This window comes from Dreissena polymorpha, chromosome 15 (genome assembly GCF_020536995.1).
Source record: "Dreissena polymorpha isolate Duluth1 chromosome 15, UMN_Dpol_1.0, whole genome shotgun sequence".
Classification (NCBI taxonomy): domain Eukaryota; kingdom Metazoa; phylum Mollusca; class Bivalvia; order Myida; family Dreissenidae; genus Dreissena; species Dreissena polymorpha.
In genome coordinates this window covers 36,925,267-36,997,355 of record NC_068369.1, presented here as the reverse complement: position 1 = coordinate 36,997,355, position 72,089 = coordinate 36,925,267, and the positions used below count along the sequence as shown (strand labels likewise).

Here is a 72,089-nt window from a genome sequence, read left to right as displayed (position 1 = left end):
TAGCAATTTAAAGCCATATATAATAAAAGTATTTTAATCGAGCATTATGCCAGGAATTTATCACTTATGATCGGAACAAATAAAATACTGCAAACGATGCAACTTCACGACATTTATCAGGATAGTCTACTTTTATTACGGGGAAAAATTTAAAGTATGAAATGATGAAAACTGGAATCACAGCAACTGAAATTGTAAAATTCAAAGGATTTGGTTTTAAACTTATTTGAAAACTAGCCGAACCTCACACTTACACCAGATTTAATCACAAACCATATGTTTTTTGTCACTTTTTATTCACATAACAACATGTGTTTGTATTGTCCTATGTGGTAATGAAAATGTTATAGACCGGATGGATTCGTTTGTCGTGAAATAAAGACCAAACACATTATTGCTGATTGAAAATAGACTTGTGTGTTAATGCATGTGTAGATTAAAGTTGAACAGCTCTTTACATGAATGTCGTAATTGGTGGTAAATACACGTTGCAATACGGTACATAACTTCTTCTTCCCACAAAGTTCAAGGCTCTTCTGGAGCATCGAAGCACTGTGAAACATAAAACAGATGTACAGATAAAAATTACGTTCTTAAAAAAGAACCCTTTTATATTTTATAACAATGAAACAATTTTACAAGGCTATTTAGTAACACATATAAATACAGAAAGTACACGAATACACCTTATGGCGGATAAGGGGTGGAGGTAGGTGTTGATTTTAATCAGAATACATTTTTAAGGCAGCCACCTTATTAAACTCCGAGCAAAAATGATTAATGTTTGATTGGAACAAAGAGCTCACATGACCATATATCTTTATATGTTTTCACAGAAACAAATACTGTTTGGGTTAAACACCAGTAATTAAATTTAAGGTAAAATCAAGTAATCAAGAACAATTTTATTTATAATGCGTACAATGATATAATAAAAAATTATGCGAGCATAAAATAGTATTTAAGTATTGTCTTATGTTGTACTGAAAAGGTCAAAGACCTGAATCTTGATATTGATAAGTGCGTCGTAGATACAGTTTCTTAGTTTATCTCGACGATGCGGGGTTCGCCATTGGGCGCTATTTATGTTTTAATATACTCTATTTGAAAATGTCTAATGTCTAAGAGTTCACAATCCCATCATTGAGTTGATTCCAGTCAGGCACAGTTGGAACAAATATAAAGGTTGTATAAATTGACAGTTTTTGTTCGAATTGTTTGAAAGCAATCGCAATTATTATTCACTAGGTTAAACACTTCAGTTTTTATAGAAATTGTTTTCTTATTGCTTTGCCCTTATTGTACGTGAAGGCCTTAGTGGCGTATGGTAGTGTTCAATTGAAATGGCCAGAAGGTGCCCTTTCACCATCTTGTACAGAGCGTCAACTTGTGGGCACGTCGTCTGTCTAGCAGTGGTGGGACGTCCAACCTCTTTAACATATCTGTGAAACACACAGGCTGTCTAGAGCGGTAGTCTCCCGTGATAGACCTTGCGGCTGGACACGCTCTAGGCAGTCAATTTCTGTTTGGTGGAATGGGTACTATACAACACTGGCATATTGAATCGTTATACGGACAAGTGCTAGGTAGTCATTTTTCGGCAGTTTACATGGCAGTGTATTGGGTTTCTTCCTATGAATCCAAGAGAAGAGTTGTCTCGCTTTGTTATATTGGTGATAAATGTTTTCAATTTTATGTCATCTGCTCTGTGACTTCACTGTCTTTGATAGGTCCTGTACGTGACGCAAGATGGTTTTATCACTTTCCCTTAAGGAACTTCGGAGCCTATTGGTACTTGCTGTGCTTTCTCCCCGTCAACAACACACACTTTTATCGGCGGGTGAGGAAGTTTGAGATCCAGGATTACATCTGATTTTGTAGTTTTCGAGTTTCACTAGAAAGCGTTGGTGTGAAACCGTGTCGAATGCCTTACTGAAGTCAATCATGATGGCATCAACTTGCTTGTTTTGGTCAGTTAAGAAGATCGTGAAGTGTTACCCCTAGTTTAGTAGGAATACCCAACGCGAAAAGCCGTTCTTTAGTGAGGAAAGTACACTGTGCTTGTCAATATGGTTTAGTATACATGTGGTGGCAGATGATGTGAACAACAAGCACCGGCATGTCTTTAAAAGAAGAAACTATTCAACACACATAATATTTTGATTGAAAAAGGACAAAATGTTATAAACTAGATAATTCGATATCTTATTATATCATCATTGGCATAACGGACTGTAAGACCACGCCGGAATGGTAAACAAAAATTGTATCATTGCTCGGAAAATGTAAAACCGTTTTGAGAAATGAATAACCGTTTTGCCTTACACCAAAGATCTACTTCCGTTTTCGTTTCGTTGAAGTTTTAATAAGCGCCATGCAAGATGCGCCTCAAAACAGTATTTGCAATTATCATACTTGTTTGTCATGTGCATATTATAAATGCTGAGTTTGTTACTGCTGGCTTTTTTGCCGTTGGGTCTGCAATTACTGCAGGATTTCTGGCTAGTTTCAATGTTTTTAACTGGATGGTAAATGAGTGCTGCAATGTCAGATGGATCTCAACCAAATTTACTGGTAAAGCCTAAAGGAATGGGACGTCTAATGAACAAATCGTACAATTGTGTTTCCCAGATACTCATCCTTCACTCAAAGTTAATAAGTTTCAAAATAAGGACATCTAGTAATCTGGTAAAAAAAGTGTCTAGTTGGCCTTACCGCCTTAAAATAAAACTAGAAATGGCGCGGCCGCGGCCGACGCGTATCCCCACGCCGCATGTTGTTAGTAATGGAAAATCTCTGACCCGGCCGCATCCCAACCCCATCCCGGGGCCAGATCAAAATTCCAAATAGTGCACTGTCGCACATATGCTCATAGCTACCATGTGTTTAAGTTTCAAGGTTCTAGTGCTAATTGTGTAGGAGGAGATAGTGGCCAGGACGGACAGACAAAAAGGCAATTTTGGGTGGGTGTGCCCTATGTGGGCGTGGCCCTGGGGTGGGTAATGTGGACATTGATGGTCGAGATAGACCGTGTTTTCATAATAGATGTTCAGTATTAAGTCAATTGGTGAATAAATGGAGAAGTTATGTTAAAACAAAATATTGGGTGAGCATGGTTTATGTTGGCGGGGCGCCCCAGGGTTGGTAATGGGGCCATGCATAGTTGAGATTGACATTATTGTCATAAGAGATGTTCAGTATCAATTTGAAGTAAATCGGTAAGTAATTAAATCTCTGACCCGGCCCGTCCGTCTGCCCGTCCGTCCTGGCCACTATTATCTCCTACACTATAAGCACTGGAACCTTGAAATTTACGCACATGGAAACTATGAGCATATGCACCATTCGGAATTTTGATCTGACCCATGGGTCAAAAGTTATGGGGGTTGGGTGGTGCCCGGTCAGAGATTTTCACTTATTTTCATGACCCCGGTATGGTGCATTGGCCATAACTTTTGCTATATTGAAGATAGCAACTTGATATTCGGCATGCATGTGTATCTCATGGAGCTGCACATTTTGAGTGGTGAAATGTTAAGGTCAAGGTCATCCTTTAAAGTCAAAAGTCAAAAAAACAAATCGAAGGGAAGTAATAAGCTTTAAAGGGAGGTAAGTAAATAACCTGCCAAATGATATTCATTTTTTAAATAAATTAAAGCGGCGCAGGAGGGGGCATTGTGTTTGTTCATCCTTCAAGGTCAAAGGTAAAATACATATCCAAGGAAAGTAATAAGCTTTAAAGGGAGGTAAGTAATGAACCTGCCAAATGATTTTTTTTCTAACTAAATCAAAGCGGCGCAGGAGGGGGCATTGTGTTTCTGACAAACGCATCTCTTGTTTTATGTTATATTACATTAACTTCTTCATTTCTACACCGATTCACTTCCAATTGATACTGGACATCTCTTATGCCAATACGGTCAATCTCAACTATGCATGGCCCCATTACCAACCCTGGGGTGCCCCCTGGGTCAAACATGCGGCGTGGGGATACGCATCGGCCTCTGCCGCGCCATTTCTAGTTGCAAAATAATTCAGAAGATAAAGAAAAATCAAGAGTGCTGATTAAGATTTCATTGAGTGTGTTTGTGCCTAACCAAGCCTGAAGAAGATGCTGTTATGTTCAAGAAAAATTTTCACAGTAGGCCTATGCCACTTAAACAAAATCTTAAACAAAAGGCTGCTTAGTGATCGGAGAACAAACAATGCCCTTGGATCTTGTTTGTATACGATCAGATGACTTACATGTAATATGGTCAAGTAATGTTCCAAACAAGATTTTTTTAATTCAGATTAGCACAGTCTACAAAGGTGTCAGTAATTAAATTCGACACTTAAATAAATTTGGTCGCACGTTTGAAAAATCGTAACCTTTTAAAAAAACAGTATCATTAAAAAAATAGGAATATAATAAATTGAAAAACATTTAATAGTCCATACAGTTTAAGCACTATGCTTGAGTTGAGTTTTATTACTGAATTTTAGTACTTTTTGTTTGATATTTTTTGTATAAAAATTAATTTCTCAAAATTAATTGTTATTGATAATACTTTTAATGTTTTGTGTTAAATCTTAGACATGCGTACGTTTTTACATGGTGTTGAATTTTTATGCCCCGGTAGGGTGGCATATAGCAGTTGAACTGTCAGTCTGTCTGTCAGTCTATGCGTATGTCCGAAAACTTTAACATTGGCCATAACTTTTGTTATATTGAAGATAGCAAGTTGATATGTGGCATGCATGTGTATCTCATGGAGCTGCACATTTTGAGTGGTGAAAGGTCAAGTTCATCCTTCAAGGTCAAAGGTAAAAAAATAAATCCAAGGGAAGTAACAAGCTTTAAAGGGAGATAATTTATTTTTATCATTTTGCAGGTACAGATCATTTTCACAAGGGAAGTGATATTTTTAAAGGGATATAATAATAAAAAATACATCAAAGCGGCGTAAAAGGGGGCATTGTGTTTCTGAAAAACACATCTCTTGTTTAAAGGTATTTTTATACCATGTCGACCTTATTTTGATGCGATAATTTGTTTAACCATTCTTTTTACCGTCTTTTCAGATGATGCAGGTCTCACAGGACTTAATTGCATCTTTAATTTCAGTATATGTAAATAGGAATAAAAAAATAGCGATGGACTTAGTTACCATTCCTCACCCATGGGTCACATGAGTTAAAATGTAGAGTATGTCCGAAAGAATCATTCAACAGAGACGGACTAAACAGCACACAAATGAGTTCCATGAACCAAACACAAATATGCACAACTAATGTTTGCAGTGTTTTAATAAAATTTTCATGCACACATTATATATATAAATGCTATAAGTGATACTTTATTGCATGTTTTTGTTCCGTATATGTCCTGATGCAAGTTTCTTAGGCGTTTTTATATTAAAATAAACCATTACATTTGTTTCGTCATTTCTACCCTCGATACCCCTGCGTGCATGTTTATTAATTGTTCTCAGCACTAAAATACATTATACAAATTAATTTAAGAAATAATTCGCTATGCACTGAACATATTTACATATACATGTACTTAAGTTTAAGTTTTAAACTAGAAGAACCAGCACGTAATTTTCTCCATGCAACAGTCATTTATTAATATGTATACACATAAGTATAAAAGAGACATAAAAAACATGTATATGTTGATCACCTATACTAAAATCAAATCTTGGATTACATTTGCACAAATCTTTCTATCCACTACAATTTCACTTTTTGCGATTATGATTATTCACCAACTACAGAACTTATCTAAATGTAGGCCGTCCAAAATGTGTCACATCAAAGTTACATACACAAAAAATACATGTATCAGTATCGTTGCGAGAAATGCGTTAAATGTCATTATATGTTTAATCAGTTGGCAATTAACAAGCTATCCACTGATATGCATCTTCAAAGCTCGTGCCGTGTATTCCGAACCGCTTCAGTTACTTTGAATCACAATAATTTTAGTATTTTATCTCATCAACCTTGTTAGTGCCCAACCCGCTTTAGCGTTATAAATGTCAGTGTTCTGTGTTTTGACTGGCTTGGCTCTTAGACGTTATCTTTTATCATGTTGTTTGTGTGGGTGGGTTTTCGTATACCTTTCGCTTTTTAGAGAGTACATAATTAGTAACGCTTTTTTAAACCTTGGAGTCCTCAACGTCTATAACTGGCGCATTGTAACCTGGAAATATTAAGATTGTATTCCGTTTAGGCAAAGTCAATGATAAGTATGTCCATACATGTACGTGTTGTAAACATTACACTGTGTTTATAACACCGTCAACTGCCTTTAAAATGCACACCAGATGTTACCGTTCAAGCGAGTTTATACGATTATGTCAAATATTTATGAATTTATATAAAATGCGAAAAAACAACTTATTATACATATATTTCAATATAAATTAAAATAAAAGTTAAGATGAACATGTGTCGAAAAATGCGAGATAAGCCAGATATTTAATTATGAAATCGAAAATGTCTGTACAGTCGAATTCGCTAGCATGTATATCATGCATGTACGATGTGAATCTAAATTTAGTTTTAGTGCAGATTCGTTCATTCGACACAAAGACACAATTTTGTTTTACGGATCATTTAAATTTCCTGCAACGATATCGATTCATACGACACACGAACACTAACTCCGATCCTAATAAAAAGACGAATGCTTCGGTTATTGTAGGAAAATATGTACGAAATATTTTCGTCACAATCGGCTCGGGCGCTAATTTGTCTTTGAAGACTATGTATAATTTGTCTTGCCTATTTTGTGTTATTGTAACATATTTTTATCAATATATTACAATTTAACACATATAAAAATCGTATAATCTCGCTTTATGTATGTGAGAAAACATTCAACTCAATGTTTAATTACATTTGAGCTAATGACTTAAATCTAAACAATTCATCAAATATTGCATACTGGGCTAACCGAAAAAGTATGTAAAACAGTTAATTCTTGACCTCTAATTAGAAAGAGTTCTTCAAAACAGTTTAAAAATGTGAATTTCACGCACGGCAAGTATTTAATGTTAAACCTTCTAACATATATATTAGCTGCCTTTTTCGTTTTAGTCAGGTCCCAAAACGAGGTTTAAATAAAGTCAGTTACAGATAAGCGGTTTGACCAATATATTTTGGCAATAAATTTATCATTAGCGATACAAAAGCGTCGGTAAAAAGAAAATATTCGAGATTTATGTTATATTTAAATGCGTACATGCGGAAATATTGCTTATTATAAAAGAACACGATATACGTGCATCGAAAATCTCGAAGGAGAAGAAATTAAACAACAAATTTGTGAACGGTTTTCCTTCAATATTTTTTTATTCCGACGTCCACGATGATTAAACAAAATAATTGAGGGAATAAAAAAAACACCCGTAAAGCCGAAATGCGGCGTATACTTTTAAAAGACATATTAATGTGAAGTGGCCTACTGGGTGGAAATACATGCTACTTCTTAACGAAAATCACGAAATCGACGTCATTGTTTAAGTGAGTCCCAACTTGCACCACGTCGTAGTTAGTTCCCGTATACGCCTGCCCTCCCTGTGCAATTTCGGTTCTGTATTTAAGACAACGAACAGTGAGATAGAAAACCAATGCTTTAGGCCAAACACTAACGTACATAATACACCTACAAATATTCACAAAACTTGGGTCACCTTACAACGGTAAATGCATAAGCCTTGTGGTTTAAGGAGCTCCAAACCCACACTTTGCCTAGAAACATTCATTAAACATTATTGTAAATGTAAATACAAATTTACCTCATAGTATCATAAACCAATTCAATAGCAGTTATTATTCCATTCCATTATTTCATGTCAATGCAATCACCATTTAACTACTCAAGTTTGGTTGTATAAAGACTTAGTGGAACCCCAGAGCCGTAACTTTATTAAGCACGTTAAATTCAAACCCAAACGAAAATCAACTATCCCCTCTATTATCATTGTATCGGCCTTTAATGAGTCCACTTGCAAACAAACACCGAATAATAAGTAAGGACAATTCATGTGTTAATTTTTTATAAGTTTTAATTTATCAACCGTTTACTACGGACTCTTGCAACGACGACCATGTTCATGATTTCCAGTTTCAATTGAAAGTAGATTAAGTTTACTCCAGGATGATGCTATGATTTCTAAATTACGTTACACATAATTATGTTAGTTTGTTTATGGTTTATTAGATCTGAGAGTTAATTCGAATGTTGCTTAAGCCGCTTATTTGTAAAAGCGTATGTAAACATATTTTAAAATTGATTCGATAATTAAATACAACACAATCTACCGTCGCCTTTGCGTAAATACACGATTGCCACTGAAGCAACGCACTTAAGTCACTCAATTTTTAGAACCTAAAAATTAAACCCATATAAAACGTAAAATTATCCGTAAACTTTCAAAACATCCCGGCCTGAGCGACACCTCGGAAGTAGCATTGGCTCATGTATTAATGCATCTCAAAAAAGAGGCGACGCCCGTGATTGACGGCCATGTTAGAATATAGATTTCTTTTGATTTACTTACATTGTTTTGTTTTCAAGGCATACTTTTTTATGTCAACGTAGTTTTTTTTTATATTTTAAACAAACATACTCGAAGTATCAAACAATAAAAATCACTTAACGGCGGTTGGCAATAATCCAGGGAAAGTAATGAACCGTTTTGATATATTAAATACCGTTATGACTTTCAAATAGGATTACAAAAATATACTATCACTTTCGTTTTGTATCACTCTGGATCAGCAGACGATTTATTTCATAAATCAATCTTACGGAGACTCCGAGATAGCCGATGTATCACGATTGGTTTTGTATTTGTTGAGTTATTAATTAGATCGTTGCAAAATGCGCTTCAAAACAGTATTTTCAATTGGCATAACGTTACTTGTCTGTCATGTTAATTTGATAAATTCTTTGTTAATAGCTGCTAGCGTGGTGGCCGCTGGATCTGCAATTTCAGGATATTTGGCTGCTTTAAACAGCTGCATTTACAATGAGTGTTGTAACGATAAATGGATAAGATCCGACTTATCTGGTAAGAATTATATGAACATGCGTATATAACAGACATTAGTAATAAAAAACTATTTCTAACGTTTAATAACATTGTATTGTATAAGGACATTTTTAAGGGTTACATGACTGCGTGGTCCCCGTTCATGTTAATGCGTGCCGTTTCTTAAAAGATCATCAGGTAATGTCGTCGAATCGCCATAAAGCAGTACTCAAAATACCTTGCATCAACTGTACATTACTATGTCCCGTGTACACTGAAAACGTTTAAAACGATAAAGCACGTGAATTTTCTTCAACTAATCTAAGATCTTGGTCCGAAAGGTGCCCCGAATCATAATAACTTTGATTTAAAGATACCGGCAGAATTCTGACGTAAAAATCATATTTTATAAAGGAATACCATATAATAACATTGACATTAAAACAAAAAACTAAAAAACTATATTTAGAGCTGAAAACGATGATTTTGATGATCGGTAATTCCAGTAAGTGTTCGGCAATTTACGCCGCTATTTTCCCCCGATGACTTAGTCGAACACCACTGCGCATAGATAGATAGATTAGATAGATTTCAGTATAATGATACAACATGATAACACATATCAACATACATGATAAAATAGTAGAACAATAAACATGTATGAGAAATGAAACCGTGCTTATAACATTATACCAAGGATTACACAAAAAAGAGAACTTAATCTCTTATTTCCATTGTGGTCCTTGGATATTGATGGTAGTGACATAGAGAGGCATGAGATGAATATCAGAGATTTGAGTTATGAGAGACAATTATTTGCATAAAAAGGTAGATATATTAAAATGTGGATCAATTAAAAACTAATTATATAGATTTCAAAGAATGATTACATATTAAAAAGATGAGTTTTAACTGACAACTTAAAATTAGCTATTCTTGTAATATTCCTTAAGGAGGAAGGTAGTTTGTTCCACAGAACACAAGCATTATATGCAAAAGATTTAGCACCAAAACCTTTGACTTTGGGTAAAATATAGCCCCCACTTTCACTTGACCTAGTCTTGTGACGGTTGTGGACGCCAAGCTAATATTCAAAGCTTTGCATAAAACATTTTTAATAACACGCCTTATTTTATAACAGATTTTCTTAAATAAAACTTCCATTAATAATGTGTTGCCGACATGTGTCATTTACCAATTATTCCTCATGTAGTGTAAATGTATCTTGATTGTATAATATTCCTTTATGTTTTCATAAATGAAGTCGCCATTGTTCAATATCAGTTATCAATTATAGTGATTCTAGTTGCCGATTTCTATTAAGGAAAAACAAAACGAAAAACAAAAAACAGGTGGACCGGTCAACTCATACCTACCGGTAATTAAGTCAACTCGCACGTGTTTTTGATCAACTCGCAACTGTTGAAGTCAACTCGCCCTCCTACCCACCCAAAAAAATAATATTCAGAAATAGATGTAGGATATAATATGATCAGTAGTCTATAAGTATCCAAGTCCAAGTCCAAAAGTATCCATCATAGATATGATGTCTTGTTTAATTATCTAAATATTACTGTTGTCACAATTAACGTCTCTTTTACACGTGTGGTCGGTGTTTTTCACGGGTTATATGTCTGTGTGTAAGAGATGTAACATGTTTCGTATAAAACGAATTATAATTAAAATGGTCAAACATTAATCAATTAAAGTTAATTGGTATGATAATTAATCAGCTGTACTTAAATTTTTGTCACAACACGGATAATGGTGTAATAGGTGTTGTGTACATCGTGGATCAAAAGAAAAATATGTATTGTTGCTATTATGACTACCAGAGACCTATAGGTCCTTGACACTACAAAGTTATATTTATCAAACAAGTTTGTGTTGCAATTTTTATAAAAATTATAAAGACAATACATGGATGTTGACTGTCATCTTATGACACCATTATAATGATTGCAAAATTAAATAAGCCAATTTGATTTATTAAGTTCATTCAATTTGGTGGTTTATTGACAAAATAGGTCACTAAAGTGCCTGTACTGGTGCAAATCACCATGCTAACAAGGCATGGAAGTTGCACCAAATTGGCAGAATTTGGTGTATAACCACCTTAAAGCTGCCATTAATCAAGCTGGTGTCATAAAATAGTCGGTCCTGTCACGGACTCTAGATAAGACGGATATGAAACGGGACCGTATCGGCAAATAGGTTGTCGATACTTTGTTACGTAATCAGTAGCTATCAATTTATAGCGTGCATTGAAGCGCCGAGGTTATACATTTTGATGTACCCACTCACGTCTTTTTTAAAATTATACTTTCAATTCTCCCGATTTTGACAAATTATATATCATTAGAAAGCCTACGTTACGTCGTTTTCAGATATATAAATATATATATTATGTTTTTCTTCTGATTTGGGCAGCCGGCGAGTTATAACTTTAACTTTTGCAAATATCACACCGTTTTAGAGTCTAGATTTACGGTTGACATGTTCGTACTTTATACCGATTTGTAGCGTTTATATTTGGAGTTCAGTTTTAAAAGTTACATCTTGCTTAGGAGAATAGAATTCTGTAAACGATATAAAGAAATGGTTTTAAAAATGACATTAAGTAAGGAATGACTTTGTACGAAAGTATCGCGCGGTCCTAACGCAGAGAACTGATGCTACGGTCTTGGCGATTATGCTTTTGTTTAGATACCGGCCATTTAGTTTCCTTTGTCATGATTATTATATTTTTATGGAATATATTGAAATATTTTGTTCACGAAACATATCAATAAAGCTAATTATTAATGAAGCTTAATAATTTAACGATTTCAGCTCTTGTTTATAACACAGACAGGGTGTTAATTTTATTACGAGACAGCGTATATAGCGGACCCTCGATATTTTTCGGCCGGGATTTTCAAGAATCTTTAAATAATTTTAATTAATTGATAATTTGAGGTAAATAACCTTTCATATAATTATACATAATAACCTGTTTGAAAATAAACAACAAACGATGAATGTTTTGAAACTCATTTTATTTGAAGTATGCAAAGCCGAAAAAATATCAAGAGGGTCCGCTATATCAAAAACCTATAGATTACTGTTATCTATAGGTCTTTGGCTATATACGCTGTCTCGTAATAAAATTAACACCCTGTCTGTGTTATAAACAAGAGCTGGTGGGAGCGTGCCATTAATGGGTATTATAATCAAGCACTCACACCCCTGATGAGGCTTATCAAGGTGTCAAAGCTTCAAACAATGACCTCTCTATTTTTGTATTAATTCCAAGTGAAAGACAACTCAAATCAAGAATGATTAAAACAAACATGTAATGGAGTAAAAACAATCTACCTTTGTCAAACTGAACAAGATCTGTTACTCTTTACCACTAGCAATAATGTCCTCCGATTCAGATGCAATCGATGAAATAAGCATGATGAAACAAATGAAATATTTACCATTCACTCTTTCGTATCCGTGCTTAGAAATCATATGACACCGAATACGAGACATTGTCTTGTAAGTTTTGGGGCACTCTGTACACTGGTAGACACCCACTGATTCGATTGCTTTTGTCACTTTAAATTTCTTACACGGTTTAACATTCTCAGAATCATCACTGCTACAGTGTAAGCATGCACCTAACAATTCGTCTAAATCAAAGTCGTCATCATCCCAGTGAAAAAAATCCGATTTTGAATAGTTGGACATGATGCACTGATGTCAAAATACGAAATGATCTGCATAACACCGACCGTGATTTTCAAGAATCTCTAAATAAGTTTAATTAATTGATAATTTAAGGTACATCACCTTTCATATCATTATACATAATAACCTCTTTGATAATAAACAGCAAACGAATGTTTTTCACACCCATTTTATTTGAAGTGCGCAAAGCCACGGAGCGTATATTGACAGGATTTGAAACGAGTATTTGACCCTTACTGTAGTCAATTCAAATTTACGCAAAAATTAATCATATTTTTCGGCTTTACATACTTCAAATAAAATGGGTGTCAAAACATTCATCGTTTGTTGTTTATTGTTGTTTATTTCATTTCCGACATTGTTTTTTGTTGTCGGTTATCCGAGATAATTATTTTTTTTAATAGTTACTTCACTTCAGTAGGTCACTAATTTTAATATTTCCGAATTGAAAATGTTGATATTTTCCACCCATTTTACGTAACTTATATATGTTTGAACTGTGATTTTTATGATTACTTAGTATTATAAAAACTACGATGTTAACAGCATTTCACTTTCATTTTCGCAAGGTTTTCAGAAAGTTCCCGGAAAGCACGTTTTTTTGCATAAATGCGCGTATGACGCGATTTAACGTTGCTCTGTATCGTATTGCATTCAATCTAAATTCACTTGTCTATACATGGCCTCATTTTATGTTTTGATTGATGTTATTATATTGGATTATCGGATATATATGCACTTTAGAAAAGCGGTATGTATACAGTTAATCGATACACATTTTTTTCTTTCAATTTCACACCCCTGAAAACACAATACACACAATGGGTAATTTTTTCGGATTAATGAATGCAACACTGTGTGAAACAATTACATTTGTCGGTGTTTAATTCCTTTCATGGGAGGGTTTCGTCCGGCCCCGTTTTTTCATGGGAGGGTTTTCGTCCGGCCCCGTTTTTTTCATGGGAGGGTTGTCGTCCGCCCCCGTTTATTCATTGGAGGGTTTTTGGACTTGCAATCGAACATCGATCAATATCTGGGAATAATTGTATCTGTTCATTATGTGTGATTTATAATTGTCTGATTAAATCATAATTCAAAACTTAATACAATCAAGATACGCCGTCATGTGTGTGTACTAAGAAAACTTTTGATATATATGTCGATCTTTACTATGACAACAGCTGATATCGATTCTTTGTTATGAACTCAAGCAAGTGGTGTTTGACTTCGTCACTTCCGGTTTGAAAAAAAATGTCGACTCGATCGCGAAGTGCGAAAATTCGGCACAGTTATTGGCTGTATACTCGCTGAATACGTTGGTTTTAATCGAATGATGGTATGGATATGCATTAAAACATTATAATCTCACATAAAATTGGTATATTTAAGGTTTTTAAAACCGCTGCCGGTGATCTTTAAATGTGTATATTTCACCATATAATTATTTTTAGCTCCACTGGCCAAAGGCCAGCGGGGCTTATGTCATGGTCCTGTGTCCGTCGTGCGTCCGTGCGTGCGTTAACTTTTCCTTGAAACATCTTCTCCTCCTAAACTCCTGGTCCAATTCTGATGAAATTTCTAAAGAATGTTCCTCAAATTTGTTCAAATTATGCCCCTGGGGTCAAATTTGACCCTGCCCCGGGGGTCACAAAATTGAAAATTTGTTTATATAAGGCACATTTTGTGAAAACTTTCAAAATTTTCTCGTCCATAACCATTGGGCCTAGGGCTATCAAATTTGGTATGTAGAGACATCTAAAAGTCCTCTACCAAATTTCTTCAAATTATGCCCCTGGGGTCAAATTTGACCCTGCCCCGGGGGTCACAAAATTGAACATATGCTTATATAAGGCCTATTTTGTGAAAACTTTCAAAATCCTTACGTCCATAACCATTGGGCCTATGGCTATCAAATTTGGTATGAAGAGACTTCTGATAGTCCTCTACAAAATTTCTCCAAAGTATGCCCCTGGGGTCAAATTTGACCCTGCCCCGGGGGTCACAAAATTGAACATATGCTTATATAAGGCCTATTTTGTGAAAACTTTCAAAATCCTTCCGTCCATAACCATTGGGCCTAGGGCTATCAAATTTGGTATGTAGAGACATATAATAGTCCTCTACTAGATTTTTTAAAATAATGCCCTAGGGTCAAATTTGACCCTGCCCCGGGGGTCACAAAATTGAACATATGCTTATATAGGGTCTATTTGTGAAAACTCTAAAAATCTGCTTGCCCATATCCATTGGGCCTAAGGCTACCAAGTTTGGTATGTAGTGACATCTTATAGTCTTCTACCAAGTTTGTTCAAATTATGCCGGGGGGTCACAAAATTGAACATTATATACGCTTATATCTTCCTTATTTTGTGAAAACTTTAAAAATATTCTTGTCCTTAACTCTAGGACCTAGGGCTACCACATTTTGTATGTAGTGAGATATAGTAGTCCTCTACAAAGTTTGCTCAAATTATGCCCCTGGGGTTAAATTTGACCCAGCCCAGGGGGTCACAAAATTGAACATATGCTTATATAGGGTCTATTTTGTGAAAACTTAAAAAGTATCTTGTCCATAACCATTGGGTCTAGGGTTACCAAATTTGGTATGTAGTGGCATCTTAAAGTCCTCTACCAAGTTTTGTTCAAATTATGCCCCTGGGATCAAGTTTGACCCTGCCCCGATGGTCACAAAACTGAACATATGCTTATATAAGGCCTTTTTGTGAAAACTTTAAAAATCTGCTTGTCCATAACCGTATGGCCTAGGGCTACCAAATTTGGTATGTAGTGACATGTAATAGTTCTCTTCTTAGTTTGTTCAAATTATGCCCCTGTGGTCAAATTTGAAACTGCCCCGGGGGTCACAAAATTGAATATATGCTTATAAAATGCTTATTTTGTGAAAACTTTAAAAATCTGCTTGTCCATACCCATTGGGCCTAGGGCTACCAAATTTGGTATGTAGTGACATCTTATAGTCCTCTACCAACTTTGTTCAAATTATGCCCCTGGGGTCAAGTTTGACCCTGCCCCGAGGGTCACAAAATTGAAACTATGCTTATATAAGGCCTATTTTGTGAAAACTTTAAAAATCTACTTGTCCATAACTGTATGGTATAGGGATACCAAATTTGGTATGTAGTGACTTGTAATAGTTCTCTTCTTAGTTTGTTCAAATTATGCCCCTGGGGTCAAATTTGAAACTGTCCCGGGGGTCACAAAATTGAATATATGCTTATAAAGTGCTTATTTTGTGAAAACTTTAAAAATCTGCTTGTCCATATCCATTTGGCCTAGGGCTCCCAAGTTTGGTATGTAGTGACATCTTATAGTCCTCTACCAAGTTTGTTCAAATTTTGCCTCTGGGGTCAAGTTTGACCCTGCCCCGAGGGTCACAAAATTGAAGCTATGCTTATATAAGGCCTATTTTGTGAAAACTTTAAAAATCTGCATGTCCGTAACTGTATGGCATTGGGCAACCAAATTTGGTATGTAGTGACATGCAATAGTTCTCTTCTTAGTTTGTTCAAATTATGCCCCTGGGGTCAAATTTGAAACTGCCCGGGGATCACAAAATTGAATATATGCTTATAAAGGGCTTTTTTTGTGAAAACTTTAAAAATCTGCTTGTCCATAACCATTGGGCCTAGGGCTACCAAATTTGGTATGTAGTAACATCTTATAGTCCTCTACCAAGTTTGTTAAAATTATGCCCCTGGCATTTGTTAAAATTATGCCCCTCGGGTCAAATTTGACCCTGCCCTGGGGGTCACAAAATTGAACATACGTTTATATGGAGCCTATTTTGTAAAAACTTTAAAAATCTTATTGTACATAAACATTGGGCCTAGGGCTACCAAATTTGGTATGTAGTGACATCTTATAGTTCTCTACCAAGTTTGTTCAAATTATGCCCTTGGGGTCAAGTTTGACCCTGCCCCGGGGGTCACAAATTGAAAATTTGCTTATATAAGGCATATTTTGTGAAAACTTTAAAAATCTTTTTGTCCATTACCATCGGGCCTAGGGCTATCAAATTTGGTATGTAGTGACATCTAATAGTCCTCTACCAAGTTAGTTCAAATTTTATACCTGGGGTCGAATTTGACCCAGCCCCGGGAGGTCACAAAATTGAACATATGCTTATATAAGGCCTATTTTGTGAAAACTTCACAAATCTTTCTGTCCATAACCATCCGGCCTAGGGCTATCAAATTTGGTATGTAGTGACATCTAATAGTCCTCTACCAAATTTGTTCAAATTTTATCCCTGGGGTCAAATTTGACTCTGCCCCGGGGGTCACAACATTGAACATATGCTTATATAATGCCTATTTTGTGAAAACTTAAAAAAAAATCTTGTAAATAACCATTAGGCCTAGGGCTACACAATTTGGTATGTAGTGACATTGAATAGTCCTCTACTTAGTTTGTTCAAATTATGCCCCAGGGGTCAAATTTGACCCTGCCCTGGGGGCCACAAAATCGATTATATGCTTATATAGTGCCTATTTTGTGAAAACTTAAAAAAACTGCCTGTCCTTAACCATAAGGCAAAGGGCTACCAAATTTGGTATGTAGTGACACCTAATAGTTCTCTACCAAAAGTTCTCTACCAAGTTTGTTCAAATTATGCCCCTTGGGTCAAATTTAACCCTGCCCGGGGGGTCACAAAAATGAACATACGCTTATATGGGGCCTATTTTGTGAAAAATCTTTTTGTCCATAACCATTGGGCCTAGGGCTACCAAATTTGGTATGTAGTGATATCTAATAAACCACTACCAAATTTGTTCAAATAATGCCTCTGGGGTCAACTTTGACCCTGCCCCGGGGGGTCACAAAATTGAACATTATATACGCTTATATCTTCCTTATTTTGTGAAAACTTTAAAAATATTCTTGTCCTTAACTCTAGGACCTAGGGCTACCACATTTTGTATGTAGTGAGATATAGTAGTCCTCTACAAAGTTTGCTCAAATTATGCCCCTGGGGTTAAATTTGACCCAGCGCAGGGGGTCACAAAAGTGTACATATGCTTAAATAGGGCCTATATTAAAGTATTTGCACATGTAGAGAATATTTGTTTCAGCCTTTTTTTCAGCAGTGGAGCGATACAGGGCCATCATGGCCCTCTTGTTTAAAGTAAAAGAATCGTGTCCGGTTGGCGTAAGAAATTCACATATTTACATTTCAGCACTGCCATATATAATGAAATCAAAGGTATACGGGCAACATCTTGTGACAGATACACTGGTGAGACACCTCAAAGGTCATATCAATGGGAACCCACGTAAGGCTTTGGCTCTTTCGTTCCATGGGTGGACGGGTACTGGCAAGAACTACGTTAGTCAAATAGTTGCTGAAACACTGTATGTTAAAAGCATGGGCAGCAAATATGTCCTCTGGATTATACCAGCAGTAGATTTTCCGCATAGCGATGCTGACCCAACGACCATTGCATCATACAAAGTGTGTTCCTACTTCATAATTGTATTGTCTACCTTTCTGTTGTATTCGTTGTCTGCTGAAAAATGTCGACAAAGTTAATACTATAATTATTATATTCATTTACGAACATCCCGTTTTAAAAGTATTTGTTTATGCTAAGGTAGCATTGAAACACGTGACAATAATTAAATTCCGTAGTAATTTGTGGTTCCAGTAATGCAAAAAAACATTAAATAACGACTGCAATGTTTACGGTGCATCATTACCGATGATTATATATCAACAGTTATGCTCGAGAGATGTTTGGAAGAAGTACATGTATGATTTTATTTTATAAGGATAAACTTCGGAGAAAGATAAAGGAGGCAGTTACCGCGTGCCCGCGCGCATTGATTATCATCGACGAGATGGAAAAGATGCCACCGGGTCTCATAGACGTCTTGAAACCGTATTTGAACTTCCATGACAATGTCGAAGGTGTGGATTATAGGAAAGCAATATTCTTTCTTCTAAGGTATGCTACTGTCAGTCATAGATGGTAGAAAAAAGTGTTCTCGTATCAAGTGAAAAATAGTGAACTGAATGTAATGTGTTTGTTTCTGACGCACGAGTAAAGTTGTTATTTTGTACCATAAAATATCTGTGACAAACTTTTTATTTAAATTTTGTATATAGCTGCCCAATGATTTCAGTTATACGGATAAAACAATTGTGTGAGTGTGTTTGGATTTCAACACATTTGACGGATTAAAAATCCTGCTTACTAGATTCGGCGGCGTCAAAAAGGAAGTTTTCGGCAAATCGCATTTGTTTGCCTTGACCAATCTGTTTTTAGAGCACTAGCAAGGAAATTTAGCGTTGGATTAATGTTGGGGGTTATCACGGTCAAAATAACTGTATTGTTTGGTGGATCTTTCTAAAAACATGAATAAATTGTATAGTTTTAATCAATTTCTATTAGGCATATTCTCGTCAGATACGAACTGGTATAATACCACTATATCAGTTTTATAAAGTTTTTTAAATATCCATATATCCAAATATTGTTATTGGTCATTTTAGTAATAATGCAGCAACGACTATAGTTAAGAAGGTCCTTGATTTACTGAAAGCTGGAAAACCTAGAGAATATATTCAATTGAAGGATTTGGAAGACAGTGTGCAGTTACAAACGCTTAACGATGAATCTAGTAAGTATACTTTGATCATATTCCCCGCAGCTTTGTTGAGTCGCGCTTGCTAGAACTTCATCTTAAGTCTTGCTATTAAAACAACGCACATGATCTGCTTACATAATAGGTTTTTGTTGGTTTTATGTTGGTCCGTTATTGGAGCCTTTTGAAGTAGGTTTGTAGTAAATTTCTATCGAGTGATTTCCAATATGGCCATCACATCCAGATAACATGTTGATTAAGGATTACGGTGGATAGTGCGATCTATAGGAATCCTGTGTTCATTATTGACCGGTGTGTTGCACCAAGTAAACTTCACCGCAATATAAAGTCGCACGTGAAAGACATGCTAATAGGTTACGGTTGAGAGGGTATCGAACCTGCGACCCCTGCGTTCTGGTCAAATTGTGTCATCATTAGATCAAACTATCCGTCTTATAATTTAAGGTTTATGCTCGGAAACATTTATTAGTATTTTTAATTTGAGAAAATGAATTTAATGTTCTTTCAGACGGCCTTTGGCACAGTGAATTGATCACCAGTGGTCTCCTTACCGCGTCAATACCGTTCTTACCACTGGAGAGAAAGCATGTTGAGCAATGCATTAAAGATGCATTTAAGTCACTTCCATGGAAAGCATCTGACGAAAAAGTTAAAGAAATTGCAGACCAATTGACATACTTTTCAGATGATACCCAAGTGTTTTCTACAACTGGTTGCAAGCGAATATATGATAAAGTTCAACTCATAATGAATGATGTCTAGAATAGGTTTGTTTATAAGTCGGCGGCTGTATACTTTCTTATGTCAAAACATTTTAGTTATTTGATGGTCAATTATCAGTTCTTAAGACATGCTAAACTTTGATTCATTTTGTGATTATAAAGCAATAATAATTGTATTTATTTTGTTTACTGTCTTTTTACTCAAGCAGGCGCATGTCTCCATTGGTTTTGCTGTTTAACATATTTGAGAATTATATAGGAACAATAGACCTACAGAAGCATTGTAAGGATAAAAACAGCCGTTAAACAAACTAATGTTTTTTTCTGTATAATACAGGACAATTCATACAATAGGATACGACATCAAAAACATGAAGAATGAGTTGATACATATAACAATATGATTTGGCATCATTCAACTAGGTTACTATATCAATAAGGGGTTGTGTTTTTGACGATGCTGGAACAGCATCGTCCAAGGTATGATAACCATCAAAAAAAAATCACAATGGCGACCTATGTAAAAGACCGAGCCAGTCCGATTGAGATAACTCGATTTTTCAGTTACTTCCCTTTTGCATTCGCCACTGCGTAGGAGATTGCTCGTCATTGATAACATTATTCTAGCAGAGTTGTCGTTCGTGTTTCAACATTCAACAATGGCCGCCCCCATGAGAGTCTCGATTCAAAACTTTCTTAATGCATAAATTGGCTTGTTTCGCTATTTAGAAGCTGTCATTTAGGATATATGAATGATTTATTCACTAAATCTCCGCTTAAAACAACAATAGTTGGAATTCGAAGGATATATACTCGATGTGAATGAAGGGCTTTCTGGATCATAACAGCTTGACACGGCAAAACTGGCATACTGGTATTTTTAGTTATCAATATAAGTCACATTGTGCTTTATAAATTGTATTCGAGCATTTTGCGACTTATTGAATAACTATGATACCCGATATCAACATTTCATCGGGGATTTGCAGTTCACCAAGCTGTCCTGAAATTCAACATTGATTTCAAACTCTTTACTGGTTTGTACTCTTTCTTAGTGTTAGTACTTTTTATCATTTTAAAGTTAAATGAACTGTGTCACAGTAAAAGAGACATTAAGGCGATTGTGGCCAGTTTGGATCTAGATCAGCCTGCAGTCGCTTGAAAGCTGTTTGCTTAAAAGCCTTTTTCTGACAATAACAAAGAATTTAATTGGATACTGATTTGACTGCGCCTTTCCTGTGACCTGGCTAAAATAATAGAATTGTCATTAATCAAATGATTTATTTCGAACATTAATCAATTGTTTTTCTTGTTCCTCGGGATCAATGACTCCAGCACTTTCCTGTTGAGAATTGAATACTGCTAAAGGCGATGCTAGGGGGCGTGAGAGATGTTGCACCTTCCAGTATCGCTCGATTGTTCATTGTCGGCTCGGGTACTACGTACATGTACCCCGGGTACTCTTAAGTATACTTACATGTATCCCGGGTACGGTAAATATACTAAAATGTACCCGGGAAATTTAACCCTAAATCAGTCGTTGTCGACTATTTTTTTGTAATAATTATATATACACATTTATGTCAATTTTCTGTAGAATGGCCTCTATATTATCGGAACACATACTCAAAAAGCATGTTGATGCAGTGTTTTTTGAAGAGAAGTGTGTTTAAGATAATCGGTTGCGCGTTTTACGACATCGGATTTTGGGCGCGAATACAATTCGGGTACAGTCTAATATGGACCGAGTACAATTACGTTTATTTACCGTACCTGGGGTACATGTAAGTATACTTAAGAGTACCCGGGGTACATGTAAGTAGTACCAGAGCCGACAATGACCAATCAAGCTCCATTATCCCTCATGAACCGACTCAAAAAACCGAGTCGGCAATATTTGACTTAATTTTTGGTTTGGTTGCTCTCGAGGGATCGAAAATTTCAGAATCTTCCTAAAAGCCCTACGGGTTTGATCCCCAGAAGCGACATTAAAAACTAGCATACTTTGTTATTTAAAAGGCTGCTAAACCTGATATACAATGATAATGTGAATTTTCTCTCACATGATGTTTAGTCATATTATATAAAAACTTACAGCAGTAGTAAACAACTGGACAATAATTAATGAACGCATCTTTCATTTGTCTTTGACACTTTGATTTTGACATGGCCTAGATTTAAATATGTGACTTGACTTTACCAGCACTCTTGTAACAGAGCTTAAGTTTAAATGTACCATTGAAGATCACCTAAATCCAGATTTGCTATTATAGACGTGTGAAAAGTTTTAAGGGTGTGACAAGTTAGCAAAAATTGGTCATTACCCAGAGGCCACAACTGATCTATGACTGTATTAAAACAAGAAAAATCAGTGCCTGATTTAGATTTCCTTAGATAGTTAAATAAAAACTAATTTCATAAGCCTGGTAACAGTTTAACGGTAATGCTACCAATGTGTCACACCAAGGCCTTGAATTTGAAATCTAGGACATGCATGGTCATTTCTTCATGAAATCAGGACACAAAATTGTATTTTAAGTCCTTAATTGACCTGGCTATAGTTCTCAGATTATTATAAGCTCAATCAGTATATTTATATAATTATTTATGCTTTGTGTATTGTAAACATATACACAATCATGCAGTTACATGATAGCAATAAATAATATCAAAGCTACCCATACTATAAAGGTCATTGACAAAGCCTATGGTCAAAATGTGAACACATTGAGTGTAATCGCCCTCTCGTGCCAGCAAAAACAACACGTTGACAGGTTGTCATTTTTGACAGTTCTACTTTCACTTTCATTTTGTGATATCAAACTATTAACAATTATGTGGCTGAGAAAAATATCGCCATTGCTTTTTATGCCGCCGGTAGGGTGGCCTATATCAGTTGAACTGTCAGTCAGTCAGTCAGTCAGTGTGTCAGTCTGTCCGTCCGTCCGAAAACTTTAATGGCCATAACTTTTTAAATATTGAACATAGCAACTTGATATTTGGCATACATGTGCATCTCATGGAGCTGCACATTTTCAGTTGTGAAAGGTGAAGGTGAAGGTCATCTTTCAAGGTCAAATGTCAAATATAAAGAGTCTGTCTGTCTGTCCGAAAACTTTAACATTGGCCATAACTTTTTCAATATTGGCGTGCATGCGTATCTCATAGAGCTGCACATATTGATTGGTGAAAGGTCAAGGTCATCCTTCAAGGTCAAGGTCAAAGGTCAAATTTTGCAATATTGAAGATAGCAACTCCATATTCGGCATGCATGTGTATGTCGTGGAGCTGCACATTTTGAGTGGTGAAAGGTCAAGGTCATCCTTCAAGGTCAAAGGTAAAATATATGGCTTCAAAGCTGCGCAGCAGGGGGCATTGTGTTTCACTAACACAGCTCTTGTTTAATATATTTTCTGCACATTTCTTCAAAAAACTTACATCAATACACGATTTTCTTCGTTAATTCAATCATTCCTGACAGACTTGTAAACATATTTCGCTTACATTTTGACGCGCGTAGGTAGGACCGCATTACCGCTTCCGAAATGTGTATTCATACTATTGCCTTCGAGGAACTTATCTGATGTTTGACGGAAAGGGCCGAAAATGTGCGAGTGTGGGTCAAGTTCCCCACAGGTACTACTTTCCCGTTCCCCCAATTTTTTTTCCGTACCTAAAATTTTTCGTACCCAATTTTTTTTCGTACCCCTTTTTTTTTCGTACCCATTTTTTTTTTCAACCCCAATTTTTCGTATGTACCCAAATTTTTTTCGGTCCCAATTTTTTGGTTCCCAAATATTTTTTCGTACCCAAATTTGTTTTCATACCCATTTATTTTTCGCAAAATTTTTGTACCAAATTTTTTTTACGTACCAACATACACAATTGTGGTGATTGTGGTGATGTAGATAAACTTAACTTGATGCTTTTATATCCATCCTCTCAAAAGCATCGTCACACCAGTACTGTCAGTACTTTGATTTTATCAGTGTATTAGACTGTCAGTAGCTTAAATTGAATACTATTTATATTGTTTAAATACCGCGGTACATACTTTTAGTATACTTATATTAAGGGTGCAGGATCACGTGACTCTGTTGGGTTCCCAATTAAACGTTTATGGATGTAAACACACCGTCAAGTGGTGCTTTTTTTTCAAATAACTTAAAAAACAATTTTTCTTAAGAATTTCAACTAGTTCATAAATGACAGATTTTTATGCTGCTTATGGCAATGTGAAATACAACAGAATTACTTTATATAATAAGACCGTGTTCTTGTTATAAAATTCCGTGTGTACTCTATGGTTATGCTTCGCACAACGTTAAATTTTGTCACCGATTTCAGGCGTATTCAAGGATTTATTCTTATACCTTAAGATATCGTCACAAACTGCAAAAAAAACTCTATTTTATGCACTTAAGATTTTTTCAAATGCATATCAATAACTTGAGATATTTATAAAAAATGAAGTTCATAACGGTGTGTTTACATTCTGTCCAGCCCGTTTGTAAACATCTGAAAACTCCGTTGATTCTGCAACCTGATGTTATGAAACTTTCAGCAAAGTCGTGCAATATACAGTCAAATAATGTATTTACGCACATAAATGCACAACCAGAATATTTGTAAAAGTGATTTACACACATTCTTATTATTTCTTATCCATTATATCAATGTATCATATACCCATAAAGTTAAACGTCAGCTGCGCCAGCAGGAAAGGAACAGTGAGGCAGATAACAAATGCACTAGACCAGCCAAACACGTTAATAAAAAAATACCAAAACATCAATAAAACTGGGGACACCGCCTAAGAACGGTAAATGCAAAAGTACTCGGGGTGAGCTGAGGGAGTAAACCGGTTTTACGGGGCGCAAACCTCACTCTTGGCCCATAATTATTAAACATTAAAGTGTAAATAAAAATGATCCCCATAGCATCACAATTCAATTTAATAGTAAAAAAGATTACATGTAAATGCAACTAACATATAACTACTCACGGTTTATATTCAGACCAGAACCGTGTCGTTTATGCCTCGGTCACACTGTCACGAATCAGAGCTACGAACGAGCTACGAATACTTTTCGTCACAGTTCGTAGCTATCCTTACTGAACCGTGGCTCTCCGTACTTGATCCGTGATCAGTCGTAGTAGTTTTTGGATGTCCGTAGCGACTCTTGACAAATTTTGAACATGTTCAAAAAATTGCTACGTATTTATCGACCGTAGTGTATCCGTAGCAGTCCGTATTAAGCCGTAGTGATCCGTACTAGTTCTTAACGTCGTCCGTACCTTTTCGTAGGCCCAAAGTTGTTCAAGGACTTCTACGGATTGATACGAAGAACTACGGATCGGTATGGTTACGCTACGTATTAGCTACGATTATTCAACGGATAAACTACGGAAAGCCACGGTTCCTGTACGTTGTACTACGGATATACAGGAATTTGCACGATCTTGTACGATGTACTTCATCTCAGCACGAAACAGTACGGACATGCACGGTCCACTACAATAAATTGCTACTGAAATACATCATTGAAATTATGAAATACATCATTGAAATTAAAACAACCGTAATTGCATTTGTTGAGTTAACAATCATGAACCGCCAGCGTTTGCGATAAATTTGTTACACTTGGATATTGATATGGCACCAAATGCAGAGGCCGTAGTCGAGCTGCTTGACGATATGCGCAGAGGTAATAATGATTCAATATCGTATAACTAGTATAGCTTTGTGCGAAAAGTTACGTATTTAGAAAATATTAGAATTTGAACTTACGAGTAATACATTTTTTTAATTTGCAGGTAAGTGTCTGCCTCATATGCCTTTTGAATCTTGCTCTAATTTTTACGTGATGTAATACTTGTTAAATTAATAGCCGACATAATAAAATACAAAATTAATCATACTTTCCTAAGATAATCTATATTCCTACATCAATAATTACACACTTTATCAGATCAGAGAAGAAAAATGAGGTGGTGGATAAGAGACTGGCTTTTAAGACGACCCGCTCTCGCCCAATACGATACTTTGATGGCCGAACTGACTGAAGACCCGGCGGCATTTTGAAACTTCACCAGAATCGGGCCTGATATGTTCCATGAGCTATTACAGGTCGTTGGTCCCAGGATCACGAAGATCACCTGGTTCAGACAGTCCATCAATCCAGATTTGAAGTTGGCAATTACCTTAAGGTTCTTGGACACAGGGGGCAGTTACCGTACATTGATGTGCTGGGGGTGTTATCCAGACTCCTACTGAGCCTGATGAGTGGAAGGCCATAGCCGATCGCGGCTAAATGGCAATTTCCACACGCCATTGGAGCTCTAGATGGAAAGCATGTAGCCATACAATGTCCCAAGAACGGTGGCTAAAACTATAAAGGTTACCATTATGTTGTGCTGATGGCCCTGGTAGACGTCGATTACCAAATCATATGGGTAAATATTGGATCGCATTTGCCATGAGGACATTGCTCATGAAGCCATTCTCACGACGAGGCCTTGAGAAGGACGAGCGAATTTTTAACTATCGCTCTTCTAGCGCCAGGAGAGTTGTGGAGAATGCTTTTGGTATTTTCGCTCAGCGATTCCGATGCTTAATGTCTATTCTGCCACAAAGACTCTTCCCCAGACACGGCTGATTCCATTATTACTGTTACGCGCTGTTCCTGCCGCTTGCATGTTCTCTTTCCACTGCTTCGTAGCGGACCGTTCTAGTTCGTACTTACCCGTACTAGACCGTAGCGGGTCCGTAGTTAGATCGTTCTAATTCGCGTAGCATCGTACTTAATCGTACCAGACCGTAGCGGATTCGTAGTTTGATCGTACCGATTCGTGGCGCTCCGTACTAAATCGCGTCGATCAGTAGCAGTCCGTACCTTTCCTTGTTCGGTTTCCAACATTTTGATGGTAGATTCGTCGAAATCCGTACTCACATCATTGTGCTCCGTACTGAAATCGTAGCGGCCTACGAATTTTGACAATTTCGTAGTCATTCGTAGCCGATTCAATCGTAGCTCATTCGTAGCCCTGATTCGTGACAGTGTGACCGAGGCATTAACGATGCGCAATAACATAAAACCCAAACGACTATATCGTAATCTACACCTCGTCTTTATTTTAAAAAAGAATTTATTTAATATGAAAATATCGAACGAATGCACGATGAATATATTTTCCTTCGTAAAAATACTTAATAAGTTGTCGATCGTGATTAAAAATGACAAAAATTAGTATTTATGTAAGTTATTCCATAAAGTCCAATTAGAACTCTGAAATAAGTATAAAATGAAATATTAAATATATTTTCCAATTAGTAGTTTACTTGTTACAATATGCAATATTCAATTTATAGAAATACAAATTTTGAATGAAATAATAGATAAAATAAAGAGACTGTGAAATTTATATAATTTAAATGAGAGAAAATGCATACCGGTATATACGTTATTGTATCTGTCTACTTTACACATGTTACGTGCATTTTGTGCATATATTTAGATAAAAATCGGGTAGTTAATTAATTAAGGTATTGTTCTATACTATTCATTTAAACAAGACATATAACGTGTAAACAAATAAGAGAAAGAATTAAAATTTGATAACAGTTGCGGCCTGAAACTATTAATTTACATTTGGGGTCACAATTCTTTCTTAGGAAATACAAGTTATGTACGTTATATATATATATAAATCTTCACTGAGTTAGTTTGTTTTTTGGTTTATGAGTAGGTTTATTTAATGTCGTATAAGCCGCTTATTTGTGAAAAAATGATAAAATGAATCATGAACAAGAGTTTCATTTTTCCATTAAGAAACTATGCATAGAAAAAGAACATGCGCATAGTAACAAAACCTTAGCAACCAATCAGAAGGGCTTATATGAGAAACGGTGTACATGAAACGGATTACTACATGGGGCTTGACTCGCCAGTATAAATGGCAGAATATAACCGATTTTAATGCAGTTTTTGTTGTCATGTCCAAGAATACACATAAAACTATAGATATACGTATTAAACATGTATGTTTTTCAATCTTTTAACTTAAAATATTTAGATGTTTTCATTTAGAGGTCCGATACGGTGGCAGGCTTTTTCGGTCCAGTCCGAAAATTCACGTCCATTCAGCACCAAGCTTATTCGGCCTCCAGACTTATTCGGCCCTATAGCTAAATTACGTTTGTCATCTCACATATTATTTATTAAAACGGGTAGACACCAGAACATTGTTAGAGACCTACGTAAATGTGTTTTATGCAACCTTAATATGATATCGAAGATGAATATCACTTTGTTCTTACATGCCCTTACTATGCCGATGTTAGTAAATATTAATTCCATAGTACTACAGATGTCGCCCAAATATGTTTAAGTTTATCGAACTTCTTAATAGTTCAAATAAAAATGTGTTAAGAAAACTAGCCATGTTTTGTTTAAAAGGCTTTGAAATGCGAGAAAATGTCTTATATATGTAGTATACATTATATAAAGCCAATAAGCGTATAATAATTGTATACTTGTTGTAATCATTGAACAAGGTTTTTACATTATGTGGTCACTCAGTATTAACCTCTTCCATGTGACATTCTCACTTAAACATGTTGTATTAAATTCCTTTTTAAATCGATCTTCCTTCGAAATGATGTATGTTTTGTATTAAATTGTAACGCATGCTGTTATTGTATATGTGTGTTAACGACGATGAGCTGTATATGCTATTCTGTTCTGTTCTTTATATTTTATTTCTTTAAAACGTAATTGATTACAGCGGGTGTAGATTGGCGGTCGGTTTGTTGAAAATGTATTTCGATTATAATTGATGAATGGTGTTAATGATGAGTAATTGGTTGATATGTGTTTTTTTGGTCAATTCTTTTCTTAAATATGTCCTTTGAATATGATTGATTAAGGAAATTAATTAAACAGCATTTTAGTTTACAAACTGTTACCAATTTATATATTTGTGTAATTGTGTCGGTTTTTAATTGAATCGATTGTCGGTTCGTTTGTTAAATATTGCTTATGATTAAAGGTGTAAATGATGAGTATTTATCTGATATGTATTTATGCAAACTATATTGAATATAATGACTGGCTAGCTAAGATTTTTGAGAGTAAATTTATTTTCCAATATATGGTTATAACTTGTACTTTTTTATTTTGTCAGCGGAAACACAGATTTCACATCAAAATTGTTATTTTTGATTTTTTATTATATACTTTAAAAAAAATATTTATTAAAGTGACATACATGTGGACAAAAACAGTTGTAGTTGTATTGACAATATTTAACCTAAAATGCACATGTAAAATGCACACGTGGATAAATATGTGTAGATCACTTCTATCCATGCTTTTATTTGAACAGTATATGTGAATAAATGTATTAATAACACTAAAACTAATATGTATCTTAGAAGTTAGCATGTATTTTTTTACAATGCACAACATTGTTTGGGCAGTTAATAATTACAGTAAGTAATAGTGTGTACATTTCATTTATGCATTCAACTCAAAATATATATTAAACATTTATTTGCAAATCAATACAAAAAGTTATAATAAACTTTAACCAGTACATTTATTATAAGTGTGCACGTCAATAAATGACTAGTTACTATGCATAAAAAAAATTTATATTTAGAGTGTGAATGTAAATATCATTATTGTAATAATGTAACAAGTTTACAACAATGAATATTTGTATATTTAAGTAATTGTATTGTAACAATACATCAACAATCGATACTGGTCAAGAATCTAACTAATAGAATAAGCGATAAAGTACACATTTTAAAAGTCTATCTAATCACTAGTTATATGTCTTGAATGCACTATGTATGTTCGAAATGTACCTGTCAATAAACATAATGATAGCTGTAGGAAACAATATCCCGTAGTTATAAAGAGTATCGACCAACATATTTACAACGATTTATTCAAATTATAAATTGACCCGAAAAAGCCTGGTACTTGGGCCGAATGAGTCTGAAATTGGGGCCGAATAAGCCTGAAAAAAACGGGGCCAAAAAACTTGGTGCCGAAAGAGCCGATACTACGGATAAACATGCAAGATGTGAACAGATCATAAAAAGACAATGTAAAATCATATAATTCTGAGAAAAATATTTTAGTCGTTGATGGTTACTGATTGCGGTGGGGATTTTATCAGCTATGAACAAACCAAATCACTAAACGGCGTTTGTAATAAACTACAAAACTGAACCGTTTTGAGATATAAATGACCGTTTTGAGATATAAACGACCGTCATGACTTTAAAAAAGATTCCAAAAATCTACTTCCGCTTTTGTTTTGTAAATGTTGAATTTTTAATGAGCGCTTTGCAAGATGCGCCTCAAAACAATATTTCCAGTTGTCATACTAGTTTTTCATGTGAATTTTATACATGCTGAGTTTGTGACTGCTGGTGTTGTGGCTGTTGGATCTGCAATAACTGCAGGATTACTGGCTGGTTTCAATGTTTTTAACTGTATGATTAATGAGTGCTGCAATGACAGATGGATCTCAACAAACTTCACAGGTAAACTTACACAACATACAATTTTGTTTTCAAAAAAGCAGTTACTTATTTATCTCTTAAATGTTTTTATTTTATTTTAAAATAAGCAATACAAATAGGGCTCTGGTCTACAATAATAATACTATGTCAAAAGCCAAATGGCAATGGCCATAAGATTAGGAATCAAATAAAATTATTATTTCAATGCTAGAGATTTTGATGCTTCTTTAAAGCATCAATAAAGCATGATGAGCATAAATAGTATTAAATAAAATTTACTCATCTGTAAAGATACTTAATTTCTTCTTAATCTATTAATCTTTATATCTTGAGCAGAGTAGTAGACTAGTCCGTGACCATATAAACAGACCCCAGAGCCTTTGATAATATTTGCTATGATGGCTCTGGGGGTCCATGACCCCTTCATAAACACAAGTGCAGTTCTCTGCAGCTGATCTGTGCGCATCACTTTACAGACAGCGTTTGTGACCAATTAAGGAAAGCTATGGATGAACTAAGTAAAAACATTAAATTTACCTGAATGACAACCTACAGACGTTATCAGTTGCATGAACCCTTAAAAAACATGGCAATATTTCAATACACTATTCTTAATGACATTTTTACTGCGAAATTCAAAACAGTGCAAATATTAAAAAATTGTTATCGACAAATAACACTGTGCAAAAGATTGGTGTACTGCAACCTAACCTAAAGCAATCTGTGAGTTTATTTATTATTCCACTCGAAATAAAATACGCTTTTTAACAAAATACACTTTAAGAAGTGCATTTATTCTGCGCTTTCTCCAAAAAAGTGTATTTTTTCTGCGTCTTTCGTTTTAAAAGTACACTTAAGTGCATTAAAGTGTATTTTTCGAAATTAGAGCGCGTTTTTTCATAATCTTTTGAATTGCCAAGTGTATTTTTTCTGTACTTTTATATGATTGAGTGCGTCTTTTCTATGGAAGTGTATTTTTAACTATATCTTTTCCAAGACAGTGTGTCTTTTCAATTTAAGCGTATTTAAGTGTATTAATAAGTGTATCTTTTCTGGGTCTGAACATATTTTATACTTTTCATACATTATATATTAGTAGTAAAAATTGTGTAGTATTTACAAAAACAACACAAATACAAGTGTTATGTATGACATTATCAAATGTTTATTGATTATTTGAAAACATCAAGAAAATAATACTATTCATAATAAATTTTTTAACAACAATGCTTAACAGCTTTAAAAAGCACAAGTTCAACTAAATCAGGCTGTGGGTCACTTATTAAAAATATTGAACGTGTCAAAAATATTATGTGGGCTTCTGGCAAGCCCACATAATATTTTTGACACTTTCAATATTTTTAATATTTAAATTATATTTTCTCAAATTTCTTATACTATTTAACCCAAATAAAATTAATATCTACCACATTGTCTACTAAACACATTTTTTAAAAGCAATTAAAATAATATTTATAATAGAATTATAATTTTCTAACACCTTTCAGTATGTCAAATTGAAATATTCACAAATAAATATAATATGCTAAGGGTTATGTGCATGTATTGTAATTTGTGATTTCATAAACAATAAACAGATTGTCATTTCTCAGTAATGATATTCAATTTAAGGTCACAAAGAGAAGAATTGTTATCAGTGATGTGTATTATTCCATAAATATTTTGGTGTTGAAATTTGCCTTTATCAGTAGATATATCTCAAGCTGACACAACAGATAAAAGATCAGCTCTCCCCCAATTAAATCAAATATGCATCATAAACACTAATCTCTTATCAGTGATGCAGCAATGCCTAACAAAGGGGTGCATATCATCTGCATACTTTTGATTGGTTGATAGTTTTTGTTTTGAAAACAAGCCACTTTTGATTGGTTTAGGGCACAGGAAGTAAATTTGTTTAAACAAGCAGGTGTCAGCAACTGATAATGAGCTACATTTTTAGACATGATTTAGCAAATTAAGATTTTAAATTGTACTTGTAGTGTCAAATGTCTTGAAATACTGTCAGCATGAAGTATTGTGTGATGAAAACAAAGTGTATTTACTACAATGTAGTAAATCAAAGGAGGTCCAAAGTGGCTGGATACTGAAGAACAGTTGTAACAGGTTTGTATTTTTATTTCTGCATCCCTTTTTTAATTAAGTTCATTGAATTAATTATGATCATTATCATGTTTATGTATTGTCTCTGGTATAAGGATAAGTAAATGCATTGTAATTTTAAGGAAAACTAACACCAATTGAAACAAAAATAGATAAATATACAAATTAAAAAGTGTTAATGTTGTGTACAGTGAATTATTATGGCTGTGTTTTATGGTTATTGTTATCTTAAACTTTATTTATAGCTAAGTCTGGTCATTACTGAATGGACTTCTTTCCCTCATATTTCAATGAGAACTTTTATATTTTGATTTTAAAGGTAAAACTCTTGCCCCAAGGAAAGAATGTGCATTATCACCTGCTAAAATAGGAAGAAACAGGGGGATACTGACTGATGTATGGACTTTAACACCAGGTTTTTACCCTTCAAGAGTTGGCCAACTAGAGTGAAGCAGGAGAGTGGGCTGTGCTTGACTAAGAAAAGCTGGATTTGTTGAGAGGTAAAACTATACAGGTTATTGCATTTAAAATGCATCACACTTCCAGCCAGTCCAGACAGCCAAATGAGACCACGCATCTTAGTTCATTTTCAAACTGTATTGTCTACAAAACGCTATTTCTTTGATGATAAGAGTTTAGTCACATGTGATCACAGGATTAAAAAATTGCAAAAATAAACAAACAAAAACAACAAGCAAACAAACTTGCATTGATTTAAATTTCTAATTATAATCGCAACAAGATTACCATTACAGCAATATTTCATAGTTAAGTGAAACAAAAACCTTACAATTTAACAAGTATGAAGAATGCCTCGCCCTTTTGATAGTGTGTGATATCATGTTTATCTTTTGCAGATCAATACGCATTCAAGATCCTTAAGAAGAGAAGGACACAAGCAACATCAGTGGTAGATGTCACTCCAGCCCCTGCTTTTCCGGTCTCGCCTGCTGCTTTCCAGGTCCCTCCAGCTGCCAAGATCAGGTCTAGGCACTGGCTGCCATCCAGGTCCCCCTGGCGGTTGCGGTCGTGTTCTCAAATGGCTGCTGTACTGGACTACTGGTCCCACCACCATATTTGGTCAAGGTCTCTCCAAATGCTGAAGTCCAGGTTCCTCCGGCCACTGCGGTTCAGGTACCCCCAACAGCTGTGACCTAGTTCTCTGCAGCAGCTGCGATCTAAATATATTGACCCACTGCGGAACACTGCGGTTAATCGTTTTTTCCATACAATCTTCCACAAATGCCTCATTTTATAATGAAGTGTACAATTCTTATGTTCATATTTGTTTGTGTTATAAAGATGATTTTCCTGCACATTGTGTTTTTTTCCCTTAAAACTGCATGGGGCTATTACTTTTTTTACTGAAACATATCAGCACAAAATTGTAAAAGACTTTAACATACTTTAATACAAAAAAGTGTTTAAACCCACAGGAAACCACCTTGCCAAAAACCCACAAAAACTTACTGAGCAGGTTATTGTTTGCCAAAACCTAGCGAGTGTGCGTTTCATTGTCCATATGCTTATAAATTTAATAATTAGAATGAATTATCTTTAATGTATTTTTTTTAGATATATAAACTCAAGAAACTTACATAATTTTTGCGCCACATTACAAGTTTATTTGAATTTGTGTCACTCCTAAGATTTTCCCACGGCCTCCGAATGTCTCTCTTACCCTCTGAAAGTGTTTGTGTTTAGAAATTATTTATAACGTTATTTTTAATAAATAAATCTATTTCAGACTATAAAATACTGTTCTAGCTGTTGATATGTCCCCTTTATAGTTAAAACTGAGATAACTTGTGAGTAAATAGTTGTAAATGGTTGTATATATTTCCAAGTTTGGAAAGTTATGTAGATCTCAAATGTGCTTTCATGTCCATAGTGCTTATATATTTAATAATAAGAACGAATTATCTTTGATGTCATTTTAGGTTTTTTCATATAAACTCGAAAAACTTACATAATTTGTGCGCCACATTACAAGTTTGGCAAGAAAAAATCTTTAACAATATTAAAAACCATGTGAGGATTGAGAAAGATTTAAAAAAAACTATTTTGCTATTTGACAATTTGGTAAGCCTACATGTATGTCTTTGTCTTTCAACATATTTTATTTGCCATTGTTATTTATTGTGATATTGTTTGAAAAAATTGTATATTGACATGTTTTTTTTCAATGCATTCTTTGTATGGAACAATGTAAACCAAAAAGTATAGGGACAGGGGGAAGCAGTTGCAGAGGAAAGCGGAAAAGCTTTTAAGCACCCATAGAATGGCCTTAACTACTTGTTTATTTTAAAATGATTTATGTGAATAAATGTGTTTATTTCAAAGTTTATTTGCTGTTGTTCTCTCAGATCATATTTAAACCGGCCACTTTTCATATCCAAATGAATGTTTTTTTAATAGACATTTTCAAAGATACACTTAAGTGCACTTTATACACTAAAAATACACTTGAGCGTTTTTTTTTCTTCAAAAAATACACTAGAGCGTATTTAAAAAAAAAATACACTTGAGCGTATTTTTTTCCCCAAATTTTTCAAAAAATACACTAGAGCGTATTTTTTTCAAAAAATACACAAGAGCGTATTTAAGTGTATTTTTTCATGTTTTCTTAAGTAAATTAAAACGCTTAAAATACGCTTCAAGTGTACTTTTTGGGGAACAAAAAAAACGGTAAGCGAATTTATACACTTAAATACACTTAAGCGTATTAATTCACTTAAAAACACTAAAGTACACTTTAAAATACACACAAAAGTGCATTTTATACACTCAAAAAGTGTATTATTTGAACAGAAAAATGCACTTGTTTAGTTAAATGCGCTTTAAAGCGCATGTTATTGGCACCATATTTTTTTTCAGCAAAAAATACGGTGCATTTAGTGCACTTTTTCGAGAAGGTATAGGCAACATTGCAATAGTTTGTCAATACGGTGGATAGAGGGTAGGAAATATATATATATATAAAGCAATTATTCTTGTTTTAATGGTTTTTGCAGCGTCAGTGTTCATTAGCCATTGCAGTGGTTATCAAATTTTGCACCTTAGGACAATAGACAGCGCATTGCTACTCTCAGCAACTCTTTTGGTTATAGGTGAAAGTTGAATTATTGCAACTAAGGCCTAGCCTAGTCCATATTAACGGACTCACAGAGCCTTTGATTATTTTCGCTGAAACGGCACTGGGACCAAAAACTTGTAAATGATCAAAGAGTTTTTTTTTTCGGCGTAAGCTGCATAAGCCAGCTTTTCACCTTAGCCTGACCTTTGTAAGTGTCCAATAAAATTCCAATAAAATTTCCCGCGGCTAGGTACGAATGAATACACTTCATTTATTCCATTGGCTGATTTGAGTATACCACCAGAACATTGGAAACATATCCGCGTCTTTGTAACACTGTTTTACTGTATGAAACAATTTTATCTCGAATGAAAAGGCTTAATAGATAGAACAGTTTTACACTCAATTCTCGACATCAATACAGTTTGTGCGTACACCTTTTATTTTCAGAGTTTTACCAGCGCAAGAGCGTTTATACTTAAAAGGCTATGTTCTCATATTTAGTACTTACTTCCTTATTCCTGTCAACATGTTAACATGTAAAAGTATAAAGAGCAATGGAAGCGAGGCCTCACTTTAAAGCATTGCATTTCAACCCGCGAGGTATATCGGGTCAATTCGCGGACATTCAGAGTTTATATACAGGTCATCACCGGAGTTGGCGGCCAGTAAAATAATCGTTATATAATAAAGACGCTATCCGTGAACTAGGTGACCTGGAATTTTCTTTAGACCAGAAATATGTTAAATGAAGATATTCAGCAATATAATTATGGTATGTAAATAATAGATTCTTAATGTGTTTTCAACAATACAATGATAAATATTATTGTTGATAAATTTAACAATAATTATTCGTCCATATTGCCTAATGTACTAAAGTGATATTATGAGCATGTAACAGTTTATAGGTGTCTATCGCAACCGTTGATTATTTTTGATGTTTCTACTTCATATACACTTATACTAATTAATGCAGCATCATCATACTAAGACAATATACCAGAAAGAGAAAAATAATGCATTTGAATATCAACCGTACTTTCGTTTGACAACTGATCATGCGTTTACGAGTTGAACCTAAATTTAGTTTTAGTGCAGATTTGTTCATACGACACAAAGACACGAAATTGTTTTACGGATCATTTCAGCTTACAGGACTGGGTGGGTCACGTAAGAATATCGAATATAAAATATATTTTTATAAACAACTGGTAGCAAGGTGAGTTGCAGATAATTAATCAGTAACCACATTTTAACTAACTATTTTGACCTGTTAATTCTTTTCAGCTCAATTCAACAGTGCAAAATGCCCATAATATCACTTTAAGCATTAGCACGATGATAATTGATACTGTTAATAATCGAATCAAATAGCAATGCCCGACAAACCACTATAACAGGTTTGTTCGAAGAACGCGCCTATAAATACGGATACTTCTCGTGTGGCCGGTTGACTCATATGTTTAAATTTCACTTCCATTCTTCTTTTGGTTTTCTGTTTTGTATCTATAGGTTTATGACCAGCAATATGTTATAATGTAAAATAAGCCGCGAAAACTCCCCGTAACATCCCGTACTGCGTGTGATGCAGCTAAGAACTGCACAGAAAAAGACATTCGCTATCCTTGATCTCATTCATTAAACTATTTACGCTGTATATCTTTTTTTAAAGATATTTCTTGTTAATATTTCCTTCTCTGTACTGAGAAGTGCAAGATTGCAGTTTACATACATGTACAATCTAGTCCAATTGATAGGAGAGAATGAGCTTCAGCTTGTTAAAAAAATGCTCCCAATTGGCTATTGAAACTGGGTATTGGTAATAAAATTTGCAGAGAAATTCAAATATTAGGAAAGTCATCATAACCACATCACAAATAATAATAAATAAAATAAAAAAAACTAGAAATGTCGCGGCAGAGGCCTACGCGTATCACCACGCCACATGTTTGACCCAGGGGCGCCCCAGGGTTGGTAATGGGGCCATGCATAGTTAAGATTGACCGTATTGTCATAAGAGATGATAAGTATCATTTAAGTAAATCAGTGTATGAATGAAGAAGTTAATGTAAAATAACATAAAAAATGAGTGAAAATCTCTGACCTGGCCCACCCCAACCCCCATAACTTTTGACCAAGGTGTCAGATCAAAATTCCAAATAGTGCACTGTCGCACATATGCTTATAGCTACCATGTGTGTAAGTTTCAAGGTTCCAGTGCTAATAGTGTAGGAGGATATATTGGCCAGGACAGACGGACGGACAGGCAGCGGAGATAACCACATAATAGATTTCAAAATCTAAATGCGGACCCTAAGGTCAAGGTCACAGGGGTCAAAAATTTTATGCGCATGAAAAGGTCTTGTCCAGATACACATGCGTATCAAAAATATGAAAGCAATAACTGAAGGGACACAGACGTTATGAGCTTTTTTTTAATCGCGGTCGCAGATTGCGAAACCTGAATGCGGACCCAAAGTTCAAAAATTTTATGCGCATGGAAGGTGTTGTCCAAATACACATGCATACCAAATATGAAAGCAATATCTGAAGGGACACAGTAGTAATGAGCCTTTTTCGAATCGGGTCGCAGATTTCGAAACCTGAAGGCTGACCTCAAGCAGCGTTTTTCCTCTATATAAAGTTGGTACCGTAAAATGGCACCATTCCCAATGAGACCATTTTTCCCACTTTCAAAATAAAAATTCTCAATTTCAAAAATAAAATTCACAATTCACAAAAAAATCCATTTCATAGAAAAATATCGCCTCCGATTTCCATACGCACATGTAAATCCCTTTTGTCAAAACATCGCAGTCTACACAATGAGGTCAGTATACCGGCTAAGCGTGTTTTCACAACACCCAACACCCAAATCCAGTTTTGTTTGGATTTTTTGTTTACTCAGTACTGTATACAGCGTACAATAAATGCTTCAATAATGAACAATGGAAAAGACCGTTACGCTAAAGATACAGCATGTTTAATGGAAATTAATTTTTTATTTTAGTTAAAATGAATATCAAAATTTTAAACCGAAATTAAAAGATTTCAATTGTCTCTACACTACATAGTTTTTATACAAAAATCAATACGCCTATATGCTTACCATGCGATAACGTGGGTTTACAGTCAACTCGTACCTCAGTCAACTCGCAAGGTAGTCAACTCGCACGTTTTTTGGTCAACTCGCACGGAAGTCAACTCGTACCTAAGTCAACTCGCAGGGTAGTCAAAATATTGATGTATTAATGTGTTCTAAATGAGTTATTTATGCATAAAAACATTGAGTAATACTTTCAGAGTTTAGTTCAATACTTTTTATTGAAAAATATTCACAAAATAACAAAAAAAAGGAAAAAACTTAAACCGCGCATATATGATTATCATACCTACATGTATTTAAACATGGTTGTACAAACAATGATTAATTTTACAATTATTCTTTATCATGCAATTTTTACAAGAATCAAATGTTTATTTATTTTATACTTTAATAAAATTTACCAACATTTTTACAATTTGTACATGAGTTACGGTTCTACATTAATTAATTAAATATTAAATTGTATAGCATGAACAAATTTAAAAAATATTTATTTAAGTATTCCATACTACAGCTTTATCTCTAGACAACCCCTATCAGTAATAGCCTTATCTACTCCTCGATAATCAGTACCCTCATCAGCTCTGAATGACTGACAAATTATCTGTTAATTGTAATTTTAGTGGTGAGAAATAAGGTATTGTTACTGATTACTCTACATAGACTTTCCACCATTATAAATCAACACGCGAACCATTAAACGTATTTGAATTAATAATTGCAAATAACATATATTCCGATAGTATCAAAATACTTGAATCGAGTGATAGCAGTATCACAAAAACAAACATTCATCTACAATACAAATAAACAACGTTTATTAAATAACTTCAACCAAAGCTGCTATTTTGAGAAAAGCTGGTATATTGAGATAACCACTTGACTTTATGACAAATCTGAAATAAGAAAAACAACACACCACTAACACGATTTCGATTAGCTTCACATTAATAAGAAATCTAAAGAGGTCGTTATAATAACATAATACGCGAAAATAGAAAATGTAAGTTTAGCAACGGACACGCTATAGAAAATGAGTTAGTATCACTTTCCACTCTAGTGAATTATTATAGTATACAATGATATGACTGGTACTTGCCGGTTTCGCATGTTCAGTGTTGCCATTTTTGGCAACTATCGCATTCAATTTGCTTGCTGCCTTGGACCCACATTCCTTGAACACAATATACACGGATAATCCATCACACACAAAACGCATGAATTCACTATACGTATGTATTCCGTAGCACATATATGTTGATAATGATAACCTATTCTTAATTTAGTCGATTTATATACATAACTAAGAAACTTTGATCTATTATGATTAACCGCACGAAACAAACATCACCTTATTTTCGTTTTAATTTTCTTTAATTTAACTTACACCTGATTATAAAAGTAAAACATTTTAATTACAAGCTAAATTAACTTTAATTGAATCGTGCGCGGTATACAACACCCTTTACAACATTCTCCGTTTTGTGACAAACATTAAAGTATCACTGATTAATTATCATACCAATTTAGTTTATTTGATTAATGCTTTGCCATTTTAATAATTGTTAGTTGTATATAAGACCTTTCACACCTATTACAAACATTCATATAACCCGTCAAAACCACAGACCACAAGTGTAAAAGAGCCATTAAATGTGACAACCGTATATTCAGATTATTAAAAAAGGACATAATTATTATTATTTTTACTTATAAACTACTGATCATATTACATCCTTCATCTATTTCTATATATTTTTTCGATGCGTGCGAGTTGACTTCGAAAAGTGCGAGTTGACCAGAAATGCCGTGCGAGTTGACCAAAAAACGTGCGAGTTGACTACCGTGCGAGTTGACTTAGGTAGGAGTTGACCGGCACCCATAATGTGGCGTTATAAATGAGCGGCTTAATTTTCGCGCGCTTTTGTCGAGACAAAGGAAATATGCATGTGTACTGTTTATATTGATAACGTCGCATTAACATGAAGATTGAAAAGTATGCTTTGAATTACAAATTTAATAATGGTCATTTAAGAATGCAACCAAACATTTACAGTTTTAGTTAATTAAAAAAATACTTATTTGTAAAAACGTTTACCTGTCGAAATAGGAAATAATTTTGACAATATTAAGCATGAAATGTACAATTTCCACAAAGAATGCACCAGGTTGCCATCAGCAGTCTTCTTAGTAACTGCCATGATTTTTTCGTGGAGGAGTACACCGTAATGACTGATAAGTGTGGTAGGTATAGCAACGCCAACAAACTGGCACAAAGCCACTGAAATTATCCATTGGTAGTGAAATTGTGTATTCACGCACAACTGTTTCACAATCGTTCGCATCTTCGCATCTTCAGTGCCTTGTAACCGATTTTGGTGTAATACGAAAACCAAACAAATTACCGGTGCTTATTATCACTCGAGCATTTATAAATTTCCGACTTAAAAATTGGGGAATATATATTAAATATCGAGTCCAGTGCATAGTTGTCAGATGTAGATAATAGTAGTGTTTCATCGATGGTCAAGTCTACTGATGCAAACCTCGTTCAATCAGAGACTGGTTATCCTACGGAACCTGAGGCCACAAGTCATAATTTAGACAGTTCATACTCTCAAGCACAGTTTCACAAAAAGAGTGTTGTTTAATAAACTCATTGTTTAGTGTTAAAAGAAACATTATTTTGTAGGAAATCACTCACCACATTGATGTCAATATGCAACTTATTATTTGTACATGTTTTAAAACGGTTTCAGCATAATTCATAAATTTTCCAATTTGGATGAAAATTCCGCTAATTTTCCCAATTCGACCGGTACCGGTACCATTCGCAAAGTGGTGAGGAAAAACGCTGACCTCAAGGTCAAGGTCACAGGGGTAAAAAATTGTATGCGCATGGAAAGGTGTTTCTAGATGCACATGCATACCAAAAATGAAATCAATATCTGAAAGGACACACTAGTTATGAGCCTTTTTCGAATCACAGTCACAGGAAAATCTCTGACCCGGCCCCACCCCAAAACCCATAACTTTTGACCCAGGGTCAGATCAAAATTTCAAATAGTGCACCATCGCACATATGCTCATAGCTACCATGTGTGTAAGTTTCAAGGTTCTAGTGCTAATAATGTAGGAGGAGATAGTGGCCAGGACGGACGGACAGACGGTTGTACAGACGGCTGAGATAACCACATAATCCCCACTTTTTATAATAAGTTCCAAAGATATCATCGGTAAAGCGTCACCTCTAGTAGTAAATAACATTTTACAGTCTTTAATCTTGTTGAGCAGTTCTTTGCATTTTTCATCAAAGTTATACAAATTTGCTCAATCAAAGCAATTGTTTGGAAGCATATTCATATCCTCAATTTAAAAAATGATGTAATTTATCCTTTTTCGACTTAAAGGTCCAGGGGCGAATTGTGTAAAATTTGAAGTCAAAACTTCTGGTGCTCATTAAGTTGATGCCCAGGGCAAAATGCCCCCTCTACTACACCTCTGTTCCTTAGGATAACCCTTACATTTTGGATGCATCAACAACTTCCCAACTCATGTATGTGTTTTAAACTAACTCTCAAATCTCTGTATAAAAACATTATTGGAAATCTATCTATCACAGTATTAACAAGAAATGCGTCATTGACATTACTCTGATTTTAAAGGTTCAAACTATCAATTAACACACTCATGACCTAATTGATTTATAAAGTTAACCATAGGTGTTCACAAGACTTAATTTTGGAGGCTAGTACTATACATGTATGTTTTATATGATGCAGAAGTTGAAATTTCTATTCAATGCATTTGCTAAGGTAAATTAAGGCACATGTAAAACTTATTAGGTTTTATTTTAGCAGAGCCTACCAGGAAATGGGTAATTCCCCTTATTTGTACTCATTTGTACTCATACTTGATTAAACAGGACATCATAAAATTCATATTAAAAAGATTATAATCTACGATGCAATTTATGCCTGCAAATGTATTGTTTTTAAAAGAGGAAGAATGACATCTTCGCAAATAAACACTATCTTTGAGATGAATTTTATGGCACCTGAATTTTAGTGATTTTCCTTTCCTATTCTTTGTTTATAGATAAATTTACCATCATATATAGTTATCAATTATACTTTTTAAGTGATATGTTACATTATAACCCTTTTTGCGTTATATATACATGTATGTCGGGATAATGGAACTCATAAACATTATCAGGTGAAAAATTCAAGTGTTTAAAGAAGTTCAAGTGATTAATTACACACATTACATGAACATTCACTCAACATGATATTAAGCCCAAAAATGGTTAAAGAATAGGTACATTGTAACTCCAAAATACAAGTATACAAAGCTAGTTTAAAACATGATGCAATTTTATTAATTTCAGACTTGTCACTGACATTGCGGTCCAAGTTATATGGGCAGCACCTTGTGACAGAACCAGTCCTAAAGCACCTGAAAGGTCATTCCAGGGAGACGCCCAGTAAGGCGCTGGTCTTGTCTTTCCATGGCTGGACTGGCACAGGGAAGAACCATGTGAGCCGTATAGTGGCTGAAAAGATGTTTGTTAAAGGAATGAAGAGTAAATATGTCCACCTGATCTCTGCAACTAAGGAGTTTCCACATGAGGAGATGGTTTCCTTCTATAAGGTGAGAAAGATTGTGGTTTGATATTACTGACTACCATTTGTTCTGCGAAAATTAAATGCCCCTCAGGGCATGAAAATGGCATTACAGTCCAACCTGCCCGAGCGACCGCCTGTTAATAGCGACCAACAGTCAATAACAACCACACCGATTTCCTCCCGAACGATTTCACTATATATTGAACCTGCGAACAAAGCCCACCTGTGAACAAAGACCAAAGACCGCCCTTTTACGTTCCGAAAAGTCCTTTTTGATAGCTTACAATGACCACTCCAAACATAGAAATCAACGATTTCGCAACTTAAAAAAAACAAAATGGCCGCCATGACGCTGTGAAGTCACGTGATATGGAGATATTGGCAAGTGACAGTTTATTGCACTTGATAGCAGTTGTTTGTTTATTTAACACGCATTGCTAATTGGTATTCGCCTGCTTCTTTAATGCATTTGACTGTTTGTCAAAAGTGTAAAAAATTGCCTTTGTATTTAAGTGACTCGCGATTTATGTACTAATTGCCGAAAATATCAAAGAAGGTTTGGGGCTTTCATCAACTTATTGCGGAAATTCCCTTCTTAAATTTCACCGTAAAAAGTCGTGCATAGATTATAGATAAGTAAATTTTCAGCTCATGTTAACCATCATGGCTTCCAAGCGTAAGTTCTTGACGCTGGAAGATCGAACGTGTTAAGGTCATTATTTTGTTAGGTAAAGGACGCAGTTGTAGACAAGTGGCTAGTAATCTTGGAGTAGGCAAAAATCAAATCCAAAACATTCTGAATTACATGTATACAGTCCAACCTGCCAATAACGACCACTCGAGGGATTTGGTCGTTGTGGTCTTTGTTCACAGTTGGTCTTTATTCGCAGGGTCGATTGAAACTTTGCAAAATATGCTAGTAGGCTTTTAACAGGTACCGTATGATGTATGTGCTCTATTGTTTAAATGTGTGAATTCTAAAGCATGTGTAATGTAAAAAAGGATTGAAATCACAATTGTGTTTTATATTTACATGTATTATTTCAATTTCCAAACATAAACTAACAAACGAACTAACGCTTGGATGCCATAATGGTTAACTTTTACTGACAATTTACTTATCTATCATCTATGCGCGTCGTATCACGGAGAAATTTAAGAAAGGAATGAATTTAAATTGTATGTGTACAATTTGCATCGTAATTGCAAAGAAACCGTAAATTTCCTTTATAAGTTGATATAAGCCCCAAACGTTTGGTATTTTCGGCAATTAGTATATAAATAATCGCGAGCCAATAAAATAAAAAAGGCAACTTCTTACACCTTCGTCAAACTGCCAAATGCATAAAAGAAGCAGGTGGCTACCAATTAGCAATGTGTGTTAAATAAACAAAAGAAACAGCTATCGAGTAAACTGTCACTTGCCAATATCTCCATAGCGACCGACCAGTGCACTGGTAAGATGTTTATCACGTGACTATCACAGCATTATGGCGGTCATTGTTTTATTGACAGTTGTGAAATCGTTAATTGTTATGATTGAAGTGGTGGTTGTAAGCCTCTTTCAAGGAATACAAGATTATTTTTTTTGCAAACCGATGACAACGTACAAAGTTTAATAGAAAATCCTTTAAAAAATATATTGTCATTGTATTAATAAGTTAGTGTATGCTGTTTTGTCAAATCTAAATTATTCGTTATGAAACGTTATATTATGATAATTAAAACGATTGTGTTAGTCACTCGACTTTTGGGAATGTAAAATGGTGGTCGCTGGTTATTGACGTGGTCGTTGTAAGCTATCAAATTCGACTTTGGGAATGTATAATTGCGGTCACTGGTCGTTGTTGGCAGGTGGGCGTTATTCGCAGGTACAGAATATAGTGAAATCGTTCCGGGGGAAATCAATGTGGTCGTTATTGACAACTGGTCGCTATTCACAGGCGGTCGCTCGGGCAGGTTGGACTGTATATACGTGTATGTCAATAGTTACATTGTATTTATACATGTATATGATTAATGAAATAAATAATAAAAACATAAGCGAATGGAAACAATAAATATATAAAAAAAAACGGTGTTTTCAATCCTTTATTTCATTATACATGAATAAGTATTCAAACATCATTTATACAAAAGAGCACATTCATAAATAAGGTACCTGTTAAAAAACTACTAGCATATTTTGCAAAGTTTCAATCGACCCTGGGAATAAAGACCACCTGTGAACAAAGACCACATCGACCAAATCCCTTGAATGGTCTTTATTGACAGGTTAGACTGAATATTATGTTAACCTCTGTATGAAAATTTGTGTGGTAGTGGCCCTTATTAGAAATTATATGGTATTTACTGTTTACTTGTGATGTTGAATATTTTACTGGTGTCTTGCAAAATGTTTTGGTAAACCTAATGCAATAATAAAGACATTATTGATAAATACTTTCCCTTGTATTGTTTTGTTCATGATATTGCATAAATCACAATCTTTTGGAATGGCCTTTTTCAGACTTTTAGTTTAAGTTTTAATTGCATACTGAACAAGCTGCAATGTTTGGGGTTAGAGGTTCTTGAAGTGATGGTCTGTGAAAGTTTTTATGTGGGTATTTACAAAAAAGATGATAACAAACAACTTTTTAGGCCATACAATTCATCAAATAAGTAAGTAATGGCAACAATTTTCATTTCTAAAGTTCTTATAGGCAAAGTAGTTCCCAACCCTATATTTTAGGTAAGTAATGGCAACAATTTTCATTTCTAAAGTTCTTATAGGCAAAGTAGTTCCCAACCCTATATTTTAGGTTAACCAGCATGTCATTGTCAGAGCTCCAGATAAGGTTTTGTTAAATTCTTAACGTTACTACAAGATTTTCAAAAAGAATTCTTAACTCTGAAATTTTATTCTGAACGTTACTACTAAGTTTTGGAAAATAATTCTTAACTTTTCTAAATTACCTAAAAATAAATAATAATGGTTATTTGCATGCAAAAAATGAAAATAAACATACTAGCAACTTTATTTATACAAGTTCAACAGTGTCTATTCAGTATTATACAATTTTATTTTTCAAATACCTTCATATGCCCAAACTGTGCTTAGATTGCATGCCTTCGATGAATTTTTACATATTTCACAATTAAAACAGGTCTCCCCTTCAACCTTTTAAACGATAATCGACGGGCATTGTCCCTTCCACTCGTTCAATGTTTTTAGCTCACCTGAGCGATAGCTCGGGGTGAGCTATTGTGATCACTTAGCGTCCGTCGTCCGTCCGTCCATCTGTCTGTAAACAATTTGTAAACATCTTCTTCTACTAAACCATTAAGCCAATTTCAACTAAATTTCATGTGGAGCATCCCTAGGTCATGGGACAAAAGAATTGTTAACAAAAAATTTGATCACATAACCAAGATGGCCGCCATGACCATATATGGTAAAAACCTTAAAAAAATCTTCTTGTCAGAAACCGCTCATCAGATTTTCAAAAAATTTCACAGGGATGACCTTGAAGGCTCCCCTGAAAAAGTTGTTCAAAGAAATTTGATTCGTCTAAAATCATGGCCACAGGAGCTCGTTGAACTTTGCATGTTTATTCGTTTTTGCCTATTTTGTGAAAACTTTCAAAAATCTTCCACATTTTTCATGCAATCTGTATGAAATTTGGTCAGAATGTGTATCTTGAAGAAATCTGGGTTGGGATTGTATTTGGGTCATCTAGGGTCAAAAACTAGATCACTAGGTCAAATAATAGAAAAACCTTGTGTAGACAATAGAGGTTACATTTTACATCCAATCTTTATGAAATTTGGTCAGAATGTTTTTCTTGATGAAATCTGGGTTGGAATTGTATATGGGTCATCTGGGGTCAAAAACTAGGTCACAAGGTCAAATAATAGAAAAACCTTTAACAGCATAATTAATTGTTTTTCACTAAGTGTATTATAATAATTTAAAAATCAGATTAAAGAGAATAAAATTTTCTTTATTATGGTTTTTATTTCATGAAAATCCATAAAGGATAAGTGTTATTAATCGTTGCTTAATTATTGAACAATGCGAAATATCGGTATTGATTTTTTTCCTGACATGCAGTCCCAGATATTAACCGCTTTAAGCTGTAGACTGTGCTTCAATACATCGCCGTGTTATTGAGCTGAAAAATTGATACGCAGTCGGCATACACACCGGTCATCGAGACAAATTACTGATGTGAAAACAAATTGTACATCGTAGCGGCTTAAATAAACAATAACATCTGATTATTGCTGCCGATTTAAATCAATTTGAGTACTTTTTGCATACATTTAATCACCGGGGATGAACAACTTTTGTCACGTGACCGCAAAAGTCAACGCCGGTTGCAGAAACAGATTGTAATCTTGTACATTAAGGTAAGTTTTGTTGTTTTTTCATATAATCAAAATTTCAGTTTTTAACAAGTGATAGCCTATGACACAGTATACTAAATAAACTTTTATTTGAAATGATTCCATTGCCTTTACTGTTTCCACTTTCCGAGAACACTTCGACACAAAATTCTGAAATGCATTGCAAACGCTGTTTGTTTATGTGGTGTTGATGATTTTCTTTCAACAATATTGGTTTAACGACTGAATTAGTATGATTTTACACTTCATTTTAATATATTTAATAAGATTCATGACAAAAATAGCGGTGCAAATTGAAAAATATCTTATTTTTTTGTTTTGTTTTGTTTTGCAAACGCAGGTTGGTATTTCTTGAGCAATAGGAAATGGCAAACGCAGGTTGCGAGAATATTCAAAGGATAATGAAACGCACACTGTACACATTTTTGAAAGTCTTCTAAAATATGATATGGTTACAAATACGAAAATATTAACTATTCAACACAATATATGACTACGGAACTTCAATTGAGGACATTTAAACAGAGCGGAAATATGCTTATCAACACATTAAGTACTGTTACAAGTATATTGAACCACAACGTGCGTTGCCTCCTTTAAGCGGACCTCGAATGACGCTAAACGCGCCAAAACTCACGAAAATCCCGTGCATTAGTAAACACGCATGTTTATTGAACTGTGACGAAAAGAATAGCAGATAGTGTGTCACATCCAATCACTTGCGTTTCATATCTCTTTTGGTGTAGTCTTTTGGCGACACGCGATATTTGTACTGTTCAAGTTTCGCTATAATCATATCGCCTGTCGACTGTCGCGTTTTCAAAAAATCAGGGGAGACAAAAAGGGGCTATTTTTACTGCATTCATAATCCGAATGTCAATTTCAAATGCTTCGATTGGTTTTATTGCTCGTTTGTGTTTTCTAATTGCATAACAGTGCTTTCGAAACATTGATTTGGCGTGTTATTATTCTGATTTTATTTTTGGTTTTACAAATGGGCAACATTATTTGTGTTTTCAATTTATTCATTAAGAGAAATAAGATAACATTGGTTGTTATATTTATCCTCATCTGATGATGCGGATGGAATTAAATTATGTTCATATATTGTAATAAGTAGGTATGTCTCTTTTTATCATGGTTAGGTTAAAACAAACAAGCAAGTAAGTTTATCTGGACGAAGCGGGTACAGATTTTTTATTCGAATGAGTGGTGTTGCTCTCAGTAATTTTAATCAGGCTGACAATATATGAATGTGCTAATTAATATTAAGAATGGGTTTTAATATTCTCAAACTTTTTAGACTCGGAAAATTGGGCGTCGCTCTGCGAAAAATGGGTTTAATGCATGTGTGTAAAGTGTTGTCTCAGATTAGCCTGTGTAGTCCGCACAGGCTTATCAGGGACGACTCGTGCCGCTTGTATGATTCTTTTCGTTTCAGAAGTCTCTTCTTAGAAGAACGCCCAGTTTAGACGGAAAGTGGCGTACCTGATTAGCCTGTGCGGACTGCAAATGCTAATATGGGACAACACTTAACGCACATGCTTTCAACCCCCTTTTCACAGAGCGAGGCTCAGTTCAATTTTGCTATTATATTAAATTTATACTGGTACGTTGCTAACGGAGACGCCGTGCTACAACCTGTAACTCGAGCCCATTGTCGTAAAGTGTCTCAACATTCAGGTGTTCAATACGTTTTCCCAAACACCGTATATTTTGTTTTTATTAACTTTCAACATTTTAGTAAAATGCTCGTGTGCCGAAAATATAGTATTATGAATTGCGGAACAGTAGCAACACTGTAGAGATGATTCTCACAGTTCTTCTATAAATTGTTCCCTCAATCTTCACAGCTGAGCAAAACATATGCATACAATTGTGTTCATTCAAATTGCATTCTTTAACTACCAAATCTTAATATTAAGATAATATTTAATATTAAATATATTTGGACAACTAACAAAACAGCATGAGAAAAATAACATTCCGACAAATTATTTTTCAATTCTTTTGAGATCTTCATTTTACAATACTCCGCTCCGAATCGCGATTTATTTTATGATGATAATGGCGATGAAGATGGAGATGATGATGATGAAGATGTTGATGATGATTTGATTTGAACAGTACATATCGAGTATCGCTTCGTGTGTCGTGTGTCGCGGTCTGAAATTAGACCGCGTTACACGAAATTCGGATAATATGGGCGATATTTGAATAATAAAATATCGCGCGTCGCCGCGACTGTCGCGCAAAATATCGTGTATCGCTTCGTGTGTCGTGTGTCGCCCTTGATGAAAGAAGGGCAAGAATATAGATGTCACTATCCGGATTCCGTAATCTTAACCAACCTGCGTTTGCCATAATCCAGCTTCAGCAAACTGCGTTTGCTCAACCAACCCGCGTTTGTAAATTTTTGAAATAGCAAGAACTGCCCAAATTAAATATAACAACAACAACTTATATCGCAAATACAATAAATCATCAAAAATTAAGCATCGTGTGCTCTCATTTTTCTAGAAATATGATTTATTCGTGAATGGAAAGTAAAAAAATATAAAATCAAACTGCGTTTGCATCGAAAATCTAAAGTTTGTGTCGAAGTGTTCTTAAAAACTGCAAAGCTTCGAAACAAGTGCAATGCGTCTTAATATGCGAAAAGGTATGAAGCATGTCATAAGCTTTGTATTGTCCAGAAATTTTAACATATTCTCTATAAAAAGATGAAAATTACCTGACGGAGCGGGATTCCTGATGTAATTCAACAACCTGCGTTGACTTTTGTGGTCACGTGACAAAAGTTGTTCATCCCCGGTGTTAATGCCGAATGGGAAGCTGTGTTTAGACTCAAGTTGACAAAAATGGCAACGAGATACTTGCCTAATGGATATAAGGTGAAAGATCTTGAAGGTGCATAAAATAAGTGGCGCTGGGAATGGTTACACGAGAAAGACTACGCTGTAGTCTACGGGCGTGAGGGAAATGGTTGATAAAAGTGGAAGCTTGTGGAAAAGCGATTTGAGAAGTTTGTAAGAAAACCCTAAATTATCAGTCTTGTGGGAAGAAGGCATTTCGTTTCCACGCAGAGGACCCTAATCACATAAAGAATATAAGAACCCTCAAGACCAACCAGGTAGGGTTTTTATTTTTTTTTAATTAACACCCCGAATTTGGTCGTATTTTCTGTTGCTAAAGTTTATTGTTTTTTTTGCATCAAAAATCAGCAAGATAGATCTAGCAAATTTGCCAATTTTTTTTATTTATAACGTTTGATTCATTGATTGTGAGCTTTTAAAATATTTTGACCTTTGAATAAAGCATAAAACAGGAAAAGAATTTTAACAGTAATTGAAAATACGATCAAATACGCCATTTTTGCTGACTGGGACAGGTCTTTTTTAGTTAAATAAAATGTTTTATAGTCCCCAACATATGAGCCCAGCAGCAAGAAATGTTTTTTTTTACTTTTTGTAAAACAAATATGGGCAACCTACCGTAACCCAAATTCGACGATGTTCTATTTTTATAGATTAAATGGATGATTATTGTCTTGGAATCATTTCAAAGTAATACAGCCGAGTTTAAAATTATTATTTTGTGCTATTTAACATTTCATTATTTCTTTAATTATTTGCTAAATATTGCTTCATGTAACCATTACATCGTCGAATTTGGGTCACACTGGGATACAATTATTTAGCATTCAAACAAAACGATTGGGATAAAAACTAGGGGAACCCATGCTGAAAGCCACCATACCCAATTTTCTTAGGTGAATGTGGAGGCTTCTGGAAGCATGATTCTGTGAATATAAATGGTGACAAACATTTGATTCAGCATTTATTAAACATGTATTATTGACTTTTTTAAGTATGTGTGAAAAATATAATAATTTGTAACGACTGTTACAGGTTTTACCGGGTTCTTCAAAAGCAACACCTGCAGTTGAGTCCATGCCAGACAGTGGGTGCATGTGAATGAATTGCCTTTTGACTAACTTTTGTGTGTTCCTTATCAAATACATGAAGATTTTCAAATATATGTGTATGTTGTTTTTTTAAAGAAAATAGAATCACCAGAACAGGTACAAACACCCTTTTAATGCGTTGAATCCAGGAGCTTCCGGGGGCCTCCGGCCCCCTTGTCCCCTGGACCCACTGAGGGCCCTGCGGCCCCCTGGCCCGCAGCTTTAAGTTCAGGATTTTCAAAATATCCAACTTTGACCCCTGCAAATGCTTTGCTAAAACTTTGGCTACAGTTTCTAAAATTTGGCTACACAAAATTCCATTTGGCTAAAAAGTTGGCTACAGAAATTTTTGGGCCAGGGGAGCCCTGTTTGGATTGTATTTGGGTCATCTGGGTCAGCAACTAGGCACTAGGTCAAATAATAGAAAAACCTTGTGTAGACTATAGAGGTCACAGTTATAATCAGACCTTAATGAAATAGAGTCAGAATGTTTGTCTTGTTAAAATCTGGGTTGGGATTGAATTTGGGTCATCTAGGGTCAAAAACTAGGTCAGATTTAAAAAAAACTTTTGTAGACAGTAGAGGTCACAGTCATTAAATCTTTATGAAATGTGACCAGAATATTAATCTTGATGAAATCTGGGTTGGGATTGTATTAGGGTCATCTGGGGTCAAAAACTAGGTCACCAGGTCAAATCATAGAAAAACTTTGTGAAGACAATAGAGGTCATAGTTTTCATATGATCTTAATGAAATATGGCCATAATGTTTATCTTGATAATATCTGATTTTGGATCGTATATGGGTCATCTGGGGTCAAAAATTAAGTCATCGGGCCAATTCTAGTAAAACCTTGTGTAGATGAAAGAGGTCACAGTTTTCATCACGTCTAAATGAAATTTTGTCAGAATGTATTAATTTATGAAATTTGGCTTGGGATTGTTTATGGGTCTAATAAAATTTAAGTTTATGAAGCAAGGTTAGTCAGGTGAGTGATTCAGGGCCATCATGGCCCTCTTGTTTAGTTCAAGTTTGGACCCGTCGTGTCACGTTTTTTAGCTTTTCCGACTGTGTCTGGGCTGAACATACAACATCGTATAAGATCTTTTCTATAATGTCTTTCTTAACATTCAACTTTTGCTCACTTTGCGTACACTATGTAAAAGCTTGTTTTTGCCGCTTTGCAGTTTTTAGCTCCACTGGCCAAAGGCCAGCGGGGCTTATGTCATGGTCCTTCGTCCGTCGTGGTGGCGTCCGTCAGTGCGTGCGTGCGTTAACTTTTTCTTTAAACATCTTCTTCTCCTAAACTACTGGTCCAAATCTGATGAAATTTCTCAGGAATGTTCCGGTGGTGAACCTCTTTCAAATTTGTTCAAATTATGCCCCTGGGGTCAAATTTGACCCTGCCCCGGGCATTCAAAAAATAGAAAATGTGCTTATATAAGGCCTATTTTGTGCAAACTTTATCAATCTTCTTGTCCATAACCATTAGGCCTAGGGCTACCAAATTTGGTATGTATTGACATCTTATAGTCCTCTACCAAGTTTGTTCAAATTATGCCCCTGGGGTCAAATTTGACCCTGCCCCGGGGGGGGGGTCAAAAAATTGAAAATTTGCTTATATAAGGCCTATTTTGTGCAAACTTTAAAAATCTTCTTGTCCATAACCATTGGGCCAAGAGCTACCAAATTTGGTATGTAGTGACATCTTATAGTCCTCTACCAAGTTTGTTCAAATTATGCCCCTGGGGTCAAATTTGACCCTGCCCCGGGGGGTCAAAAAATTGAAAATTTGCTTATATAAGGCCTATTTTGTGCAAACTTTAAAAATCTTCTTGTCCGTAACCATTGGGCCTAGGGCTACCAAATTTGCTATGTAGTGACATCTTATTGTCCTCTACCAAGTTTGTTCAAATTATGCCCCTGGGGTTAAATTTGACCCTGCCCCGGGGGGTCAAAACATTGAAAATTTGCTTATATAAGGCCTATTTTGTGCAAACTTTAAAAATCTTCTTGTCCATAACCATCGGGCCTAGGGCTACCAAATTTGCTATGTAGTGACATCTTATTGTCCTCTACCAAGTTTGTTCAAATTATGCCCCTGGGGTCAAATTTGACCCTGCCCCAGGGGGTAAAAAATTGAAAATTTGCTTATGTAAGGCCTATCTTCTGCAAACTTTAAAAATCTTCTTGTCCAGTACCATTGGGTCTAGGGCTACCAAATTTGCCATGTAGTGACATCTTACAGTCCTCTACCAAGTTTGTTCAAATTATGCCCCTGGGGTTAAATTTGACCCTGCCCCGGGGGGTTAAAAAAATTGAAAATTTGCTTATATAAGGCCTATTTTGTGCAAACTTTAAAAATCTTCTTGTCAATAACCAATTGGCCTAGGGCTACCAAATTTGCTATATAGTGACATCTTATAGTCCTCTACCAAGTTTGTTCAAATTATGCCCCTGGGGTCAAATTTGACCCTGCCCCGGGGGTTTAAAAAATTGAAAATTTGCTTATATAAGGCCTATTTTGTGCAAACTTTAAAAATCTTCTTGTCCATAACCATTGGGCCTAGGGCTACCAAATTTTGTATGTAGAGACATCTTATAGTCCTATATCAAGTTTGTTCAAATTATGCCCCTGGGGTCAAATTTGACCCTGCCCCGGGGGGTCAAAAAAATGAACATTTGCTTATATAAGAACTATTTTGTGAAAACTTTAAAAATCTTCTTGTCCATAACCATTGGGCCAAGGGCTACCAAATTTGGTATGTAGTGACATCTTATAGTCCTCTACCAAGTTTGTTCAAATTATGCCCCTGGAGTCAAATTTGACCCTGCCCCGGGGGGTCAAAAAATTGAAAATTTGCTTATATAAGGCCTATTTTGTGCAAACTTTAAAAATCTTCTCGTCCATTACCATTGGGCCTAGGGCTACCAAATTTGGTTTGTAGTGGCATCTAATAGTCCTCTACCAAGTTTGTTCAAATTATGCCCCATGGGTCAAATTTGACCCTGCCCTGGGGGGGTCAAAAAATAAAAAATTTGCTTATATAAGGCCTATTTTGTGCAAACTTTAAAAATCTTCTTGTCCATAACCCTATGGCATAGGGCTACCAAATTTGGTATGTACTGACATCTTATAGTCCTCTACCAAGTTTGTTCAAATTAAGCCCCTGGGATCAAATTTGACCGTTCCCCAGGGGTCACAAAATTGAACATATGCTTATATCGGGCCCATTTTGTGCAAACTATAAAAATCTTCTTGTCCATAACCATTTGGCCTATTTCTACCAAATTTGGTAGGTAGTGACATCTAATAGTTCTCTATAGTTCATAATTAAAATTATGCCCCTAGGAACAAATTTGACCTTGTCCCAGGGGTCACAAAAATGAACATATGCTTAAATAAGGCCTTTTTTGTGCAAACTTTAAAAATCTTCTTGTTCTTAATTATAGAGCTTCGGGCTACTAAATTTGGTATGTAGTGATATCTTATTGTCCTCTACCAAATTTGTTCAAATTATTCCCCTGGGCTCAAATTTGACCCGGCCCCGGGGGTCACAAAACTGAACATATGACGTTTACCAGTGGAGATTACTGCGGCTGTTTGGCTGTGACCAACAACAACATCAACATCTTGTAAACATAAGATAAAACCCTGTCATTTAGTGCCATTTTAGGTCAGATGGTGACTGCTTACAAAGGCATTGAAGTAAGAACATGTGTTATGAATGTTTTTCTTATAAACTGAAAAAAGTCGGGTTTTATTTAAACATGTCGAAAGTGACCATATATCCGGATGAAAATATTTTGGATGACATTTTAATTTCATGTCTTTTTTATAGTGTTAAAACCAGTTTAATAATATATTATTGATTTTAAAAAGTTAAACACAGCTTCCATGAACATAATTATTTCAAGGAAAGTCAATATATGATACTGCACGGTAAACTCAAACTTTGTATCAAAGAGAAGGTGTTGAAATTAATGAAGTGCAATGTCTTAACTATCGTATATGCTGCTTTTTAATAACTAATGATTCATTGTTCCATTTGTGAATTGTGACTGATCATGAATTGTTGAAATGATTGTCAATTGCTCAACAATCCATATATATTTCTGACCATTTTATAATTTTCTTAATATTAGTTATGAATTGATCTTAGAAGTCAAATGTATTACTTAATTAAATACATTTATAAATATAAAGAAATAATCTTTAGATTATCATAATATTCTCAGGCTTGTTGGTATTAGGGATGTGTGGGTTGATGAGCAATTTCTCCTTTTATCACAATTATTTCTACCCTACCTGATCATTTCCTTCATATTCCATTTTAATTCAATTGACGTCTGCAACCTCTTTCAAATTGGGAAAGTCCAAAATGTGTTGTTTGGTAAAGGGTTAAGGAATTTTGATTCCTATGGGTCTTGTGAATCTGTTTCAAATCAAATGCGTAGATTTGATGTTCAGCATCTAAAAATATGTGAAATAGAAAGAAGGACAATATATTTTGGAGAGATAAATGTACCTACGTTATAAGCAAAGGACCTGTGCAACAATTCCCAGGCTTTTTTGTCTGTTTAGTTAACACGGTAGTAACTTTTTCCATATATAAAAATGCTCATCCTTCCAACTTTAAGCGCCCAGTGGGATGAGGGATAGAAAGAGAAAGTCACAATTTGCTTGAGTACATTTCAACCCATGCGCATTACACGTTTTTTTCGCAAAGAAAAAACAGTGGAGAGATGCAGGGCCATCATGGCCCTCTTGTTTAGGATGCTCTCTGGGCGCCCCCATTGTTTTTTGACAGATAGACTGTACACGCCGCTTTTATTGGAAAAATGCGCTTTGTTAAACAAACCCGATAACCATTCTATATAAGCAACGAAAAGATCTTTAATACGCCAGGGTTCGCACAGACCTTGAAAAGTGCTTGAAAATCAAGGTTTATCTTGAAAAGTGCTTAAAAACGATTTGGAGTGCTTAAAAGTGCTTATTTTCAACCATAGCCTTGAAAAGTGCTTAGAAGGTGCTTGAATTTGGCTGGAAAAGTGCTTGAAAATGAAATAACAACAATTAAAAATGTTAAAAACAGATTCATTATTTTCAAGCTTTCAGAAAATGTCACGTCATATCGATCCGATGATATTGATTGCTCCTCCTATCTGACCCACGCCAATTTTCGCCGCTTTTTATCAGAACAAAGAAATTAATCTATTTCATGTAGAAGTTGTAACCTAAAATAGCTGTACAAACCGTGTCAGATGATTTACACATGCAATACAACTGTCCTGATTGGGCGCTTATTTCATCAAATCTTTGAATAGAATCATATGAGGAAATTCATTTGATACTTTCGAAAATTGCAGACGTTTGTGTTTATGACTCTAATCGTCTATAGTACCCACCCATAATTTGATTTTAAAAATGGAAATCCGGCATATATGGGATTATAGAGTAATGGATAAAGATGGGAGAAGTTGCATGTATGCGATTGAGACAGTTGAAACGTATGTATCGCGGAATCTTGAGCCTCGGGATAATACGATTACTACAATCAGTTATGAGTTCTTCTTGGCTTCAAACTGTTAATTGAATAATCAAACAGTCAATTAACACCCCTCCAGGTGCGGTATCCTACAGCTAGGTGCGAACACTGTTTTCTTTTATACGCGGCGTTTTATAAGACATAAAACACTGTCATGGGCATGGGTGTGAAATACATTATTCATTATCACTTTTAAATGAAAGGGATCAATACAATACATTTATGTTGAATTATTTTATTTTAAGCGAACACGATGAACACGCCGGTATATATTATGGGTCTGCGGTGATTCGCTGTGTTAGCCTTATGGCAAACGGCCCCGCGACATTTGATCTGAACACTCATCGCGGGGTTCATATTGGTAAGCGAACACAGTGAGATGAACACCGCAGCGTTTGTTATCCCCCGCCAGAGGCGGAGGGATATTGTTTTGGCGTTGTCCGTCCGTCCGGCTGTCCGTCCGTCCGTCTGTCCAGCACTTTTGTGTCCGGAGCCATATCTTGGAAGTGCTTCGGCAGATTTCATTGAAACTTGGTATGAGTATATATATGCATAAGAGGATGATGCACGCCAAATGGCATTGTACACCATCTGTTAAAAACAGAGTTATGGCCCTTTATATCTTGAAAAAATGCTTTTTACTATAGGCACTTTTGTGTCCGGAGCCATATCTTGGAAGTGCTTTGGCCGATTTCATTGAAACTTAGTATGAGTATATATATGCATAAGAGGATGATGCAGGCCAAATGGCATTGTACACCATCTGTTAAAAACAGAGTTATGGCCCTTTGTATCTTGAAAAATGCTTTTTACTATAGGCACTTTTGTGTCCGGAGCCATATCTTGGAAGTGCTTTGGCGGATTTCATATAAACTTGGTATGAGTATATATCCCCTGCCAGAGGCGGAGGGATATTGTTTTGGCGTTGTCCGGCTGTCCGTTCGGCTGTCCGTCCGTTCGTCACTTTTGTGTCCGGAGCCATATCTTGGAAGTGCTTTGGCGTATTTCATTGAAACTTCGTATTAGTATATATATGCATAAGAGGATGATTCACATCAAATGGCATTGTACACCATCTGTTAAAACCAGAGTTATGGCCCTTTGTATCTTGAAAAAATCTGTCAGTTTGTTCATCCGTCCGATTTGCACCCATCTTCAAACAAAGCATATGTTGCGGGGGATATCAATTCTACGAATTTGCTTGTTTAAGAAGACGGTGCCTGTACTAAGCGTAAAAATACATATTTTCATGTCTTTTCCACGAGTCCGAAGTCGTAGTATTTTTTCCAGATTTATGACAGTTCCGATCTGTTTATACTAGCAGGTACTGGATCTGTACAGGTTTTATAATGTAAGGGAGGTAACTACTTCTCATCTGTCGCCAATTGGTTTACTTTGTTTTTTTTGTATGCATTATGCCATTACGGTGCTAACAAGTTGAAATATGCCAGTGAATAAGTGCATTTTTCAGAAAGGGTTACTTTTGAAGTACCCTTAGGTTATTGACAACGCCAATTCTAAGTATGCAGAACAGATATAGAGATGGCTAGTATGGGGGAATCTGCGTTGTAAAGCCACCAGAAGAGTGAACATTTAGAATACATATTCAATACAAATAACGGGTTTTGTTTTGGTATATGTAATGCCTTTGGTCAATTACAGTACTATATCTTACTTTTGATTAAAACAGTTGTTACGGTATCAGGGTAGTGCAGACTGTTGTAAGTCACAAAGAATGTTAAGCATGAAGGGACCAATTTAGCGAAAAATGTTGTCAGTATTGGACACTAAAATACTATACATTTTTCAGTATGTCGAACTAAAAAAGTGTTTGAATTTGGATTTTTTTCCCTTGAAAAGTGCTTAAAAAGTGCTTGAATATCATTCAAGAAAATCTGTATGAACCCTGTACACGAAAAGAACTAAATTAAAATCGATACAAACCGATGTAAAAATTATATACGTATTAATTTTGTAATTCTTAATGGTACCACTAGATTTTAAAATAAATACGGAACGGACTTGAAAATAATTCGTAATAACGAAAATACGACCCTTATCTGAAGCTCTGATTGTTAGTAAAGCAGATACCTAAGTTGGGAGCAGTTTGTGCTGTTACAACATTTCTTGCTAATTTTAAGGACAAACTCCGGGACATGATAGAGAGGGCTGTGAAGGAGTGTCCACGTGCGTTAATCATCATTGATGAGATGGACAAGATGCCCCCTGGTGTAGTTGACACCATCAAACCTTACCTTGACTTCTACGAGGAGTTGGGGGGTGTCGACTACAGGAAAGCCATTTTCTTCTTTCTCAGGTATGCTGAGCTTTTTTATGCCCCCCTTCGAAGAAGAGGGGGTATATTGCTTTGCTCATGTCGGTCTGTCGGTCGGTCCGTCCACCAGGTGGTTGTCAGACGATAACTCATGAACGCTTGGGCCTAGGATCATGAAACTTCATAGGTATATTGATCATGACTCACAGATGACCCCTATTGATTTTGAGGTCACTAGGTCAAAGGTCAAGGTCACGGTGACCCGAAATAGTAAAATGGTTTCTGGAAGATAACTCAAGAATGCATACGCCTAGGATCATGAAACTTAATGGGTAGATTGATCATGACTTGCAGATGACCCCTATTGATTTTGAGGTCACTAGGTCAAAGGTCAAGGTCACGGTGACCCGAAATAGTAAAATGGTTTTCGGATGATAACTCAAGAATGCATACGCCTAGGATCATGAAACTTCAAGGGTAGATTGATCATAACTCGCAGATGACCCCTATTGATTTTGACGTCACTAGGTCAAAGGTCAAGGTCACGGTGACCCGAAATAGTAAAATGGTTTTCGGATGATAACTCGAGAACGCATACGCCTAGGATCATGAAACTTCATAGGTAGATTGATCATGACTTGCAGATGACCCCTATTGATTTTGAGGTCACAAGGTCAAAGGTCAAGGTCACGGTGACCCGAAATAGTAAAATGATTTGCGGATGATAACTCAAGAACGCTTTTGCCTAGGATCATGACACTTCATAGGTACATTGATCGTGACTCGCAGATGACCCCTATTGATTTTCAGGTCACTAGGTCAAAGGTCAAGGTCACAGTGACAAAAATCGTATTTACACAATGGCTGCCACTACAACGGACAGCCCATATGGGGGGCATGCATGTTTTACAAACAGCCCTTGTTCATAATAATTTATTAAGGCAACATATATTTACATATATTTTATCAGTAGTAAATAAAAATTGGGGGGGGGGGGTAAAATTTCCCTAGATTTCTTTATCATTTATAGCTATACTGGCCAAAGGCCTGGAGAACTTATGTCTTGGCGTGGTTTCTGTCGTCCGTCCATGCGTGCGTGCGTTAGACTTTTTCTTGTTTACGCGATAAAAGTCCACAGTTTTCATCCGATTCTTTTTAAACTTGTTCAGTGTCTTTATATGAATGAGGACACGAACCCTATTGAAAATGGGTTACATCAGAGTAAAAAGTCCAGAATTATCTCCCCTTAAATTTGAGAAAATTGTGAAATAAGGCTTGTTTAAGCAATGAAGTCCACAGTTTCATCCAATCATTTCCCAACCTGCACAGTGTCTTTATCTGAATGATGAGTCAAACCCTATTGAAAATGAGCAATATTGGAGTTATAAATCCAGAATTATCTCCCCTTGAATTTGAGAAAAAAATGTTTTTTTATGTGATAAAGTCCATAATTTTCATCCAATTCTTGGCAAACTTGCACAGTGTCTTTGTATCAATGAGGAAACAAACCCTTTTTTAAAAAGAGCAATATCGAAGCAATAAGTCCAGAATGACTTCCCCTTGAATATGAGAAAATTTTGAAATCCTGCTTGTTTACGCAATTAATTCCACAGTTTTCATCCAATTATTTCCAAATTTGCACAGTATCTTTATATCAATGAGGACTTGAACCTTATTGAATATGAGCAGTATCGGAGAAATAAGTACATGGTGAGCTATTGTGATCGCCTTTTGTCCGTCGTGCGTTGTGCGTCGTCAACATTTACCTTGTTAACACTCTAGAGGCCACATTTATTGTCCAATTTTCATGAAACTTACTCAGAACATGTGTCCCAATAATATCTTGGACGAGTTCGAAAATGGTTCAGGTTGATTGAAAAACATGGCCGCCAGGGGGCGTGGCAGTTTTATATATAGCAAACCTTGTTAATACTTTAGAAGTCACATTTATTGTCCGATCTTCATGAAACTTTGTCAGAACATGTGTCCCAATAATATATTGGACGAGTTCGAAAATGGTTCCGGTTGGTTGAAAAACATGGCCGCCAGGGGGCGTGGCAGTTTTCCTTATATGGCTATAGTAAAACCTTGTTAACACTCTAGACGTCACATTTTTAGTCCAATCTTCATGAAATTTTGTCAGAACATGTGTGCCAATAATATCTTGGACGAGTTCGAAAATGGTTCCGGTTGGTTGAAAAACATGGCCGCCAGGGAGCGTGGCAGTTTTCCTTATATGGCTATAGTAAAACCTTGTTAACACTCTAGAAGTCACATTTTTAGTCCAATCTTCATGAAACTTAGTCAAAACATATGTCCCAATAATATCTTGGACGAGTTCGAAAATGGTTCCAGTTGAATGAAAAACATGGCCCCCATGAGGCAGGGCAGTTTTCCTTATATGACTTTACTGTATGGTAAAACCTTGTTAACACTCTAGAAGTCACATTTGTGGTCCAATGCTCATGAAACTTAGTCAGAATATTTGAACTAATAACATCTGGGCTAAGCTAAAAAATGGTTGAGATCAGTGAAAAAACATGGCCCCAAGGGGGCGTGGCATTTTTCCTTAAATAGCTATTTACTACAAAACCTTGTTAACACTCTAGAAGTCACATTTATTATCCAATCTTTATGAAACTTGATCTGAACATTTGTTCTAACAATAGCTTGAGTGAGTTTGAAAATGGTTATGGTTTGTTGAAAAACATGGCCGCCAGGGGGGGGGGGCAGTTGTCCTTATATGGCTTTAGTGAAAACTTGTTGACACTATATTAGCCACATTTATTGGCCAATCTTCATGAAACTTGGTCAGAACATTTGTCCCAATGAAATTTTGCCAGAGATTGAAGCTGGGTCATATGAGCTCAAAAACTAGGTCACAAGGCAAATATAAAAAAAACATGTTAAAAGTCACTTTTTTGGTCCAAAATAATCTTCATGTATCAGCTTGCATTTTTTCAGAATAGTCTAGTTCCTTTTGCTTTCAGGTGAGCGCCTTAGGGCCTGATGGCCCTCATGTTTCCAAACTTGCACAGTGTTTATATCAGTAGAGCGATTCAGGCCCTCATGGGCCTCTTGTTCTTAGATATCTGTCCATGATCATTCCAGTAATACAGCAGGTAATGATATTGCTGAGAAGACCATGAGGTACTGGAATGAAGGTGTGGCCAGAGAATCCATCAAGTTGAAGGAAATGGAGGAAGTGATCCGCTTACCTGCCCTGAACATCAAATCTAGTAATTATAGATCTCTCTTATATTTTAAATATCTCTTATAAAAAATATCTAAGTAATTACATCCCTGGTTTTTTTTTAATACAGTAATATCAAATTGAGTTAATGTCAGGTGCTATGGACACTTTTAAGCTTGTCAGTCATATGTACATAAACTTACACTATAAGCCAATCACCTGTGTAAAGGATCAAATATACAAAAGCTCTTTTTTGGTAGCATTTCTGATTTTGGTTGAATAGAAATTAATCCTTTGACTATACCCAGAGCCATGTATTTAACACTGTTATAAGGATTCCAGTACTTTCTTCCCTTGTTCTGTGGAATTTTGTATTATCAAAGCAAGATGTAATAATTCTAGAACTTTTTACAAATGTAATATCAAATCCACAAATGATTTCCCTTTTATAATTGAAATCTGCACTAATGATTTTTTAAATGTCAAGTCCTGTAATTATCACCCCGACACCCTTATACTAGTAAACCTTGTTTTATCAAATCCATCACTTATTTCTTTTGAACTATTTATACCAGTAATGTAAAATCCAGCAATTACATACCTTGAACTATTGATCTTTGTAATATACAATCAAGCCTTAAAATTTTGAGCTCAGTAATAATGAATCCAGGTTGTATCACCCTTGAACTATTTAACTCTGTAATATAAAATCCAGCAATTATCTACCTTGAACAATGAACAATGTTATATGAAATCCAATTATTATATTCTGTGAAATATTGAACTTTGTTTTATAAAATCAATAAATTATCTACCTTGAACTATTGAACCATGTAATATAAAATTCTGCCTTTTTTTCCCTTCAACCATTTAACTCTGTCAAATAAACAACAGCATTTATCTGCCTTGAACTAGTGAACTCTGTAATATAAAATCCAGAAATTAATCATCCTTGAACTATTGAACTCAGTAATATAAAATCGATTGAGAAATTATCCCTCTTGAACTTTTGAATTTTAAGCTCATCTAATGTTTGAAAAAAAAAGCTATTGTAGTCACCTTGGCGTCGGCGCCCGGTTAAGTTTTTGTGTTTAGGTCCACTTTTCTCATAAAGTATCAAAGCTATTGCATTCAAACTTGGTACAATTACTTTCTATCATGAGGGGACTGGGCAGGCAAAGTTAGATAAATCTGGCGTTCATTTTGACAGAATTATGTGCCCATTGTATACTTAGAAAATTGAAAATTTGGTTAAGTTTTGTGTTTAGGTCCACTTTATTCCTAAAGTATCAAAGCTAATGCTTTATGGTCGAATGGTAATTTAATTTGGCCACCTTTTACCACCGTTAAGGGGACTTACAACCTGGTATTAGGCCTGGCAAGGGCTGGAAAAGCTCTGCAGAAAATATGGCGTCCTGCTTACCTAACTTACGCAGATTCATTTCTCCTCGATTCCCGCAAGATGCGTCGTAGCCACAAGTAGAATTAATCACCCACAAGAAACTCATTCAGTCTGGTTCCCACCTCGTAGAGCCTGGTTCCCGCCGTAAAAGTAGCGAATGCTACAGCTTTCATACTTGCGACACTTACTAACTATCATAAGGGGACTGTGCAGGCAAAGTTATGTAACTCTGACTGGCATTTTGACAGAATTATGGCCCCTTTATACTTACAAAATTGAAAATTGTGTTAAGTTTTGTGTTTTGGTCCACTTAACTCCTAAAGTATCATAGCTATTGCTTTCAGACTTGGAACACTCACAAACTATCATAAGGGGACTGTAAAGGACAAGTTGCATAACTCTGGTTGTCATTTTGACGGAATTATGGCCCTTTTTTTACTTAGTAACTTTGAAAATATGGTTAAATTTTGTGTTTACATCCACTTTAAAGTATAAAGGCTATTGCTTTAAAACTTCACATACTTTTATGCTATCATGAGGGTACTGTACCTGGCAAGTTGAATTTTACCTTGACCTTTGAATGACCTTGACTCTCAAGGTCAAATAATTTAATTTTGCTAAAATTGCCATGACTTCGTTATTTATGGTCATATTTGATTGATACTTCGACAAAACAACTCTTATCTGACATACTACAATAGACTCCACCCAAACCATCCACCATGCTCCCCCTTTTTTTTTTTGAAAATTCATCTTCATCAAATGACCACACCCTCACACTATACCCCCCGACCCCCCAAGAAAATAATTATATAATTTTTTTTATGAAACATGGTTAAAAAACGTAAATATTTTTTATTTTTTTATTTTTGAAATACCGTCCAACTATCCCACCCAAGAATCCCCCCCCCCCCCCAATTTTTTTTCGTATTTTTTTTTGCATTTGTATTTCTTATTTTTGGAAGATAATGTAATGAATGACCACACTATACACCCCTCTCCACCCCACCCCTCCATCTTTTTTTATTGAAATATTGAGATAGGTCCCTTCCCCTTTAAAAATTAAAATATATGGAATTTAAGACAACACATAAAATAAATAGCACAGTTATTTTCCAGCAATGTCGTATTTTTTCGTTGCGACGATAAGCTGAGTTTTAAAAATTCAAATATTGTTAAAGTCTGAGTTTTACGACATTTAATTACCAAAAAATTGATTCCAATCTGTAGCTAGAGATGTTGTCTGTCAGATTTGACAAGTAGGTCACGCAGTTTGTTTATAAACAAAATCCAGAGGGCGCTAATGAAATACCGTGACTCAACCTGATCCGTGAGTTAACCGGGTTTGAGTATACAATCCAGCAAGTATCTCCATTGGACTATTTAACTATGTTATATAAAATCCAGCAACTATCTCTCTTGTACTATTAAACTATGTCATATACGATCCAGCAAAAAATATACGTTGAACTAATGAACCCTGTAATATGGAATTAAGGAATTATCTACCTTGAACTAAAGAACTCTGTAATATGGAATTCAGCGATTATCTACATGGAAGTATTGAAATCTGTTATATAAAATCCTGCATTATCTCCCTTGAAGAATTGAATTCTGGCATATCAAATCCAATATTTTTCTCTCTTGTAATGTTGAACTCTGTAATCCCAGTAATATCAAATCAATTTATTATCTTCATTTTACTCCTTAACATTTTAATATCACATACAGTTATTATCAACCATTTGCTATTGAACTGTTTTATGTCAAATCAATTCATTATCTCCATGGTTCCATTGAAATCTGACTTTTATTTCAAATCTTTATCTCAGAATAGTTATAACGTTTCAGTTGTGTAACAGTGCACATTAAGGTCTTATCAGCCACGGTGCACTATGTTTCTTTTGTTCTTTATGGGGTCGTAGGGAATACCATATTAAATCCAGTAGTAAAAGAAAACCCAGAAATGACCTCCATTCATTAAATCACATAAACCTTCTTTGTATTATAAAACTCTGTAATATGAATTCGAGTAGCCATTCTTATTACACTGGTGAACTAAATACATGTTATATCAAATCCAGCTGTATTATCAAGTCTGTAAGTGTCTGCCTAGTATTACAGAACTCTGAAATATTATATCCCATCTTCCTTGTTCAACTTGGCTTTATACAAGCAATTTGAAGCATATCCAGTAGTTACCTCCCTTGTTCTTACAACCTACATGAACTATAACATCGTTACATTTCAGGTGGCTTATGGCACAGCGAACTCATTACAAAGAACCTTATCTCATCATATATTCCATTCTTACCACTAGAAAGGAAACATGTGAAGCAGTGCATCAAGGACTCCTTACTGGAAAAGAAAATCTTTAAGTCTGAATCTGAGATCCCTGACGCTGTAGTGCAGGAGATTGCAGATGAATTGGAGTACTACCCAAAAGATGTACAGCTCTTCTCTACAACTGGTTGCAAGAGAATACACCAAAAGATAGATTTTGTTATGGAAACCGTCTAGAGTTTTGATTTTTCATTAGTATTTGTGTTGCGTTTCTTTTTGCTTAATATATGCCTTATTTGGTGCATAATGAAAACATCAGTGAGATGTGTATATATCAGTTTATCTATTTAAACTCGCATAGATGTATTTATTGCTAAAGTGTTATTGTATGGGTGGTATACAATAATTCAATTTAAATAAACATATTGCACAATTCAATAAACAATAGGGTCAACTGGTAAAATAAATATTTATATTTTTTAACTATTATAAACAAGGCTTTTTTAACAAACAAAAAATGTGCTCAAAATATAGTGTTTACAGTTGAAAATGTGCATTTATTTTCCTTTTTTTGTTCATAATAAGTCATGAACATGTTGCAGCCGTCTTTGGAAGTATTGCGGTGACATGTATTGTTTGTCCTATCGTTTATGACTGCTTATATATAAGTTAAGTTCTTATTATCTGACATGGTGGGATACATTTTTTTTCTAAATAAAAAGTTATAAAGATACCGTTTCCTTATATTTTGACTTCTTTGCTTGTTTGTGTCTATGTATTAGTGAGTTGGTAAAGCCCTTGACCGTGTCCGCTAAACTCATTATATAATGTTATACAAATTACAAATATTTTTTGAATAAATCAATAACAGCGAGTAGTGAAACATTTTAAGGCATTTGCTATGGCAATATTATATATATTATATACATTACATAGGGTATTGAATACCTATAATTTATGGAACTGAGAACAATTACGCCATTGATACATTGATAACATCCATTCTAACTGAAACAATTTGTTAAACCAAGGAAGAGATAAATAGTAATAAGCCAACGGAAACGTTGTTAAATGCGATATGAAATACAAAACAACACTTTACACAACCAGTTTTAACAGAAAGGTTACATAAATATGGAAACACATTTAAATTACTTTCAAGGTATAGAAGAAACATACTCATCCCTCAACTTTGGGCATGACATTGTGCGACTTGCAATACAAGTTTATTATTAGAATCGTTCCTACAATTTCATTATCATTTATTTAAATGGTATTTAAAAAATATATTTCATGATTTTGATCAATATTATATTTTGCCATCGCCCATTTGTTAACGAAATGGCAGCATGTATCAGAAACATGGACGGGATTACCCGGTACAAAAATTTAATGTATACGAAATATCCCGTTAAAGAAATAAGCAAACTGCATTCAAACAATGAACAGCGAACAAAAACACTTGGATGTGTAAAGTCCGTATACTTTTAAAGCATTTAATTTTGTTAATGAAATGTACACACATTAACTTAAAATCATTAAGGTGAGATAGCTCAAATGAAAGAGAAGTTTGAGTAGCAACGAATTTAGTATGGGACAAGTCAATTTATAATAAGTAATATACCAAAACAATAACATGAAACAACTTACTGTAATATAGAGAACACTACAAAACTCGCAAATTGTTCATCAAACCTAGTTGTTTTAATTTTGACTAATGACGTAAGATACAGAACCCCGTTCAAATTATGTTTTCAAACAATACTATTAATATTAAGTTTTACGTGTCACGTTTATGTGTTATGAAAGAACTTGTGATAAAATGTTGCTTTAAGATATAATTGATATGATATAGTCACACTTAAATTGTTTTAAAATAAAAATATGTGGAAAATAATGATTAAAAAAAGCAATGTCTGCGATTAATATCTTGGAATCCAGCCCTTAACATACTTTGTACCGGGCATAACTTCGACCATAACGACTGAATTTTCAAATGCATTTACAAAATTATAGGCTCGCAAAAAAACTAGAGAGTTGCGCAGTAAGGCAACCTGCACAATTAAATATAGACAAATATTGCAAATAAATCTAGTTACTTGAAGGAGGATAACTTTGTCAAGCATGTGTGGGTTTTAAAATTAAATGGCAAGTAATGGACACAGTGCCATATGTACATGGTCGCAATTCAAGTTCAGATAACAAATCTAAGAACACTAAGTGCGGAGCATATCATTCCCCAGCAGGGATGGATTTTCACATACCACCTCAGAATTGAATGCTTTATGTGACAGTGTGCCACGTGCAAAACAGGTCTTTTGTCAAAGTTAAGGGAATATGTAAACCCGGTATGTACTCCTATTAAAGATGTTTTAGATTGAAATCAACACGTTGAATAAAACTAATCATCACTAGACAATACCGCGATAGCCTAAGAAAATGCTAATCACTAATAGAAATTTTAACGCGCTAGTAAAAGAAAAGTCTACACGCTCGTCTGAGCATTATTTTGTCCGGTATATATCAATTTTCAGGCAAAAACAAATACAAACATCTCGACATGTCGCGCATTACAATGTATCCTTAAATCAAGATTGAAGTCGTTAATTAAGTTCGAATATTTGTGGCTGTTTGAATCATCAGATGACGTTAATTCCTACCAGTAAGATGTGTTACACATCATCCATGCAGTCTATGCGTCACTTTTACAGGACCAATGTAAATGATGTGCTTAAAGCGTATAAAGGTCACGCATAAAGGGATTTTGGAATCAATTAATAGCAGAAATGATGGGCTTATATCATCTTTATTTTAAACTTTATCAAAACAATAAGATTCAATCACCCCACCCCCCTAACTGTCTCTATCAACAATTTAGATTAGATAAATCTTACTTTCGATTCATGAGCTCAACAAACCGTAAAGACAAGAGATATGCATTCTAAATAAGTTGCATACAAACTATAACTCTACATACGTACGTTGTAAATTAAAATGTTTTTTTTTATGCATTAAAGAAAGTTGTACATGTATTACTAACATGCTTCAGTGACGTACATTGCACGTTCATTTTGACAATGTATCTGTTGTAACAGGATACTGCTCGTCTTTCAATTTTCTTTGCAAACATGTGTATTCTGTTTAAAAATCAATAATCAATAGCTACCTTGGAATGCGTGCATGTAAGCCGAGATAAGATCATAAAGGAAGTAGTAAATGTGGATTCATATACCAGCTTATTTTTTAGAAAACCGTTTTTTAAAAACGTACTGGTGCACGAGACTTATCTTTAGAAATTGTATGAAATTCAACAGTTTTTGTAGAAATGCGCACACAACTTCTTGTTTGGATTTGTCTTATTTCGTTTCAAATATGCGCGGTGTCAAGTTGCGTTGTTGTGTCCGGTGTTGTCGGTATTGTAGCTGTTGCTGCTGCGAGTTACACCTGGTTGTACTGTCGATGTTTCGAGTGCTGCGATGATCACTGGCTCTCCACTAACGTAACTCGTGAGTATTTTTCTTGCATTTTTAACAGAATTGGAGTTCTTGACGCGATGCTCTTTCTATCAATGTTACTATAGTATATAGATCATTTAGCGTAATTTCTGTCAATGCTTAAAAGCTTAAAAAGAAACAAACAATAACGCGACAAGGGCGATTTTGGTATTATATCAAAATGCTTTTTTGGTTTATATGTAAGCACAGTTTAAACACACTGTAATAAAACGCTTTATTTTAGAATTGTCACTAACTCTGCGATCCAAGATCTATGGACAGCATCTTGTCACAGAGACGGTGGTGAAGCAGTTACATGGTCACTTTCGATACCAGCCGAGAAAGTAACTTAATAGACCTCGTAACAAACTCTTTATTTGGGTTTGTCATTAGTAGTTCAAATAATGTACACACGTAATGCATGAGTGACAGGTGTGTCACACTAACAATCGATGCATTTAGAGCTTGTGTCACATTGACGATTTTCCTGAAAGTCAGGGTAGTGGACATACGTGTTTTATTAATCTGATACATATATGGTACAATAAATTATACATATCAGGCGATGTTTGGCGCCGGCAGCTTGTGTCGAATGCCCTTATATCCGCGCACGTGCCCTTTCTGCCCCTGGAAAAGAGCCACGTGCAGCAATGTATCCGGGAAGTCCTGCATGAGGCTCGGTACTCGACGAGCGAGCGCGAGACTGAAGCTCTGGTTACCAAGGTAGCGGATAAGATGACCTACTTTCCCGAGCCAATAAAAAGGTTCTCTAAAACTGGCTGTAAAGGGGTTCGTGAAAAGATTTATCAGGAATTGGAAGTCGATTTTATGGAACAATAATGTTTATTTCTCATTTATATTTCTCATTTGAATTGTTTAAATCACAAAACTGAGAATGTCTTTAGTCTCTAAATGTGTAATTTTTTTATTAAATTGAACAAACATATAACATTATACAGTACATGGTTTCAAAGATTCATAGGGTTCTTCTAAGTATTGTTTTCATATGTATTTCTGTTCCAACAACATGCATCGATCCTAAATACATTTTCATTTAATATAAAGACAATAACATAATATTAGTGCTGTTTGTTGTAATGGAAAATCAAAATTGATGTTGGTTATCGAGAACACATTTTCCTTTTATCACCGCTTTTATCCTTTTATTTTCTGTTATTAACAGCTTTTCACTTACCTGTTAACAATAGCAACAATATACTTGGTTATAAGTATGTTTTTCTCCGTCTTAATACTAGTTTTACTATAATGATATTGAAAATAAATAACATTAATTCAGTTTTTATTGTGTTATTTAATCAGTAAGCGCACGTCCTTTGACCAACTAATGGGCCCGTTGTTTACTGGTGTAACTTTTTGAACGATAATCTGACTTATTTGTTGTTTTCCTTTTTTTATTACGCCTGAATATTCATTTTAATATATTTGAGTTAAAATCAGTAGATGGTCATTCACTTTATGAGCCCGTCTATGAAAAAACGGGGATTGATGGGTGTGCGTAAAGTGTCGTTTTTAGCTCCACTGGCCAGAGGCCAGCAGGGCTTATGTCATGGTCCTGTGTCCGTCGTGCGTGCGTGCGTCCGTCCGTGCGTCCGTCCGTCCGTGCGTTAACTTTTTCTTTAAACCTTTTCTTCTCCTAAACTACTGGTCCAATTCTGATGAAATTTCTCAGGAATGTTTCTGGGGTGAACCACTTCCAAATTTGTTCAAATTATGCCCCTGGGGTGAAATTTGACCCTGCCCTGGGGGGTCAAAAATTGAAAATTTGCTTATATAAGGCCTATTTTGTGAAAACTTTAAAAAATCTTCTCGTCCATAACCATTGGGCCTAGGGCTACCAAATTTGGTATGTAGTGACATCTTATAGTCCTCTACCAAGTTTCTTCAAATTATGACCCTGGGGTCAAATTGGATCCTTCCCCGGGGGGGGGGGGGGGTGGGGGAAAT

General features: G+C 35.2%; 2 protein-coding genes and 1 long non-coding RNA gene across 6 annotated transcripts; all 3 read left to right on the top strand.

The window, feature by feature from the left end:
- The first annotated feature begins 8,766 nt into the window (after positions 1-8,766).
- Positions 8,767-20,280, top strand: LOC127861168 (torsin-1A-like). Of its 4 annotated transcripts, none has more exons than XM_052399551.1 (6): positions 8,767-8,827; positions 8,958-9,068; positions 17,945-18,219; positions 18,537-18,712; positions 19,261-19,388; positions 19,882-20,280. In XM_052399551.1, the coding sequence occupies exons 3-6, from the start codon at positions 17,959-17,961 to the stop codon at positions 20,133-20,135; spliced, it is 819 nt and encodes a 272-aa protein (XP_052255511.1). In that variant the 5' UTR covers positions 8,767-8,827; positions 8,958-9,068; positions 17,945-17,958; the 3' UTR covers positions 20,136-20,280. The 4 variants fall into 4 exon arrangements, with proteins under 4 accessions (XP_052255511.1, XP_052255510.1, XP_052255509.1 ...); XM_052399550.1 differs by having other exon boundaries at positions 8,772-8,839; XM_052399549.1 differs by lacking the exon at positions 8,767-8,827 and having other exon boundaries at positions 8,846-9,068.
- A 10,134-nt stretch (positions 20,281-30,414) lies between these two features.
- LOC127861167 (torsin-1A-like) lies at positions 30,415-67,323 on the top strand. The gene is made up of 5 exons (XM_052399548.1): positions 30,415-30,656; positions 43,335-43,597; positions 59,619-59,794; positions 62,864-62,991; positions 66,599-67,323. The coding sequence occupies exons 1-5, from the start codon at positions 30,464-30,466 to the stop codon at positions 66,865-66,867; spliced, it is 1,029 nt and encodes a 342-aa protein (XP_052255508.1). The 5' UTR covers positions 30,415-30,463; the 3' UTR covers positions 66,868-67,323.
- On the top strand, positions 32,168-35,106 carry LOC127861174 (uncharacterized). Its single transcript, XR_008040102.1, has 3 exons — positions 32,168-32,762; positions 33,079-33,259; positions 33,617-35,106. It is a non-coding gene; the product is annotated as an uncharacterized LOC127861174 (long non-coding RNA).
- Positions 67,324-72,089: the final 4,766 nt, after the last annotated feature.

Excerpts from the sequence above, each read along its gene's own strand:
- LOC127861168 (XM_052399549.1), top strand. The coding sequence starts at position 8,879 with ATGCGCTTCAAAACAGTATTTTCAATTGGCATAACGTTACTTGTCTGT. Across the intron at positions 9,069-17,944 it reads GATAAGATCCGACTTATCTG|CACTGCCATATATAATGAAA; the intron begins GTAAGAATTATA and ends TTTACATTTCAG. Across the intron at positions 18,713-19,260 it reads GCAATATTCTTTCTTCTAAG|TAATAATGCAGCAACGACTA; the intron begins GTATGCTACTGT and ends TGGTCATTTTAG.
- LOC127861167 (XM_052399548.1), top strand. The coding sequence starts at position 30,464 with ATGCGCCTCAAAACAATATTTCCAGTTGTCATACTAGTTTTTCATGTG. Across the intron at positions 30,657-43,334 it reads GATCTCAACAAACTTCACAG|ACTTGTCACTGACATTGCGG; the intron begins GTAAACTTACAC and ends TATTAATTTCAG. Across the intron at positions 59,795-62,863 it reads GCCATTTTCTTCTTTCTCAG|TAATACAGCAGGTAATGATA; the intron begins GTATGCTGAGCT and ends TGATCATTCCAG.